The sequence below is a fragment of the Thalassophryne amazonica genome, chromosome 7 (genome assembly GCF_902500255.1).
Source record: "Thalassophryne amazonica chromosome 7, fThaAma1.1, whole genome shotgun sequence".
In the NCBI taxonomy this organism is placed as follows: Eukaryota; Metazoa; Chordata; class Actinopteri; order Batrachoidiformes; family Batrachoididae; genus Thalassophryne; species Thalassophryne amazonica.
In genome coordinates, this window is record NC_047109.1 from 43,677,427 (window position 1) to 43,748,384 (window position 70,958).

General features: G+C 41.3%; 2 protein-coding genes across 5 annotated transcripts; both read left to right on the forward strand.

Annotated features, from left to right (window-relative positions):
- The first annotated feature begins 10,692 nt into the window (after positions 1-10,692).
- Positions 10,693-15,428, forward strand: LOC117513835 (cornifelin homolog). Its single transcript, XM_034174067.1, has 4 exons — positions 10,693-10,846; positions 11,939-12,106; positions 14,665-14,801; positions 15,011-15,428. Exons 2-4 carry the CDS (start codon positions 11,995-11,997, stop codon positions 15,113-15,115), a joined length of 354 nt encoding a protein of 117 aa, XP_034029958.1. The 5' UTR covers positions 10,693-10,846; positions 11,939-11,994; the 3' UTR covers positions 15,116-15,428.
- Positions 15,429-28,633: 13,205 nt separating this feature from the next.
- oscp1b (organic solute carrier partner 1b) lies at positions 28,634-60,408 on the forward strand. Of its 4 annotated transcripts, none has more exons than XM_034174068.1 (11): positions 28,634-28,896; positions 34,370-34,399; positions 37,297-37,451; positions 43,913-44,080; positions 49,177-49,257; positions 49,361-49,464; positions 49,970-50,098; positions 55,680-55,749; positions 55,856-55,998; positions 56,166-56,229; positions 59,712-60,408. In XM_034174068.1, exons 1-11 carry the CDS (start codon positions 28,785-28,787, stop codon positions 59,829-59,831), a joined length of 1,176 nt encoding a protein of 391 aa, XP_034029959.1. In that variant the 5' UTR covers positions 28,634-28,784; the 3' UTR covers positions 59,832-60,408. The 4 variants fall into 4 exon arrangements, with proteins under 4 accessions (XP_034029959.1, XP_034029960.1, XP_034029961.1 ...); XM_034174069.1 differs by having other exon boundaries at positions 28,635-28,896; positions 55,859-55,998; positions 59,712-60,407; XM_034174070.1 differs by lacking the exon at positions 34,370-34,399 and having other exon boundaries at positions 28,638-28,896; positions 59,712-60,395.
- Positions 60,409-70,958: the final 10,550 nt, after the last annotated feature.

Genomic DNA, 70,958 nt, shown 5'->3' on the forward strand with positions numbered 1-70,958 from the left:
CAGTGAGTTCGTCAGTTTTGTGGAACAAACAGGTGTGAATCAGGTGTCCCCTATTTAAGGATAAAGTCAGTACCTGTTGAACATGCTTTTCTCTTTGAAAGCCTGAGGGAAATGGGACGTTCAAGACATTGTTCAGAAGAACAGCGTAGTTTGATTAAAAAGTTGTTGGAGAGGGGGAAAACTTATACGCAGGTGCAAAAAATTATAGGCTGTTCATCTACAATGATCTTCAGTGCTTTAAAATAGACAAAAAAACCAGAGGCGCATGGAAGGAAACGGAAAACAACCATCAAAATGGATAGAAGAATAACCAGAATGGCAAAGGCACACCCATTGATCAGCTCCAGGATGATCAAAGACAGTCTAGAGTTACCTGTAAGTGCTGTGACAGTTAGAAGACGCCTCTGTGAAGCTAATTTATTTGCAAGAATTCCCCGCAAAGTCCCTCTGTTAAATAAAAGACGTGCAGAAGAGGTTACAGTTTGCCAAAGAACACATCAACTGGCCTAAAGAGAAATGGAGGAATATTTTGTGGACTGATGAGAGTAAAATTGTTCTTTTTGGGTCCAAGGGCCGCAGACAGTTTGTGAGACAACCCCCCAAACTCTGAATTCAAGCCGCAGTTCACAGTGAAGCATGGTGGTGCAAGCATCATGATATGGGCATGTTTCTCCTACTATGGTGTTGGGCCTATATGTCGCATACCAGGTATCATGGATCAGTTTGGATATGTCAAAATACTTGAAGAGGTCATGTTGCCTTATGCTGAAGAGGACATGCCCTTGAAATGGGTGTTTCAACAAGACAATGACCCCAAGCACACTAGTAAACGAGCCAAATCCTGGTTCCAAACCAACAAAATTAATGCCTCGCAGATGTGAAGAAATCATGAAAAACTGTGGTTATACAACTAAATACTAGTTTAGTGATTCACAGGATGGCTAAAAAAGCAGTTTGAACATAATAGTTTTGAGTTTGTAGCGTCAACAGCAGATGTCCCCTGTGACCCTTAATTGGACTAAGAGGTAGAAGATGAATGAAAAAAATTAAAAAAGAAAGTTGTGTTGAGTATGACAACTCTTGTTCATGCATACTTAGTAGTTCATAATTTCCTGCTACATTGAATGTCAATTTTGAGGCTGTTCTGTTATACATTCATGCACTTAAGAATAATCATGTTCTGAGTTAATAAAAAAACTTGTTCTGTAAATAGTTCTCTTTCTTTTGTAATCAAAAACATTGTTTTGAATCTCAATTTTGAGGCTGTTCTGTAAATAATAAATGAATAAATTCAAATAAACAATGAATATAGCAACTTCTGATCAATCCATATCAATTTCAGACTTAATGTACTGATTTAAGCCCCAGCCATTTCGGGTTAAACCACGCCCACTACGAGTCCAGATACGGATACAGATCAATGAGATGGTTATACAGATAGTGGTGTACTCGCTCATCCCTAATGTCAGTCACCCTCTGCACACCGTTATAAGCAACCAGAGGAGCCTCTTTGTCCCCCAGACCATCACACTATACAACCTTTCACTCGGGGACGAGGAAGACAAGTCGGGAATGAGAAGAACAGTAGTCGCCAGTAAACCAATATTGATCAGTATGTCTGGTATTTATATTGTGTATTTATATTGCAAACCTTTTTTGTTTTTTACTTTCATTTTTGATACTTTATGTGCTTCTTACCCTGTGTGCTGCTACTGGAACCTCAATTTCCCTGAGTGAGTCTTCCCAAGGGATCAATAAAGTTCTGTCTAATCTAATCTAATGAAGTGCACATTTGCGATCTCCCCGGAGTGGCTCAATGATATTGAGGGCCGGAGACTGAGATGGCCACTCCAGAACCTTCACTTTATTCTACTTGTAGCCAATGAGTCGACTTGGCTTCGTGTTTTGGGTTGTTGTCATGTTGGAACATATGTCCCATGCGCAGCTTCTGGACATTTTCCTCTAATATTTTCTGATAACATGCTGCATTCATCCTGGCATCAATTTTGACCAGGTTTCCTGTGCCCTTGTAGCTCACACATCCCCAAAACATCAGCGATCCACCAGCGTTTGTCATATTGTAAGCAGGATACTATGTGGCATTCACATTGTAATGGTTTTCTTTTGGCGACTCAACCATGCAGCCCATTTTTGTTCAAGTGCCTCCAATCTAATCCAGTTTATTTATAGAGCACATTTAAAAACAACAAAGTTGACCAAAGTGCTGTACAAAGACATAAAATAAATAAATAATCACATGGTAAATGACAGTGGCAATGACAAAAGTTTTTAAAACAGTAAAATCATCAACCCCCTTGTCAAAAGCCAAAGAAAAATATGTTTTAAGGCAAGATTTAAAGTCTAGAGGTGACTCTGCCTGCCTGATAGAGGCAGGTCATTCCACAATCTGGGACCAACAACAGAAAAAGCTCTGTCACCTCTAAGCTTGAGCTTGGTCTGAGGAACTACAAGCAGAGCTTGATCTCGTGACCTGAGAGAACATGATGGGGAATAAGACACGAGCAGGTCAGACAGATACCGTGGAGCAAGATCACTGAGACATTTAAGGGTGATTCTTAGACTACGGGCACTTATTATGTCCTTTGATCATATTGTATGAAAAACAGAAAAAAGGGGAAATTTCACACTTTTATAGTTACCTTTACAATGAAAGTGTTTTAAGAAATTTGTTCTAGTAGTCTATGATGACTTTTTCACCTTTTTTTCATCATCATTATATGCAAATATTGCCGTTTTGTGCTTGTCCCACACCCAGACTTTTGATCTTCAATGATAAAAATGAATGGTAAAAAAACCTTTTTTCTAATGTTTTAAAATATCTCTGAATAAAATATCAGTAAAATAATCAAAACATAATTGGGGTATTCAATGTCATACAACTGTTATGATTTTTTTAAACAAAATGTAGTTGTCCCACACTATTGCCGTAATTTCCACCACAACACTGTAATGTCCCTTTAAACAGTTTGTATGAAAGATTGTTTGGGTAGTTTCTATGGAGATAAACAGTGACATCAGAGCACATGTATATAGCGCCAAATCACAACAAACAGTTGCCCCAAGGCGCTTTATATTGTAAGGCAATGGTGTGGTGGAAATTACATTTACAAGGCCAATTGGGCCCGTAGTTAAAGAATCACCCTTAAATACAAACAATAAAATTTTAAATTCAATATGATAGTGAACTGGCAGCCAGTGAAGGGAAGAAAGAACGGGTGAAATATGGTCATACTTCCGGGATCCAATTAAAAGATGGGACTCGTATCACTCTGAACCAGCTGCAGCTGTGCAAGTGAGGCCTGGCTAATACCGGCGTACAGTGCCTTACAATAGTCCAGCCGAGACATGATAAAGGCATGGATTAAAATCTCCAAGTGATGCCTTGAAAGTCAGGACTTTATCTTAGCTAGCTGCCTCAAGTGAAAGAAACTTGCCTTCACAACAGCACTGATTTGTTTATCAAGCTTAAAATCTTCATCCATTCTCACACCAAGGTTACAAACAGTAGATTTAATACATTGTGTCAATGGTCCAAGGTTTATTGAACCACAACTACCTGCTTTACTTGGCCCGACCAGAAGAACTTCAGTTTTCTTTTCATTAAAGACCAGAAAGTTTACAGACATCCAGTCTTTAATGTTGTCAATGCACTCCAGAAGTTGATTCGCACCAAAAGCATTCTCACGCTTTAGGGGCTCTTGTCTTGTCCGTTAAGTAGGATCTGAACCATTCTAGAGCATAGCACTGCTGATTAGCATTCGCAGTCCCTTGTATGTCTTTTTATATCCCTTTCCTGTTTTATACAGTTCAGTTGTCATTTCATTGACAATTCTTTTGCTCCCCTATGATTTAGAAACCAGAAATGCTTGTGCAGCACTGGATGAAAGATTCAAGGGTCTGTCAGGAGCCCAGAAACTCACTGATCGTTTATACCAGTGGTTCCCAAAGTGGGCCGTGCGGCGTCATTGCAGGGGGGCGCAACAAGGCTAAATATAAACAATATACTTTGTGTTGGACAGCTAGCAAACCATGGCAAATGTCAGCGGCCCTCCAGGGAAATGTAAGGGCAATAATGACACCGCAACAGACAATACTAAAGCAAAGTCAAGAAAATATGACGATTCATATCTCGCCCTCGGCTTCACATGTACAACGGTGGGTAATGAAGAGAGACCACAGTGTGTGCTGTGCCTCAAAGTGCTAGCTTCGGACAGCATGAAGCTAAACAAGCTAAAGCGTCACTTAGAGAGCTTACATCCTGCACACACACAGAAGCCTGTGGAGTTCTTCAGGAAAAAACTTATCAGCTGTCATGCACAACAGAATACGTTTACAAATGCAGCTGTTTCTACATCAAATGCGCAACTTGCCTCTTATAAAGTAGCCTACAGAGTTGCAAAATGTAAAAAACCACACACCATAGCTGAGGAATTAATACTGCCTGCAGCTATTGATATGGTTTCCACGATGATTGATGAAACAATTGCCAATAAACTAAAGTATACCTCTATCAAACAATACCATTGCAAGGTGCATCTATGACATGTCAAAAGATATGGAGGAGCAGCTCAATGACAAGTTAGGAGACAACCGTTTTGCTCTGCAGGTGGACGAAGCCACGGACAGCAACAAGGACTGTTTATTAATAACATATGTCAGATTCATCGATAGTGAGGATTTGAGGGAAGATTTGCTTTTCTGTAAACCTGTGAAAAACAGGGCCACTGAGGATGAGTTGTTTAACATCATTGACACTTACTTGAAAGATGCTGATTTAAAATGGGAGGACTGTGTGGGAATCTGCACAGACGGCGCTCAAGCAATGGCTGGGAGACAGGGAGGGCTGCAGGCGCTCATCAAGCACCTCTCCCCAGACGTGCAGTGGACACACTGCATGATACACCGAGAGGCGCTCGCTTCCAAACAGCTGAGTCCTGAGCTGAATGATGTTATGACCGACGTTATTGCCACGGTAAACTTCATCAAAACACGACCTGCCAAAGCCCGGATTTTCTCTGCCTTGTGTGAGGAGATGGGCTCCGACCACACAGCTGTACTGTTCCACACACACAGCCAAGATATCAAAGGAGTGGCTTCAGGACAACTCTGTGAATGTCCTTGAGTGACCCAGCCAGAGCCCAGACCTGAATCTGACAACATCTCTGGAGAGATCTGAAAATGGCTATGCGCCAACGCTCCCCATCCATCCTGATGGAGCTTGAAAGGTGCTGCAAACAGGAATGGAAAAACTTCCCAAAGATAGGTGGGACAAGCTTGTGGCATCATATTCAAGAAGACTTGAGGTTATAATTGATGCCTAAGGTGCATCAACAAAGTACTGAGTAAAGGATGTGAATACTTACGTACATGTGATGTGATTCCTTTTTATTTTTATTAAACTTGAAAAAAGCAGAATTTTGAGGGGAAAGAAATGAATTCTCCCCATTTTTGAATAATAAAATGTGGAAAAAGTGAAGTGCTGTGAATACTCTCCAGATGTACTGTGTCTAGTTAAATCATACACACTTGATGGAATTGTGTGCCTCACCAGTGGGATCATCAGTTGACCACCACCTGTCACCAGGAATGTTGGCCCATCATGATCAATATTACCTTGGTGTGGGGGGCCAGCAGTGCATGGAAAACCACATCCCACTGGTGAGTTACAGAATGGCTATGCCTCAGCCTGTTTGATCTGGATGCACTTGTTCCAGATCCATGAAGATCCTGTTTCTGACTTAGTTTCCTTCCACTTACGCCCTAGCACTCTCAGCCATTTCTGGAAGGATGTTGCAACAAAAGACCGGCAGCTGACCTCAAACGGGTCACACGAAGCCTTCCCCCCTCTGTCCTTACATGTTTCTCTCAACTCTGCATACTTGGACAGCTTCCTCTCATGGGTTGCATCTACAGTGGGACAAAAAAGTATTTCGTCAGTCCTAGATTGTGCAAGTTATCCTACTTAGAAAGATGAGAGAGGTCTGTAATTTTCAACATAGGTACACTTCAACTGTGAGAGACAAAATGAGAAAAAAAAATCCAAGAAATCACATTGTAGGATTTTTAAAGAATTTATTTGTAAATTATGGTGGAAAATAAGTATTTGGTCACCCATAAACAAGCAAGATTTCTGGCTCTCACAGACCTGTAACTTGTTCTTTAAGAAGCTCTTCTGTCCTCCACCTGTTACCTGTATTAATGGCATCTGTTGGAACTCGTTATCTGTATAAAAGACACCTATCCACAGCCTCAAACAGTCAGACTCCAAACTCAACCATGGCCAAGACCAAAGAGCTGTGGAAGAAAACCAGGAAGAAAATTGTAGATGTGCACCAGGCTGGGAAGAGTGGATCTACAATAGTGAAGCAGATTGGTGTGACTAAATTAACTGTGGGAGCAATTGTAATAAAATGGAAGACATACAAGACCATTGATAATCTCCCTCGATCTGGGGCTCCACACAAGATGTCATCCCGTGGGGTCAAAATGATCATGAGAATGGTGAACAAAAATCCCAGACCTACACGGAGGGACCTGATGAATGACCTGCAGAGAGCTGGGACCAAAGTAACAAAGGCTACACACAACGCACAGAGGGACTCAAATCCTGCTGTGCCAGGCGTGTCCAGGCCCGTCTGAAGTTTGCCAGAGAGCATATGGATGATCCAGAAGAGGATTGGGAGAATATCGTGGTCAGATGAAACCAAAATAGAACTTTCTGGTAAAAACTCAACTCGTCGTGTTTGGAGGAAGAAGAATGCTGAGTTGCATTCCAAGAACATATCTACTGTGAAGCATGAGGGTGGGAACATCATGCTTTGGGGCTGTTTTTCTGCAAAGGGGACAGGATGAGTGATCCGTGTTAAGGGAAGAATGAACGAGGCCATGTATCATGAGATTTTAAGCCAAGACCTCCTTCCATCAGTGAAAGCATTGAAGATGCAACGTGGCTGGGTCTTCCAGCACGACAATGATTCCAAACACGCTGCTCTGGCAACGAAGGAGTGGCTCCATAAAAAGCATTTCAAGGTCCTGGAGTGGCCGAGCCAGTCTCCAGACGTCACCCCCATAGACAATTTGTTGAGGGAGTTGAAAGTCCATAATACCCAGCGAGAGCCCCAAAACATCACTGCTCTAGAGGCGTTCAGCATGGAAGAATGGGCCAAAATACCAGCTACAGTGTGTGCAAACCTGCTGAAGACTTACAGGAAATGTTTGATCTCTGTCATTGCCAACAAAGATTATGTTACAAAATACTGAGTTGAACTTTTGTTATTGACCAAATACTTATTTTGTTGTGAAAGTGTAGGAACACGGACCCACAACAGGGGGCGTAAAAGAACGGGCAATGGATAAGCCAAACAGTAACAATTTAATGTTGTAAATTGTGCACAACGGAATACAGACAATGTCACTGATGATGAGTGACAGCTGTCACTCCCAGTGGCTCTGACACCCTCTCTGCTTGAAGCCCGCACTCCAAGCAGGGCGCCATCTGGTGGTGGTGGGCCAGCAGTACCTCCTCTTCACCGGCCCACACAACATATTTTCCACCATAATTTACAAATACATTATTTAAATATCCTACAATGTGATTTCCTGGATTTTTTTTTCTCATTTTGTCTCTTACAGTTGAACTGTACCCATGTTGAAAATTACAGACCTCTCTCATCTTTCTAGTAAGTAGGAGAACTTGTACAATCAGGGACTGACTAAATACTTTTTTACCCTACTGTATGTTGTCCTCCCAAGGAACAGTTAATTCTCCAGTCACCACTTCATTGGCCCGTTCCAACCATACTGTAATGTCTGGATGGAGCAGAGTCAATCCAATCTCTGATGGGAAGCTCCCTTCACCCTCGAGGTCCACTCTGACTTGCCTGTCATTTGCAGAGGAGAGGATACATGGTTTTAAGCTGGTGTTTTGTTGCCACAGTGCAGAGCCTTCCCTGACAAAGGTTACGAAGTGCTCACCCTGGAAAGGGACATCCTCTGCATTCATGCATGCAACCCTCCTCTTCACAGCCTCTATTGCCACTTTCAACACCATGTTTTGCCTCCATGTGACCTTCCACTGGAGAGTGCAGATGAACATGTGCTGATATGCTGCAGGGTCCTCTTCTGCCCACAAGCTTTACAACAGCCTGGCTGGTCGTCATACCACCGGCTCAACTTTGCTGGTGTTTGTAGTAAGTCATATGTAGAACGCCACAGGAATGAAATGCGGAAAGGCTCCATTTGCCACAGGACACTAAAGGATTCCGTTGTTCAACACTTTCCCAGGTTGTCCACCTTCCCTGTTCACCTTGTCCCTCTGCTTCTGCAACCCTCTTCTTTTCTTCTGCCTCTCTTACCTCCTGTGTTACCATCTCCCACCTTTCTTTCTCTGTGGAGGATGACCACCACTTATGGGGTATTAACCCTAATCCTTGCTGGCCTGTCTGGATTGTGCCAACCAATTCCTTGTGTTTGAGTCTTGCCTCAGCTTCTTCCACAGTAGCACTAGCTGTCCACTTCCTACCAGATATCACCTCTGGCTGAATGCCTCTGACCACAGTGTCCTTAGAGCCATTAGGGTTCTTACTTTGGCTACCTTGAATTCCTCCACTAGTGATCTTACAGGAAGAGTCAACTTTGTCCGGCTGCTCTGGATGGCAATGTTTGTGAGGCTAATTAGAACTCTTTGCCATGTCTTTTCATAACTGTTGATCTTGCGCTCCATTGCTTGTACGTGGCTAATAGCCACTTCTTACGTCAGTGGCCACATTATTTGAGGCATGAGCCCATACTGATGGCACCAGAGCTTTAACTTGCCAGGCACACCACAGTTGTCAATGGATTCAAGACCCTCATTGATCAGTTTAGCTCTTGGTTCTGCCCCTCAATTTATAAAGTGTCATATATGCAAATGTAATATGTGTTGTGTGAGTATTTTGGGCCCACAAAAACTGACACAGGTTTCAACTGACATTTATTGGACACTTGCTATCCAATTTCAGACAGACCTCACAGATAAAGTCAAAAATAGGTATTCCCACGGCAAGCATTGATCACTGCCTGATGTCTCTGGGTCATATTCCTCATAAAGATGTCTGATGTTGTCTTGTGGAATGGCATTGCATTCTGCAGTGACAATAGTATAGAGTTCCTGAAGGTCACGCCGTGGTGAGGGGGGGTCACAGACATAGACCCAACTCTTCAACTGACCCCAGAGGTGCTTTATCGGGTTCAGGTTGTGTGACTTGGCCAGCCAGTCTAAATGAGGAAGACCAACCTGCTAGAGATGCATAGTGACAGCATGAGCACCATGTGGAGGTGCGTTGTCATCCACGAATGTGAAGTTCGTAGCACGTTGACACCACTGTGAGATGATGATGGGCTAAATAATGTTATGCCTGACCCATCACAATATTTGCAGGCACTAAGTTTTGGTATCCCTACAGATGCCACCCCATGTTAACCCCTGACAGTCATCATACACCTCTGGAATTGGGTGGCTGTGCTATTGCTGTTATGCAGGACGTAGGTCCTCAAATGTCTTATCAGCTCTGTTTGTAATATGTGGAGCAGCACATCTTGGCCTTTCACCAACCAATCCACTGTCTCGATCCCGTGTAATGGCCCTATACTAATGACACTCTGAGACAGATTGAGACAACGTTCTGTCCGAATACGGGCAACAGCTAGTTGGTGCTTCTGCTCACTGAACGTATGTCAGTTCACCATCACTAGTTAAACTGGTGTTACTGATCACAAACCTGCTATTCAGTGCCTTTTATAGGTCCTCAAAATATATTGTCAATTACAGCTTCCACTGTATTTGCAGGAGTTTTTAATCTGGTTCTCCATTTGATAGGTCCTGCCACAACTGCAGTGAAGTGATTCAACAAAGTCACTCAACATGGTTTTATAACCCACGCAGGCATAACCATATAACTCTGGAACCAAAAATACACTTTTGGGCAAAATATGGGCACCTATATTAGAATAATCCCTCACTAATTTTGAATGGTGTATTTCTATGAGAGGGTACAAAAGCTGGTTAGAGGGACACAAAGAGGTTGGAGGAGCTATAAAGGAAAAGGGGGGAACAGTTATAAGAGAATATTTTATAAAGGGTGGTGCAAACATTTGGACTGATAAAATTTTCAGCATTTCACTGTGACATTTTATAGACTACAAATTTATCTTGTGCACTGGAATCAGTCCTTGTGCTTTTCTGTGTGTCTGTAACTTAAAAAACAATTGGACAGATTTTCACCAAAGTTGGTGAGAACATTACTTGGGCAGATATCTCGAAATGATTAACTTTAGGAGAGGATCGGACAAAGGTGAAGGTCAACAAGAACATGCCTTTCATTGTTACGTTTGATAATGAAGGAACTTTTGTATTATTCGCTGAATGGGCACTAAACATGTTAATGATAAAATGTTGTTCACTTTTTGCCCTTTCAATGTAAAATGATGCAAACACAATCAACTAAGCATGATTTCTTCATTCTATATTGAGACAGTCTTCAGTTTTGAATAAAACTGAAGTAACTTTGATTTGAGACTAACAGAACGTCTAGTTGCTGTAAACTTCTCTCTCATTTTTGGATGACAGAGAACTTTGACCGAATGATCCCCTGTCATACATCATACCTTTTTCTATCAGCTGAATGATCTATTCTTGCATCACCCCCAAAGAGATCTTCATCGTCCTCGGAAACAGCAATTAGTTGGCAAACCAACATTTCACATCTTCACTCTCGTCACAGTTTCCTGTTGTGGTAAGAAGCTTGTGAGTTTGATCAGGAGGTGTGCAGACTGACACACGCTTCTGGTGAGTGACATCTAATTTTTGCTCTCACACAACATCAACTTTAAGTGGTTTTGCTCTGTAACAAAATTAGTTCATATGTTGCAATGTAAAATTAATACTCTTATCCTTCTGACACTGATACAGTAGTTTTGATACAGTATAGTATGTTTTTATTTAGTAGATTTTACACATGGCTCTAAATAGTCGGTATTTTACTTTGTGACATTTACATGTTTGCCACAATAATCTTAGGCATGATGATATGTGCTAAACATCATAGACTAGACAACATAAATGATGGAATTCTTGACTGAACTATCCTGTGCTTTTTTAGAACACTCGTGATTTATTTATTATTCATTTATCACTATGCTGTTTGTTGCTTTTATGAAATAATACATTGGACTGCACACTTAGAAAGTAATCAGGTTATTTAACTGGAAAGGTGGAAAATGTTGGATATTTACTTCTTTAAATTAAAAATTTGAAGATTTCAACTTATATTTTTTAATTAACATACTGTTGAAGAAATGCATCAAAAATTCTATTCATACAGAAACACTAGGGTGATTCAGAGTTTTGCATAATACGGCACATCGTCTGTAATTAACATGTCCTATAAGGAGGTATCTTAAAAATAAGGTATTCTATGACAACATTAAATAATTTATTCTGTATTTATAGTCTTTTGAGTTTGAAACAAGACTGACAAAACAGTGCTTTAAAAAGCAGCATTTCAATCACACGGAGTTCCTTAAAATGTGTTTCTGTTGAGGATCAGGGAAGTGATTGTTGTGTAAGACACAAAAAGTTTCTGTTTCGGTGTGCGCATGCGTGCATGTTTTAGCAGTTATTAATTTTTTTTATTTTTTAGATCATGAATCCAGATTAAGCACTGGGGCATTAGCAATGTGAATAAAAAAGTCTGGAGGAGCAATAAAAAAAAGAGAAAAGTTTGGCATTAACTTCTGAATTAAAACATGATAAACACATTTGGAAATGTGGATCTTTACCTTGCTGACCCGCACTCTGGTGCAGAGATTACAGGTGCAGGTTTTACTGACCATTTGGAAATGACTCACGTTCTCTTTTGCTCTTTTTCTGTGATATCAGCTGAACAACTTGTTAACTCAACATCTAAACTGTAACTCTCACATCCACTTGCCCAAATGTCAAACCCCGTGATCACCAGCCAGCCAGGGGTCGGCTCCTATGGGACAAACGTCCAGACAGGACAGTGGAGCACAGACCTGTGCTCCTGCTGCAGTGACGGCTTGATCTGTGAGTACAGTTAGAAATGAATTTAGTCGTTCTCTATCCCTCTGACACAGCGGGTTTGAAAGGCAGGTTGTTTTTTTGTTTGTTTGTTTTGTCTTCAATCTTATTTATCGTAGTGATGAACTGTTCAAATATAAATGGTCAGGTTTTCAAATCTGCAGTGTTTCTTCAACTATGTGTATTGAAGGCTTCTGTCGGGGAAAATAACCAAACCAAACCTGAAACAGTGCTCGGTCATCAAAGCCATTTAATGTCAATAAATCGCTTCAGCTGCACCCTTGTTTTCACTCAGGGTCACCACAGCTAATCTGAGGTGGATCTGCATGTTGAATTGGCACAAGTTTTACGGCAGATGCCCTTCCTGAATCCTGACGCAACTCCACATTACATGGCAGGGGTGGTGCTTGAACTGGGAACCGTCCGCACTGAAACCAAGCACACTAACCACTTGGTCACCACCCTACAATCAAAGCCATTTAATGTCATGTTTAGAAATTAGCCAGAAAGAAAAGGTTTCCTGTATCCAAATTCTGCTAAAAAAGAAAAAAATGGTGGGCTCTTGTGCGCAACTGAGATGCCTTAAATGACTCTGCTGACACCAGCAGTCATGTGACAAAAATTCAGCAAATCATTGACTGAACTGCAGCATGAAACAGAGATGGGAGGAAGGAAAAAATGGTTACTGTATTGTTCTTTTTTCTTTTCTTTTTTTTTTTATTTTCCCTCAATTTCTTTTTTCAATTCAATTATTGTTTTTTTGCTTTTGTGATTAATGTCATTGTAAATTATACTGCATGCAGACGTTTTTGGGTCCTCAGTGGCAGCACTACAGCTGAGCTGCTGCTCACAGGTGTGATAAAATATGGGAAAGGTCTTCCACAAACAAACACTGATTGTTAAATCAAATCAGATATACTTTGTCTCTGAAGGAATTTTTTTTATTTATTTTTTCCCTTGGACAAAAAGTCCTACAGCAGCCTCAGAACTATGCCCAGTGACACAGACAACACAAATACAAACATAAAATAAGTAAAAGAGTTGCTTCTGCCTGAAAACAACTTAAAAAGGTATATAAAATTAATTTGAAAAAAACTCATATTGTAGCTCGTGATTCAGGTGAGGTGATGGTCTAGTGAAGGGGTGGCCAAGTTCGGTCCTCGAGAGCCACCTTCCTGACACTCTTAGTTGTCTCCCTGCTCCAACACATCTGAATCCAATGAAAGACTCATTAGCAGACTTTTAATGAGCCTTTCATTGGATTCAGGTGTCTGACTAGTGGTTAAGGTGTTGGGCTTGAGTCCAGAAGATCATGGGTTCAAATCCCCGCCTGACTGGAAAATCACTAAGGGCCCTTAGACAAGGCCTTTAATCCCCTGGTTGCTCCCGGTGTGTAGTGAGCGCCTTGTATGGCAGCACCCTGACATCGGGGTGAATGTGAAGCATAATTGTAAAGTGCTTTGAGGGTCTGATGCACATAAAAAAGCGCTATATAAATGCAGTCCATTTACCATTCAAAAGCACTATAACAATAAGGCATCAGACTGCAAATGATACATAAGTAAGTAGTAAGTACATAAGTAGGAGATCCTATCGTCTTTTGTCTTGCTGAGTAGGTAGTGTGATGGACATAAATGGCAGTTAAAGTCGATAAGTTTTGCATTCACTTGATTTGTCACTTCTTCCTTGAGTCATACTCAGATTACTGAACGTGTGATGGTCACTGAAGATCCTGTGTGCCAGCATAACTGCAGAACTATTGCAGATGAACAGAAGGATAGTCTTGTCTGCCCATCACTTTCTGTACTCATTTGCATGCAGTTTCTGAGCTCTGCTGCATGCAGAATCACAAGATAAAATAAAAATTTAAATGATGACAAGTCATAAAGCTTCCCAGATTAATTTAGAATCAGAATCAGAAGAATCAAATTTATTGCCAAGTTCTCACATACAAGGAATTTGATCTGGTGTCATTGGAGCATAAACAACAATAAAAGAAAGGGGAAAAATACTTCTGTAAGAAGTAACTGGTACATAAGCAACAATTAAAGAAAAAAAAAAAACACTTCTGTATGAAGTAAAGGAAACAAAGACAAATGCGCAAAACTATGTTTACTGACAAATATTGTGGAATGGGGCTGTGCAGGCATGCAGATGTACAGTACCTTTCAGTCTGTAGTTTGTAGGAGTGGGTGGGGGGCCAGGTAAGTGGGGTAAGTATGAATGCAGAATGTAGAATGCAGAAAAAGGAGATATATATATATATATATATATATATATATATATATATATATATATATATTGCCTTTTTTAACAGGGGGGGGGGGGGTATGCCTTCAGCAGACGCACACAACACAAGCACCCCTTCACCGGAACCTCGATCCACCCCTGGTTCTACCTTCTTCTCGTCCTGATTGTGGTGCCCCTGTAGTGGTGCAGGACTTGCAGGTGGAATAAAAAATCAACCCACAGTGACTAAATGTGTAAAAGGAGTTCAGAAATTACTTGGGCTTCATATCTCTTTTCTCCGTGATTATAAAGACAACTCATATACTTTCTTCCAGGTGTTTCTGGCTTGTTTTGTCCGCTTATACTGGCGTGCTACACAGCAAATAAGTACGGAGAAAACTGCTGCTTGCCTTTGGTCCCAGGAGGCTTGGCAGCCATGAGGACTCACATGAGGCTGACTTATGGCATTCAGGTGTGTAACTCATAAACAAGCAATAATTACCTGCCACAGGATGTCTGACTTGCTTTCCATACTGTAAATGGCTCTTGTGAAAGGGATTTAGTTCAAAGAGGAAATGTTGGGTGTTCTCTGCTGCTGACAAATCTGAAGGGAGCTTCCTCATAAAGTGTTGACATTTTTAACATTGTGGCTTTTTTTGATTTTGCAATCCCTGCCCACAGGGGACAATATGCAACGACGCATTGATGACCTGCTTCTGTGGAAATTTGGAAACGTGCAGGATGGCACGAGAGATCCGCATCAGGAACGGAGAAACCTCATTGTGATCTCAACCACAAATCTTGACTCACTTTATAGGAGAGTTTGTCTGATGACTTTGTCACAATTGAAGTAATCAGGTCATTTTTCTGTTTTGATCCAGGTTCACCCCAGACAAAAAAGTGGATGAGTCTTTATAATGAAGTACATGCGATTTAGTGGATTAGAACTAATCATATCTGTAGCCTCATGCAGTAATGGTGTGGCCATGTAATGTAATTTGTCCTGCATTTGTGTAAATAAACTGCTGTCCAATCAGCTTGATGTCATAATGTCTGCATGTCTGTTATACTTTTGCCTCCATTCGTTTAACAATCGTGCTCAGTCTCAGACTAATTTTATTGTATTTGTTGGGAATATTAGTCAAGATTTAGGTTAAATAAGCTGCAGTGAAATGCATTAATTATCTATTTTATTAAGAGAGAGAAAAATCTCAAAGCCCACTGCGCTAACCTCAAGGTTATCACCTCCTCGGAAAATGCTGGAACACCTTTTAGTCCAGCGGCCAAGGGCTGAAAAAATACCCATACCCCTCCCGGTGGTAGAACAAAATGAGACCTGTTTTATTTGAAGGGTATGGATGTCTACTTTTAGAAAATCATGGTTGTACTAAATTAAAACGTGTACAATGCAGCAGATTAACCCCCTGTTTGCCAAAACATTAACATGTCTTTGTACTGCAATATCTGATATATTCACCTAACAAAAAAGACACAATATGTAATCAGGGCATCAATTAACCCCATTTTTTAGGTGTAAGGCATACCACTACATACATTCTTAGGGTTTAATTAAGTTATTACCCTACTATGGGGATATTAACCCTTTAGAATCCAAACTTTTTATGAATTTTCCCCCATATATTTTGTTGATAGCACAGATTATTCATGAGTGAATGGGAATAAAATAAGTTGAAGTTTATAACATTTGACAATTTTATGTCTTTTATTAGAAAATACCAGGTAGAATCATTTAAAATGGGTACAATGCTTGAAATTAACCCTTTGTTAGCAGTAAACCATCAGTTCACAGTTGTGACCAGTTTTGATCGGCATTGCAAAATACACATTTGCAGTTATTTTACTGCACATTTGCAGTAAAATATTATTTGCTGCCTCATTAATTAATGCACAATTAGTCTGCCATAGAAGCACAATGTGTTGTAGGCTGCCTGCTCTGTCTGCTGCTGCTGCTGCTTTTTCTCCTCTCTGCACAGGTGGCGCGCCTCAAGCTGATCGACACACCTGTCCCACATGCAATCAGCTCCTATATTTCAACCCCTTCTCTTCAGTCCAACATCGCCAGAAACTCAGCTAATCCACACGGTAAGCTTTGGCCTCACTACTTTTCCAGAAGTAGAATATTCTTCTAACTTTTCGGTGTTCCCACACACCTGTGCTGGAGCTCTCAGCAATTACCAGCTAAGTGTTTGACATTTTGCCTTCACTGAGCTCTGCGAAGAATATAGTACAAACTGACTGTGAACCTTTTCTAAGAACAAACTTTAAGATGATGTTGTGAAAGTGTAGTGACACGGACCCACAACAGGGGGCGCAAATGAATGGACAATAGAAGGAGTCAAATTTGAACACTTTACTGTTGTGAATGCCACAACCATACACAGCAGATTATAGAATGATACAAAGTCAATGGATAAAGGTGTCGTGTGGGCAGGCTCGACGATAGGAGACGTCCGTCTAAAGAAGAACCGGAACCACACGATTTCCTCCGCCACCGAACCCGTAGGATACTGGAGCCGCCAGGTCCCAAGTCCCCCAGGTGGCCACCGTCTCCGCGTGTCGGATCTGGTACTGCTGGCGAAGAGCAAAGACAGTCAAGTGTGGGTGTGTGTACACCCAGTAACAACAACGGTGGGAATTCCACCTCCACCTCAAATCACACACTCGTGCAGCTCCTGTTTCAGCACTTATCTGGAAAGAGTGAGAGGCGAAGACATCGGCACTCTCACAAACCACCAATCAGCGGACAAGGCTCCACAGGAAAGCGGCTGCAAAAAGAGTTCAGACTAAGATACAGTTTAGTTTATGGCTGAGAATATTACCTCCTTAGAAGAACGATATCTCGGCGACGTGGTGGAGGTGTCATCCTGCTTTTATCTGGGGTGAAGTGCAGATGATCGGTGACAGCTGTCATAGTTGATGAGTGACAGCTGTCACCTCGGCTGTTCCTGTGAGGCGGCAGCGCCCTCTTGTGCCTGAAGCCCGCACTTCAGGCAGGGCGCCCTCTGGTGGTGGGCCAGCAGTACCTCCTCTTCTGGCAGCCCACACAACAGACAAACCGGAACAGAATCTGTCAGTCTTATTATTGCATATTGGAATCAGCTGTGATAGTTTGTCACTGTTTGACTGTGAGACTCACTTCTAGAAGTTATCGACTCAGCACTCACCATCTGTCTCTCCCTCCAGCCTCATCGACAGCTTGCAGGCGGCCACCTGGCTCCGGACCCACCTTCCAGGGCAGAAGAACTCAGGGCTGCAGTACTCCTGTTTCCACCGCTGTGTGGGCCGGTCTCCACACGGATAGACAGTTCATACATTCTGTACATCCATCCATCCGTATTAACTCCATCTTTTCTGCTCCCTGCTTCTGGGTTCGTATCCATTCGTACCCGAACCGTAACACAATGACCTTCTCAGAAACAATCTGTTGTCTTAATTAAGTTCATTGAAATTAAAATTTGTACCATCTCATTGTTTCTACTCTTACTTACCTTTGTTAGACCAATTAATACTATCTTATTATAACTTAATTATAACTTATTTTGGTCAAATTTGGTCATATTTTGTTCATTTAGTCCTGATTGAGATCAAATCCATTTCTTGAAACAAAGGATCAATTGTGGAGCCATCTACAGGCAAATTGAAGACATAGAATCTATGGGAAGCTGCACCTGAAAATGATGAAAATGGTTATCAACAGCCAACTGCTCTTGAAGTTGCTGAGTTCAGAAATACAGTGAATTAACTGGGTAAAACCACTGAAAGATACCTAAAACACTCCGTTGTTTGTATTAGTAGTGGTTAATTTCAGAAAGATTATCAAAACTGTACAGCCAGATGCATTCCGGCAAGTTTCGAAATAATTCTTGATCAACATGTCATTAGCTGGAAAGGGGTTAACACTGTCTATACTGCCATTAAAAGAACTTCAGAACATTCTGTGTGATGATTTTTTATATAAAAGTTGTGTACTTTCATCCCCAAAGGAAATCTCAGCCACAATCAGTCAAATTGCTTACTAACTGTGGACTGATGGTTTACCACAAACAAAGGGTTAATTTAAAGCATTGTAACCATTTTAAATGATTCTAATAAAAGACATCTAAAATTGTCAAATGATATACACAGCAACTTATTTTATTAACTTAATTTATCCACTCATGAATAATTAGAGCATCAACAAAACGTGGGAAAATTCATAAAAAAATTTGAGTTCTAAGGGGTTAATATCCCCACAGTAGGATAAAAACCACATTAAACCCTAAGAATGTGTGTAGTGGTATGCCTTACACCTGAAAGATGGGGTTAATTGATGCTCTGATTACATATTATGCCTCTTTGCCAGGTGAATATATCAAATATTGCAGTACAAAGACATGTTAATGTTTTGGCAAACAGGGGGTTAATCTGATGCATTGTACACATTTTAATTTAGTACAACCATGATTTTCTAAAAGTAGACATCCATACCCTTTATATAAAACAGGTCTCATTTTGTTCTACCACCGGGAGGGGTATCACCTTTTTCTAGCAGTCTTTTTTGGGCATGGCCGCTACTCTTTTGGGCCCTGAAAAGATACAGATTCTTGTCATTGTAACAAATACAACAAAACGTAAGATGCAAGCCTTTTCAGTGCAAATATAAACCTGAGTACACTGCATGCAAATCTATAAGATCTAGGGAAGAAAAGAAAAGAAAAATAAAATTTAACAGAAAGAAAAATGTACGAGGTCTATTAGAAAAGTATCCAACCTAGGGAGTCACATGACGCGCTTGGCAAATATGGCTGCTTGAACGATCGGTGTCCCCTCCGCACCTTATTTTATATTTCAGCTCAACAAGGAGCGATCATAACTACGCAGTAATACTCTCATTTTGTTGCTAACATGCCAAACAATACGAGAAGTGCAACTAAACCGACTATGACTACGGGAATCGGGAGCGGTAAAGGCTCCGAGTTTGCCGGTGCGAGTCAAGCTAATGCTAAGGCTAATCAAAGGCCTCCCCTTTCTCCACCAAGCTCTGTGGTGGAGGAGGTACACGCGCTGGAGTCTCCCGGCGTCCCTGGTGAGGTAGCACGGGAGCTCGCTAAACTCGCTGCACTCATACTGGAGAAGTCGGACAGTCATGATAAGAAACTTGAGGAGATTTGTGTTATAACAAGTGCTACAGAGAGTAAGCTCGCTGACATTGGTAACCGTATTAGCAACGTGGAGAGTCGCCTGAGATTTCTGGAGGACGCACAGGAGAGGCTGGAGACTAATCCCCCGGCTACCAGCAGGGAGGTCGAGGTGCTCAGGGAGAAGCTGGATGAGGTCGAAAATCGCGAACGCAGATGTAATTTATGTTTCGTTGGCTTCCCGGAATCCTGTGAGAACAACGACGCGGTCTCTTTCCTGGAGGGGATTATTCCGTCGCTATTTGATATTAGCTTTGTCAAGGGTTTGGAAGTGGAAAGAGCATACAGACTTGGAGCTATGCCCAGAAGGCAGAATGGTGAGCAGCCCACTCGCTCCAGAGCGATAATAGCCAGATTTCTGAGATTTCAGGATCGGGAGCGCATCGTTGAAGCTGCACGAAAGAAGGGGAGTGTAACTTGGGGAGGCCAATGCATTATGGTCTTCCCGGATTATTCCAAGATGCTGAACGAAAAACGGGTTAAGTTCAAGGACTGCAAGAAGCTCCTGCACGACAAGAACATTCGTTTTGCATTGATCTACCCAGCTATGCTCGTTGTGAAGACAGCGCAGGGACCCAGGCGTTTCGAAGACCATAAGAAGGCCATGTCGTTTATCCATTCACTCGACTGAGGTATTCCCAGCTCGCGGTGACACACGGACTCTGTGAAGACACACTACTGTGTAGACTCTGACTTTTTGATGGGCACTTCTGCCATTAAGGTTTGTTATTGTGACGGGATGAGGGCTTCTAGAGGTGAGAGAAAATGTTTTTTTGGGAGGGTCGTTTGTCAATTGTTATTCTGATAAATACAACGCTCTTTGTTGTAGCCAAAGTTACTATAGGTTGGGATGTATAATATTATTTTGTTAGATAATAACCTGTTACCAACTCACACATATGTGGGGGGAGGGGCTGGGATGCCTTGGGCAGCGTTAGTTAAGTGTATGTTCGCGGACTTTGATAAGGGAAGTTCTGGAGGGAAAGGGGGGGTTGTTTTTTGTTGTGGTGGGTTTTTCTCTTTTAAGTTTTGTTTTATTCTTGTCTTTATTTTTTATTTGATACCAATACAGTTTTATTCACAGCACCATTTATTGCTTGTCCATCTGATCAATGACACCTAATAATTTAAGTTTGATGAGCTGGAACGTTAGGGGTCTCAATAATGTCATAAAGAAAAGGAAAATTTTATCTTTTATTAAATCTAAAAAGTGTGATATTGTCTTTATCCAGGAGACACATCTATCTCGACAAGAATCTCAGAGGCTCCGTTTTGGCTGGGTGGGTTTTGTTGGCTCAAGTAACGGAACCAGCAAAAGTAGAGGTGTAGCAACGTTAATTAATAGGAATTTACAATTTAAATGCCTGAAACAGAGTGTAGATGAGGCGGGTAGGATGTTGATTATGTTGTGTGAAATTCAAGGCACAAATATTATTTTAGCTAATATTTATGCTCCCAACACTGATGACCTGTCTTTTTTTGGCCAGCTGGAAAAAAAGATTTCAGATCTGGGGGACTATCCTGTTTTGTTGGCAGGGGATTATAACGAGGTGATGGATGGAACATTAGACCGAAGCAAAAGTCTTACTCGCACAAGAAGAAGAAATCAATCACTCAAAGCAATGTCTGATGCCTGCGCCCTAGTAGATGTGTGGCGGTTACAAAATCCAGTGGGCAGGGACTATACTTTTTATTCCTCCCCTCATGTTTCCTTTTCACGAATAGATTTCTTTTTAATATCCCAATCTTTAATGCCAACTGTTGTTAATAGCAGCATTGGTAATATAATATTATCAGATCATAATCCAGTTTATCTCTCCTTGATCGCGTTTAATGCTATTACTAGAACCCCCAGGTGGAGATTAAATTCTAGTTTGTTAATGGAGGACGCTTTTATAAATTTTCTTAAATCACAAATTAATTTGTACAAGGAGACAAATATTCCTTCTGCCCCTTCAGCAGGAGTGGCTTGGGAAGTACTGAAGGCCTTTTTGAGGGGCAATATTATTCAACAGGCTTCTTTCAGAAAGAAAGAAAATATGAAACAGCTTGCCAATTTGGAGAAAAAAATCGAGATTACTGAGCAAATTTTAAAAAATGACTCCTCGTCAATCAACCTGGTCAAACTAACTAAACTAAAATATGAATATAATACAATAATGTCACAGAAGGCTGAATTTAGTCTTTTTCGGGCAAGACAGAAATACTTTGAGGAGGGAGACAAGGCAGGAAGGTTACTGGCGAGATATATCAAACAAAGAGAGGCCATGAGTGCTATCTCTGCTATTAAGGACACAAACGGACTACTCCATACAGAACCCCAAAAAATTAATGCTACTTTTACAGACTTTTATACTCAGCTCTATAGTTCGGAGTCACAGGCCTCAGAGGAAGATATTAGCAAGTTTTTGCAGAGCTTAAACCTTCCCCAAGTAACCCAGGACCAAATTGAGGGTCTAGATGCACCAATTACGGTAGCAGAAATAATTGCAGTAATTAAACGCCTTCCTTCCAGTAAAGCGCCGGGCTGAGATGGGTTTACGGCCGAATTTTATAAATCTTTCCCGGAAGAATTGGCCCCAATGCTCCTAGAGGTTTACAATGAATCATTCCAAAAACAAATGCTCCCACCATCGCTATCTGAAGCTATTATAACTCTCATTCTAAAGAAAGACAAAGACCCCTCAGATTGCTGTAATTATCAACCTATTAGTTTGACCTCTTACGACAGCAAAATATTATCTAAAATCTTGGCCAATCGATTAGATCATGTCATGACTCACCTGATCCATTCTGATCAGGTGGGTTTTATACACTCCCGATGCTCAGTTGATAATGTTAGAAGGTTGCTGGACATTATGTGGGCAGTTCAAGATCGTCAGGACCCTATTGCAGCCATTTCATTGGATGCTGAAAAAGCATTCGATAGAGTCGAATGGCAGTACTTGTTTTTAACGCTCAAATATTTTGATTTTAGTAGCAAGTTTATTAATTGGATACGGCTTATATATATACGTCCAAAAGCATCGGTCCTCACAAATGGCATACTTGGTCCATCGTTCAATAGCCCTTTTTTCAATAGCTCTTGAACCGCTGGCGGTAGCTATTCGAGGAGAAGCTAAAATTCCGGGTATTTCTATTGGCCGAAGCTGTCATAAGCTAATGCTATATGCAGACGATATTCTTTTATTTGTATCTGATCCTCAAAATTCCCTTCCTGCGCTGTTCTCTCTAATCAATACATTTTCAGATATCTCAGGGTATAAGGTCAACTGGACAAAGTCAGAGGCCCTTCCACTCACTGTTTACTGCCCCAAAACATTTTTTTCCCCTGGTACGTTTTCCTGGCCCAAAAAAAGTTAAAAATATCTAGGTATTACATTTCCCCCACAATTATCTAACCTTATAAAAATTAATTTTGATCCGCTACTTGATAGTATGAAGGTGGACATAGAACGCTGGAACCAATTGTATCTTTCAATGTGGGGTAAAGTGAACATTATTAAAATGGTTTGTACTCCCAAATTTAACTATCTGTTACAGGCTTTACTGGTATATATTCAATCATCATATTTTAAAAAGTTTGACAGGTTGTGTAAAGAATTTATATGGAATTATAAAAAACCCAGGCTTAACTTGAAAAAACTACAGAGACCGGTGGATAGTGGAGGACTGGGAATCCCGAACTTACTGTATTATTATTATGCTTTCTCTCTCAGGCATTTATCTCAATGGTTTATGCCTCCAGAGAAAGCACCTCCTTGGCTTGTTCTTGAAAAGGAGGTCTCTGCTCCATTCACTCCATTTTACTGCTTGTCTACTAATCTTGCCCCTCAAAACAGGCTGCACCCTGTCATGTCACACCTTCAAAGAGTGTGGAAAAGTATATCTCAGATTTTTAAATTTAACGTACACCTCAATCAAACCTCAGGTCTGTGGTACAATCCAAAACTTTGTATTAACAAAACTCCTTTTTTTTGGAAATCTTGGTTTTTGAAAGGTGTGTCAATGTTGGGAGATCTATATGACAATGGCATATTGAAGTCATTTGAAACCCTGGCTGGGGAATTCAATTTGCCTAGACAGGATTTCTGGAAATATTTGCAGATGCGACACCTATTAGTAAAAACTTTTGGGTCTGCTGGGTCAGCCTTTTCAATTTGTAGCTTCTTAGAAGACCTCAGGAAAATAATTAGGCAAGGTCATGCAGCTTCCAATTTTTACAAGATGTTGCTAATGGAATCGGATACCTCTTTGACATCCACTAAGCAGGCATGGGAGAAGGACTTAAATTGTACTTTCTTACAAGCTGAATGGGAGGGGATACTTAGAAATGGGAAGAAAATATCAAGAGAGCTGAGGACTTGTTTAGTCCAATTCAAAATATTACATAGGATGTACTGGACCCCTCTTAGGTTATACAAAGTGGGCTTAGCAGATAATCATAAATGTTGGAAGTGCCAGGGGGATAACGGTACACTGCTACATATGCTGTGGGAGTGCCCACAAGTTCAGATCTTTTGGACAGCAGTTCATAGGGCAGTGGAGAAGATCCTGGGCAAGGACATTCCCTTTAGTAATAGATTTTACGTTCTAGGGGACCCCTCAATTATAAGTGCTTTGCCTTTATTTCCCTCACAGTGGGCCCAAACAGCGATTATGCTAGGGAGAAAATTATTAGTAAAGGAGTGGAAGTCTCCTTTAGCCCCATCCTTTTCTTACTGGCAGACTTCTCTCGGCCAACTAGCTTCTCTAGAGAGGTTATCTTTCAGACTACTGAACAGACCAGATGATTATGATCACAAATGGGGCCCTTATTTGGCCTATATTCAATTAACGACATTTTCCAGCTCAAATACTTTAGGCATTTGAATAGGTATACACAACTAACATTGTACGCTCAGATTGGCTTGGCATAGTTGAAACTGTATGTTTAGATTTGTTTGGTACCCCCTTCCCCCTCCCCCCCCCCCTTTTTTTTTGTTTACTACTATATTTATACAGATATGCATATTGGTATATTGTATCCATAGACCATTTTAGTTTTGTATTGTTTTTATCTAAATTTTTTTTGTGTGTTAAATGTTCTTGTAATTCACTGGAAGTTACTTGTCAAGGGCCGAATATGATATTATGTGGTGTGTTGTTTGTTTACTACTGATATTTGAAAATAATAAAGGTTAAGTCATAAAAAAAAGAAAAGTATCAAACCTTATTATTTTTTTCAAAAACCGTATGGATTTGAATCACGTGTGATTGCGTCAGACAAGCTTGAACCCTCGTGCGCATGCGTGAGTTTTTCCACGCCTGTCGGTTGCGTCATTCGCCTGTGAGCAGGTTTTGAGTGAGGAGTGGTCCAGCCCCCTCGTCGGATTTTCATTGTCAGAAAATGGCGGAATCATTTGAGCTTTTTTTCCATCAGAATTTTTTCAGAAACTGTTAGAGACTGGCAGCTGGAAACCATTAGAAAAATTTATCTGGCATTCGGTGAAAATGTTACTGGCTTGGTAGAGAATAAGGAGTGTTACTGTCGCTTTAAGGACGGCCCCCAGCGGCTGTGGGGCATGCCGTGCTCCGAAGCCGCCATCGACAGGCTGAACGACCATTTCATTTCTAAACCAGCTCTTGTGATAACCAGAGAAATGGCACACGATGGTCACGGATCCAGACAGCCATCCATTTAGAAAAGAAATGGTCGTTCAGCCTGTCGATGGCGGCTTCGGAGCTTGGCATGCCCCACAGCCGCTGGGGGCCGTCCTTAAAGCGACAGTAACACTCCTTATTCTCTACCAAGCCCGTAACATTTTCACCGAAAGCCAGATACATTTTTCTAATGGTTTCCAGCTGCCAGTCTCTAACAGTTTCTGGAAAAATTCTGATGGAAAAAAAAGCCCAAATCATTCCGCCATTTCCTGACAATGAAAATCCGCCGAGGGGGCTGGACCACTCCTCACTCAAAGCCTGCTCACAGGCGAATGATGCAACCGACAGGCGTGGAAAAACTCACGCATGCGCACGAGGGTTCAAGCTTGTCTGTCGCAATCACGTGATTCAAATCCATATGGTTTTTGAAAAAAATAATAAGGTCGGATACTTTTCTAATAGACCTCGTATGTTCAAAGCACAAGTTAAAAAATAAGTACGTAGTAGCAAATGTTAAAAAAATTAGAAGAGTAAGTACAAAAACTGGATATTGCTCATAAGACAGTGGATATTGCACATTTACAAATATTGCACTTATTTCAAGTGTTGCATGGCTATTTTATTTAATTTTATTTCTTATAGCGGTTGGGTACACATTTTCATCAAATCAAAATCTAAAATTTATAGGCTTCTTCATGCATAAGTTGTCCATAATGGCAGAGGACATAATTGATTTTTGGCTGCCGTTTTCACTAAAAGTTAACTTCTCAAATGATTAAACCTTGCTACACATTTGCGCAGCTTTTGTCGACATCTAGCGGCAGAATGTGAGCATTGCAGGGCTCATTTTATTTATTTATTTACTAGCTGGGGTACCCGGCGCTGCCCGGATTAACCTGTTTTAGACATAAGCCAAATGCCAATCATTTTAATCAAAACAATTGTCCAACATTTGTTTTTGTAATGCTGATGTCTTATAAATATTATAGTTAAAGGGCTAAAGTTTGTCCAGCATAACCATAACAGGTGGACTCCCCAAACTAAGTGGAAATACTTGGTTAAAAGACAAACACATTTGAAGTCCTTCATGCATACTTTGTTTTGCAATCAAATTTATAACAAAATTACACACAAAAGGCAGGTAACAGTAAATGTAAATATCAATGAATCAAAATTGAGGTAGTGGTGTATTTCACTGTTTTTTACATTGCAATTTTACAAACATAAAATGAATGTATTCAGACAGGAAGGCAAACTGAACAGTCAGGTGCTTAACAGTTGAAAACATAAAGTAGCTGAAGGAAGGGATTAAATAAACAGATAGCCAACACATATACAGGGCTGGAAATTTGAATGTGCCTGGTCATACCCACAGCCTCAGCCTAAGCATGTTGTTGTTTTGCTGAGTGTGCTGAAAAAAGGGATTAAATAAACACAGATGGCCAACACATATACAGGGCTGGAAATTTGAATCTGCCTGGTCATACCCACAGCCTCAGCCTAAGCATGTTGTTGTTTTGCTGAGTGTGCTGAAAAAAGGGATTAAATAAACACAGATGGCCAACACATATACAGGGCTGGAAATTTGAATCTGCCTGGTCATACCCACAGCCTCAGCCTAAGCATGTTGTTGTTTTGCTGAGTGTGCTGAAAAAAGGGATTAAATAAACACAGATGGCCAACACATATACAGGGCTGGAAATTTGAATCTGCCTGGTCATACCCACAGCCTCAGCCTAAGCATGTTGTTGTTTTGCTGAGTGTGCTGAAAAAAGGGATTAAATAAACACAGATGGCCAACACATATACAGGGCTGGAAATTTGAATCTGCCTGGTCATACCCACAGCTGGCTATTTTGGGGGTAATTTTCAGTTAAACTTTAAAAAAAAAAATGGTACCAGTTTGTTCCCCATGTCATGAGGATTCAGAATATATATATAGTTTTTAGGGCTACATATTATAGTTTGGGAGTTTATCCCGGACATACAGAAAGACAGAAGTGGCAGCACATGACAGCGACTGAACACACCCAGAAAAACACTCGTAAAATACGTGTTAAAATGTCATTCTGACCTGGATATCAAGCCAGTAAAATTGACATTAAATCATGTCAGGAAAGTATTAAACTTACTCAGACACCCACACTTTACGAAATATTAGTGTTGAAAGTTACACGGATCTACGCTGTTATGCTGCGCTGCTGAACCGAGCTGCTGCTGTTTTCAGCATAGTGCAGCTCTTTAAACCATTACGAAACTTTTATATATATATATATATATATACACACACACACACAATTATCTTTTATTGACCGAGTTTCGGGCAGGAAACTTACACCTGTTTATCAACCAAAAGTCACGATCAAAGTGACAAGAATAACCAAATCCAAACTTATGGAAGGAAATATTGTCTCCGTTGTTCCTCCGTTTGTGGCTTTGCCAACATGCGCAGCTTTCCGGAATATTCCACCTGTTTCTTGACCAGATTAATAAAACTTCAGTGAGTGAGCTCAGTAAGCTGCCCTCGTCCCCAGCAGAGGAGACTCCAACCAGTGACGTCAACCGCTAATGACGTCAAGTGCCCTCCACTGACTTCAGCCAATGGCAATTTACATGTCAAGTTAGCGACAGATTTCATTCAAATAAAATAATATTATCTACACTGCACTCAAACACTTAATTTTTACCAAAGAATGCACAAACAAATTTTCAAAAAGCGTTTTTGTTCCCCTTTAAGGATTTGATGGAATCAGAGGCATCAAACAGAAACACGTGACATCATCCACCTTTAGGAAAGCAAACCATGACACTTAATAAAAATTAAGGAATTAAATTAGCTTTATTTATGTGTACGCTTATGGACGTGTGTGTTTGTGTGCGTACGTGCATCAGTTGGTCTGCAGATTGTGGTCCATATGTGGCCCGCGGGCCATGAGTTTGATCAGTGTTATTTTCTTTTTTCTTTCAGAAACTTTATTGAAAATAAGTATCAAGTATATTGATCAGCATGATCTTTTTTTCACTTTCAGAAACTTCATTGAAGATAAGTATACAAACATAGAACAGAGGAAAGAAAGTCCAAGGGTATCAAACAAAAATATTTAAGGAGGTACAGTGACAGTTTTTATCGTCGTTTGGTTGCTTGATTTAGAAATTAGTTTGACATATTGTTCAGTTGCTTTAAGAACATGTACAAAATGAGGTTTAACTGCCTGTAGGAGCAAAAGGTTAATAGCAAAATACTTATTACATTTTCTAAAATCAATAAATAACGCATCATGTACTCCCATAATAAAGTAAAATCTCTACACACATGGTGAATGATAAATTTAAAGAAATCTTGCCAAAACTTTACGGGTGTGTGAGACGTGCCAGTTGTGCACATGCGCAGTCAGACACGAGCGTCAGCACAGTGTACGCCTGTCCCCACCCCTTCCGCTGGCATTGATGGTGCAGAGCTGTGATTGGTTGTTTCCTTTGTGGCCTGGCAACCAGAAGAGGCTTCGCCAAATATACACACACCTCCCCTTTTGTCACCTAGCATCTGAGTTAGTTAGAAGGCTAGCTGTCTGAAAATTTATGTATGTAGGGAATTAAAGCACTCAGATTCGACCATGTCTTCTCGAACTTTGCCGCTTCTCTTCATCAATCTGGGTGGAGAGATGTTGTACATCCTGGACCAGCGGCTCCGAGCTCAGAACATCCCGGCAGACAAAGCCAAGAAAGGTATTGCAGTTAGCTTAACAACAGATCTACTTACCCTCATTGTAACAGCTAAAAACAAACATACTAGTTTTTCCTTTGTTCAGACAGTGACTATGGCGTAAAAGACGAGTCGAGCGTTAATGTCAATATTGAATTGGTTGTATTTTGTAGTTCAGTTGCATTATTTCACTAGGTCCTGACTAATTAACAGATGTTAATGCTCTCACATGTGCAGTCCTGGTCAGAATGATCAAATACATAATTAAGGTATTCTTAAAAATCAATGCAAGAGTACGAATTTGGTAGAATAAGAGTATTTAATAAACTATACAAAGTTAATGGATCACCAGATATGTAGTGGGATAAAAAAAATGCACATAAAATGCATGCTACACAGTATGGGTTTCCGCGGAGTTTACTCGAGCGCCCTCTAGTGGCGGTTTTTGGCCGATGAAAACATCGCCGAACGCAATACAAATAAAGTAACACAAACAAGTAATTTAAATCTCATCGTTCCAGGCAATGAGGGCCGTCACCTGGCTGATAGAAGCAATTTAGAGAGCAAACAAAATCAGCTGATTTCAACAGACAATGCAGCCCACGCGTGTTTTCATCGAGCAGCCAGTTGCGGAAGTATGAATTCTCGCCTTCGGATGCGCCACTTTGCCGGAAGTGGTGTGTCGCAGCGGCAAGCCTTAGGGACTCATTTAATGGATTTAAATATAAAACAAAATGACACTCATTTGTGCTTAATTGTGAGTGTGCACATATCGAAATGAAATGAAATGCCTTTATTGCCATTGTACAATGTACATGTATGTACAATGACAAATTGACAATAAAGGCATTTCATTTCTTATGTAACAAAATTTGTCCTCTGTATTTAACCAAACCTAATTACAGTTAGACAAAATCCACCCAGTAGGAGCAGTGGGCAGCCAGTCTGGTGCCTGAGGACCAACTCCTGATGTAGAGAGGCTGCCTTGGTCAGGGACAGAGAAAGGAGCTGACCCTAAATAAGCATGTTTTTGATTGTGGGAGAAAACCAGTGTTACGAACTATGATGACCCATGTACCAGATTTGTAGATTCGCTATCTGCACATGGGTGAGAAATGGGACACTTGTTCTGTACTGAGTTTACACCTTCTGTGTTTGGAAAGGGCTGAGAACTGGTTTCAATTTATGGAGAAAAATAACCTGCAGGTAAACCTGATTTTAGTCCGCTCACAGAAAGGGTAAAAGTACTGAACAAGCATCCCATTTTTCATGGAGAGAACATGCAAACTCCACTCAGAAAGTTGGGAAGCAATCCCACTACTTTTTTGCTGTGAGGCATCAGTGCTAACCACTGAATGAAGGTGCTGAAATATTTATGCTTTTGTACTGCATAATACAGGGGCTGACTGGGCCCAGTTCAAAGTGGGTATCTGTCCGTAGCATACTTCCATCCATCCATCCATCCATCCATTTTCTTCCGCTTTATCCGGAGTCGGGTCGCGGGGGCAGCAGCTCAAGCAAAGCTGCCCAGACCTCCCGATCCACACACACCTCCCCCAATTCCTCCGGGGGAACCCCAAGGCGTTCCCAAGCCAGCCAAGAGATGTAGTCCCTCCAGCGTGTCCTGGGTCTTCCCTGGGGCCTCCTCCCAATGGGACGTGCCCGGAACACCTCTCCAGCGAGGCGTCCAGGGGGCATCCTTGAAAAGATGCCCGAGCCACCTCAACTGACTCCTTTCGACGTGGAGGAGCAGCGGCTCGACTCCGGGCTTCTCCCGAGTGACCGAGCTCCTCACCCTATCTCTAAGGGAGCGCCCAGCCACCCTGCGGAGGAAACTCATCTCGGCCGCTTGTACTCGCGATCTCATTCTTTCGGTCATGAGCCAAATCTCATGACCATAGGTGAGGATCGGAATGTAGATCGATCGGTAAATTGAGAGCTTTGCCCCCCTACTCAGCTCTCTCTTCACCACAACGGTCCGATACAGCGTCTATCGTCTCACGCTCCATCCGTCCCTCACTCGTGAACAAGACCCCGAGATACTTAAACTCCTCCACTTGAGGCAAGGACACTCCACCGACCTGAAGAGGGCAAAGCACCTTTTTCCGGTCGAGAACCATGGCCTCGGATTTGGAGGTGCTGATTTTCATCCCGGACGCTTCACACTCAGCTGCAAACCGCCCCAGTGCATGCTGAAGGTCCTGATTTGACGAAGCCAACAGAACCACATCGTCCGCAAACAGCAGAGACGAAATTTTGTGGTTCCCAAGCCAGACCCCCTCTACACCCTGGCTGCGCCTAGAAATTCTATCCATAAAAGTAATGAACAGAACCGGTGACAAAGGGCAGCCCTGGCAGAGGCCAACATGCACTGGAAACAGATTTGACTTACTACCGGCAATGTGAACCAAGCTCCTGCTGCGGTCGTACAGGGACCGGATAGCCCTTCGCAAAGGACCCCGTACTCCCGGAGCACTCCCCACAGGGTGCCCCGAGGGACACTTTCGAATGCCTTCTCCAGATCCACAAAACACGTGGACTGGTTGGGCGAACTCCCATGAACCCTCGAGCACCCGATGGAGCGTGTAGAACTGGTCCAGTGTGCCGCGACCAGGACGAAAACCACACTGCTCCTCCTGAATCTGAGGTTCGACCATCGGTAGCATACTATAGCATAGTAGCATACTTGTAATACAGAATTTGTCCGTACGTAGCGTATTGGTAATACTAAATTTGTCCATACGTAGTGTATTAGTAGTACAAAATTTGTCCGTACGTAGCGTATTGGTAATACAGAATTTGTCCATACGTAGTGTATTAGTAGTACAAAATTTGTCCGTACGTAGCGTATTGGTAATACAGAATTTGTCCATACGTAGTGTATTAGTAGTACAAAATTTGTCCGTACATAGCATATTGGTAATACAGAATTTGTCCATACATAAGGTATTAGTAGTACAAAATTTGTCTGTATGTAGCGTATTGGTAATACAAAATTTGTCCGTACGTAGAAGTATTGGAAATACAAACTTTGTCAGTACATAGCCGTATTGGTAACACAAAAGTTTCCATACGTAGCACATGCACTCATTCATAATTATGTGCAAAGAAAATGCACATTTGATTTTACATTATGATGGATCCTGTACTCAACACAAGCTTTGACTCTTTAACGCCAAATTGACCATCAGTATTTTCAGTTCTTGTTTATGATGGAGAAGAAGAGAGCTGTCTGTAAACATCAGAAATGCTATTATCTAATAAACAGAATTCCAAAGACTACAAGGCATTCAACGGCAATCAAGAAATTCCTTCTTCAACAGTTCATGAAGTTATCAGGAAGGTTCACAGTCATAAAATTGTTAGTGCTTCTGGGACAAATCACCATGAAGAAACTTAGTAGGCTAAGTCTGAAAAGCTGAAATGGAATGATGGTTTCAGCTCATACCAAATGCTGCACAATGCACACAAAACCACACAAGGCTCTATAGGCGAAGGACAGAACAGCACTAAAAGATGAGACTGCAAAAAAATTAATAGATAGTTTTCTTGGATGTTCTATGGACAGATGAAACCAAAGTAGAGCTCTTTGGGAAGACAGTGCATCCGTGACATGGCCAATAAAACAAAGACGAAGAAAAACGTCATCCAACTTATGAAACATAGTTGAGGTTCTGTCATGCTTTGACTTGTTTGCTGGACTGGTCCTGGAGGCAGTTGAGTCACATGAAAATAGATAATTACTATGACATTTTAGAGCCACATGTGTTACCCACTGTCAGAAAACTAGACTTGAGGCGAATGTCCTCGGCTTTTCAGCTGGACAGTGACCCAAAGTAAACATTAACAGCAGGAAACAGTGGTTAAAAAGGAAAGGATGGACTGTTTGAAAGTGGTCAACAGTGACCACTGACCTAAATCCCATTGAAGGGCTTCTATTTGTACATTCAATCAGGGGTCGAATTAGTACGTGCATGTGCTAGTTGTGCACGTATTATTCGAGCGGTGCACGTAATTTTATACTGAACTAGCACTGGTGCAAGTAACTTTATCCAAGTTTTATCAACTATAAACACCAGTAGAATGAACCAATAAAGGAATAAATAAGGAAAAAACAATTTCCAGTGTGTTGTCTTCGTCTTCCCTGCGTTTTATGACTCTCACACACGGAGCGAGTTGCTGTGCTATATTTGTTATGGAAAGCTGACAAACATCGCCAGCGGCGCCGTCCCTGGGTTCACAACATCCTCATGAGATGTTCCCAATTCAGGGAGTTTCATTATTTGCTGCAGGAGCTGCAGCAAATAACTGGAGCTGCAGGAGCTGCAGTTTGAGGACCTCCTGTCCTGTTCGCGCGCGCACATGTAAACAAAGAAAAGAAAAAAACTGGCTGCCACTACGGTTCCTCGCTCTCTCCCCCCTCAAACTCTGTCATTATTGAGTTATAAACCAGTCACCATTTGTTTTATTATACATCTGTGTAGTTAATAAATAAAATAATCTTCACAGACGATTCGTTCGTGCGCACACGTGAAAAAAACAAACAAACTGTCTGCCGCTGCTGCCGCTCTCCCATCAAACTCTCCCCAGAGAGGAAGAGTCTGACACATCAGAGGAGGAGTTTTAAGGTTGATTATAAGACCGACCTTTGGTTGTGCAAGTAACTTTTTTGGTGCAAGTCATTTTTTTGTTACTAGCACCAGTGCAAGTAGGTTAAAAAATAGATTTCGACCCCTGTTCAGTGCATAACAATAACTACCAAGAAACAGGTTCAAGAAGCTTCTAGATGGCTAAAAGAAATATTTATAGTCTGTCATTGTTGTCAAAGGTTCTGTGACTAAAGAAAAGTGAAGGGTAACATCGTGATATTTAAGGTACATTTTGTGTTTGTATTATTTCCCTATGCAAGTTTTGTATTTTTTTTTTTTCAGTAACCTTGAGCATTTTATGAAATATTCTGATTGTTCTGGCAGCATGGTGGATTAATGGTTAGCACTGTTGCCTCACAGCGAGAAGGTCATGGGTTCGATTCCCACCTGTGGCCTTTCTGTGTGGAGTTTGCATGTTCTCCCCGTGTTTGCGTGGGTTCTCTCTGGGTGCTCCGGCTTCATCCCACAACCAAAGACATGCAGGTTAGGTGGATTGGAAACTTCAGATTTTCTGTAGGTGTGCGTGCGGGTGTGAATGTGTTTGTTTGTCTGTATGTGGCCCTGCGACAGACTGACGTCCTGTCCAGGGTGTACCCCGGTTCTCGCTGTATGACTGCTGGGATAGGCTCCAGTCCCTGCGGCCCTTAATTTGACTAAGCAGTTGAAGATTACTGTATTCTGATTATACAGCATTAATACTTTAGCATTTATTTATGGATATATTCTGAGTTATGTACTTGAAAATCAGGAATGCCAGTAATTTTGATCAGGTCTGTATTTGTCCATTCTTTCAAAACATCTCTTCATATGTCTTGTCTCTTCTTCATTCATGAAGACTGCGCCGTAGCTGGCTGGATAGACGAGGACAGAAGGAGAGGTATAAGTGCTCCATCGCAAGCTCTTTGCTTTAGCCTACACCAAACAAATTTGCTGGAATAAGAAGGGGACTTACTATTCCAGCAATATTATTATTATTTAGAATTTTTCTTTTTAATTTACATATTTTTTTGTTCAGTAGACCATTTTTTATGTCACTTTCTCTACCTGTCTTTCTTCTTAATGAGGTATACAGCAATTAGTGCCATTTCTACTTTCAACAGACATGCAATTAAAATTAAACCCCTTCCATTTTGTGGTGTATAATCACAGAATTTATCCCAACAAACAAACATTTATCCCACTTGGTGGATCATTTGCAGAGTCCATATCAGTTCTTGTCATGAATTGTTGTGGAAAGAATAGATCTTTTGCAAATATTGTGAACAAAGGGATTTGACTCTTTTCTGCCAACAATTCATTTGTCAGACTCTATTTACATGGACTTTGTCTGAGTTCAGGGGTCGCATCCTTGGAAGGCTGCGTTATATGAAGATCTGGTCTTCCAAGGTTGTCAAGACCAAACCAACCATTCTGAAAGGAGATAGTCCAGCCCACAGAGCATTTTGCGATTGCATCATTAGCTTATGTTGGCCTTACCCTCCGTCTCACTGTGCAGTCATTTTTTTTCAGTGTTTATTCATACTTATAAACATGACTTATTTTATAACTGTATATATGGAGCCCAAAATTGCCCCCCCCCGGTATACGGAGTGATATAGTGACCAGCCCATCCGTTCGTCCATCTTTTTTCACTTGTCAGCACGATAACTCAAGAACAAGTTGACCAGTTTCGTTCATATTTAGCATAGGGGTGTACTTGGGTGATCCCCGACACCAGTTGATTATGGTGACCTTGGGGTCAATTTCAAGGTCACAGTGAGATATTCAAGATATTGTCATTGCCACCCTTGTTAGTGCCATATCTCAAGAACCAGTTGACCAATTTCATTCATATTTAGATTGTGTTCATTCTTATTCAGCATAAGTGTAGATACAAGGACTCTTTGAAAAAGTCCCTTGGTGACAGTCACATCAACCACTGCTTTTAGTCATCTCCTGATGACTCGTTTAAAATTTAACAACCAATTTGTCTTGGGGTGGGGGGTGGTGTGTTAGGTTTGGGATTGCAGAATGCATATTGAGATTGTTTGGGCAGTGAAGGATACACCTCTTGTGTCCTTCATTTTCAGGAGAAGGAAGCCTGCATGTCGGCTGCATACCAAGAAGCATTTGAAATGGGCCCGCATAGTCACAGCACTATGACACATGCGGTCAACAAATGCAGCCTTTGAAGGCTGCGGCCCCTGAATTGCGACACAGCTATTGCGTTTTAACCAACGTGTCAAATCAACGAAACCATCTGACTTCCCATTTATTCACTGAAACAGAGTGAAAATAAACATGGAAGAGAATAAAGGAACTGATCCAAGAACAGAAGGTCATAATCTGTGATAAGTAAATGGACTGCTGTATACATAATGAAATGGAACTGAGCCGACACCTATAATGACTTAAAGAAGTAGTTATGAACTGGTTGACTTGTGAGCAGCATCAGATCAGATACAAATAGCACGATGGCCACACATTATTAACCTCACCACCCAACAGTGACAATTGAGTTTTCCTTATCAGAGCTTTGTGATATTGTAAGGAGGGAATCTTACACAGGAGAGTAATGGGAAAGCATTTGAGGGAGACCCTATCTTCAGGGGATAATTAACTCTTCTCTGACTCAACGGGCACACATCATCAGAATCTGTACATATTGTGGAGATATTCTGCCATTGGGATAGTACACAGGAATTTTGACATAACATTCCCCCTCCTTTGTAGGTTCGGTTTGATATTTTAAAGAAATTATCAAATACAAATTGTTTTACACATCACTAATAGTATTCTGAGTCCTAGCTTGTAAAGTGCCATTTTTTTAATCTAAGTTTGTGTTTTATGAAGATGCATTATATTCATCTACTGTAAATTATTCCATCCATACCAGTAAAAATTCAGTGCATTATTATTGAAATATGGTAACTTCTGTTTTCTACTTCAGTTTACAAGTATTTAAGGTGGTCAATTTAAATTCAAGTTCATTGCATTTCAGTTGGAGTTTTATTAGCGAGCACTGTAAAAATATGTTCTTCATTAAAAAAAGAAACAGACAGTGTAGTTCAAATTACCCTTCAGGATGCTGCATTGGTCAAGTGGAAGTGTGTGTACCTCGGTATGATATTAAATCCATAACTAAAATTGAGTGCGCGTATGAACATTGCAAGGCTAAATGTTCACTCAGCATTGCTTACTTCACAGCAGGAATGATTACTTCATATAAATATCATTTCCTGTTTTAAATCAATAATTTCCAAAATCTTCAAGTCACTTCTATGATTTTGTGATTTTAACTTTGTATCGAATTGACCATTCATAACTTGAGCTAGGTTTAGCTTCAAGAAAATGTTGTTTTGGTCACTGAACGTTGGCTTGCTTTTTGCAAATAGTGTTACAATAAATCTTGCCTTGGTTTTATGTGAGTCAGTCTATTTTTCAAATAACAGGACGTTTGCTCTTGGGTTTTACTTCTGTAAATCGCTGCTGTGCTGAGGCCACTTTTGCCAGCCATGATGACAGAAGCAATGTGTTGAAATTAAAATCTGTGGGGGGGATGGGGTCTTCAAATGTCAAAATTTCCTACCTGGTTAGAGCCCTAACCCTGCTCCATAGGCAAAGAGATGGTTCATCTCTCTCTATGCTGCTGCTTCTTCTAAGCCTTTATTATGAGTGTCTGGGCTAAATTTCATATAGAATGCTTACCTCCTTGCTTTTACAGCAGTATAACTAATGCAAACAGACACACTAACACTGACGAACCTTTTCGCATTGTGCTTTTTGCCTGACTAGTTATGAATGACATCATCACCACCATGTTCAACAAAAATTTCCTGGAAGAGCTTTTCAAACCACAGGAGCTTTACTCCAAGAAGGCCCTACGTACTGTGTTCGACAGGTTGGCCCACGCCTCCATAATGAGACTCAATCAAGCCAGCATGGACAAGGTAGAGTGTTGTATTGACTTTAAGGTCAACTGTAGCCTTCAGGTCTGTGCTGTATTATGACCTGTATTGAGTGATGGACATTTTGATTTTCAGTTAACAAACTTTCAAATGTTTTCACGGCATTCATTTAGTGAAGCCAATTTGTGTTTTGGCCAAGAATAGTAGCCTACGTATATGTTTAAAACTTTTAAGGAAGATACTGTTGTAAGTATTAGGAGTCAAGTCTTTTTTTTTTTTTTTACCTACCTTAATCGGTGCTTTATATTTTATTGATATTGACATGAACATCCACTTTGACAATCCTAGCTTTGCAGACTTCATGGAAGCAGAAGCAACAGAAGTTGACAGTTGCAGGAGAACAGATACCCACAGCAAAAGATGAGCCTGTGAAAAGTTTGAGGCGGTGGTATGCAGGAACTCTGTCAGACAGGAGTCGAGGTGTGGCGATCATGAAGCAGGCTGAGGATGGTCTAAAAGCGATTGACCATATAAAGCTGCCAGGAAAGTATAAGATATGGTGTCTACAGTTTGCCCTCTACCCTCAACTGGCATGGCCACTGACAATGTACGAAGTCGCCTTGTTGAGAGTTGAGATGATTGAGAGAAAGTACAACACCTACATTAGGAAGTGGGTTGGGCTACCTCCCACAATCAACACATCCCTGTACAGGCAGAAAGGTGTGCTACAGTTACCCCTCACATCCATGGTGGAGATCTACAAGACAGGAAAGGTCAGGACAGTGATGATGCTAAGGGAGTCGAGGGACCAAGAAATCAGCAGCAAGCCACCAGATGTCAGAACAGTGAGAAAGTGGAAGACAGAGGATGCAACTGACGAGATCATCTCTTTGTTGGAGCAAGGAGATACTGTTGGCCCAGTGCAGAATGACAAGTTCAGGCTACACAATGGTGAATTCAGACCTTTTAGGAAAATGTCTCAACGGGACAGGAGAACAGCTGCAGCAGGGCAGGTGCAAAAGATGGAGGCTGAGAGGCAAGAGGTTCATCTCATCCAGTGTGTCCAGGAAGGACAGGTGACTAGGTCGGAAGACCATGTAGTTGAAAGAAAGATTGGATGGAGCGAGCTCTGGAAGTGGAACACATCAAGACTAAGCTTTCTTCTTTGGTCCACCTATGATGTTCTGCCTTCGCCAGTGAACCTAGTCAGATGGAAGGTCCAGGAAGATGACAAGTGTAGGTGCGGCAAATTAGGAGCCATGAAGCATATCCTTTCAAACTGCAACCTAGCTCTGAACAGATACACCTGGAGACACAATCAGGTGCTCAAAGTGTTCGCTAAGGTGGCGAAGGAGCAGGTGGAAGAGGGAAAATGCGTTTCTAAGCCACAGAAACATGGACTGGGCAAAATCGAGTTTGTACCACAAGGAAGCAAGGTTCCTGACAGAAAGAAGGTGAACCAAGCCATGGAAGGCCATAGTGGTGGTCAATGGGAGGTAGCTGCAGAGCTAGAGGGCTGCAAGAGATTCTTCCCCATCCCAACAACGAAAAAGCCAGACCTGGTGATATGGAGAGAGGAAGAGAAAGAGGTGCACCTAGTGGAACTCACTGTGCCACACAAAGATAATATCAGCGCAGCACAGGAGCGGAAAGAGAATCGTTATGAGGACTGTGTCAAAGAATGCAAGGAGGCGGGATGGAAGGTAATGCATTTCCCAGTCTAAGTCAGCTGCAGAGGTTTTATCGCGACTAGTATCAGGAAGTGGATTGGAGTAGCTGAGCTTGGGCCAAAGAAAGGTAAATGGACTGCATTTATGTAGCACTTTTCTATCTGCATCAGACGCTCAAAGCGCTTTATAAGTAATGCCTCACATTCACCCCGATGTGAAGGTGCTGCCATATAAGGTACTCACTACACACCGGGAGCATCTAGGGGATTAAGGACCTTGCCCAAGGGCCCTTAGTGATTTTCTGGTCAGGCTGGGATTTGAACTGAGGATCCTCTGGTCTCAAGGCCAACGCTTAACCACTAGACTATCACCTGCCCTCATGCCATTGTCATGCCATTACGTCTACAGGAGACTGTTGAGAAAGCAAGTTATTGGATCTGATTGAAGAGAGGTAACAGCAGCTGGAGCGAGTCCTGATGGTTGACAGCAAAGGCATACAGTCGAACTGGCAAGGAGACCTCACATCGGTGAGGGGGCTCGGTGCATCATTAAGACAGGTAGAGCCCGAAACAGCGATGCAATTTCTCCTGATGATCCCCACGCCAGGTTCCAGTCTGCGGAGCTTTTGAGTGCAGCGCAGGAAGCTGTTTTCGACTAACTAACCCTTTCTATGTGGAGTTTGCATGTTCTACCCGTGTTTGCATGGGTTTCCTCCCGGTGCTCCGGTTTCCTCCCACATCCAAAGACATGCGGGTTAGGTGGATTGGGATCATTAAATTGTCCGTAGGTGTGCGAGTGGGTGTGAATGTGTTTGTTTGTCTGTTTGTAGCCCTGCGACAGACTGGCCTCCTGTCCTGGGTGTACCCCGCCTCGCGCTCTATGATTGCTGGAATAGGCTCCAGCCCCCCACGACCCTTGATTGGACTAAGCGGTTGAAGATGTGTGTGTGTGTGTGTGTTGCATGTTATTTAGCTTCCTAGTTAGTAACACAAAGTGGCCATCAAAATGCAGGAAATAGTGTTTCAAAGGGTTATAAATTTAAAAATTTTTCTCAAGGAGATACCCCCGGGCCCTCCTACAATACTTGCGCCTGCAGCGCTTGTCGCGCAGCTATGCCCCGCTAAGTTCCCTCTATGCTGTGGAAAAAATCCTGGTGAGAACCCTGACGCCTCTATACCTCTTTGACTGTTAACTTCATTCAGTTCTACGCATGCCTCATGGAGCTCTCTGTTCCTCCTCCACTGTTCACATTTCGCTTCAAACTCAGAAACCTGTCTCCCATCTGCTGCAAAAACTGCCCTTACTGACACTTGGAAATGATTTCCCACCTTCAAATCTGTACTCAACCCACCATTATTTCCTCCAACCTCACAGCTGACATCTTTACCCCTTTCTTCACTGAGAAGCTGGCAGCTATCAGTAATCAATTCTATGAGCCACTCAATCTTAATCAGTCTCCCTCAGATAAGGGTGCAACCAAAAACTCAACATGTAGCGGTTTTACTACATGGCCTTCTCTATCGCCATTGGTCAGTGGTCCAACAAATAACCCAATCTGTAGCACTCCTTCAGCATATTCTTCTGTCTCCTCTGGTTTTTGGCGCATTGTTTCCGGAATTCATCCCTCTCTCTGAGAGTAAGTTATCTAAACTCCTGACATGTAGCTATTCTAACACATGGTCACTCAATCCTATTTCTGCAACTCTTCTTCAAGCCATCTCTCCTACCATGATGCCAGCAATGTGATGAATGCTTCTCTGGCTTCTGGCACATTTAGTACCATTTTTAAAATGGCCCATGTAACACCTCTACTTAAAAGACCTCTTCTCAGTCCCAGAACTACTGGCCAGTCTCAAGGATAGCTTTCAAACAGGTCACAGATTTCCTCTCATTTTCCCCTCCTCTTCTTGTTTACACTGCTTGTTCACATCAGATTTATTGCAAATCTGATTCAAATCAGATCTCACAGATCTGATCTGTGTGTCCACATTGACATAGTCTTGTCCATATTGATTGTCATGGTAATAAGCCACCCCTGCTACTCCATTCTTCACACTATAGTATGTTAAATGGATTTATATCAGTATGTACCTTCTAATTTCCTCCGCACTGAGGAATCCCCCCAGATATCTAACAGGCACTTTATTTCCCATCTGTCCACAGTTTATTGGTCACCTCCGTGCTTCATTGATTTAGACAGTTTTCTTTGACTTTTTTCCACTTATTCCAACATCGCAGGTAAGTCGCCTCAAATAAATTTCCATCTCTTTGGAACTACATCGTTGTTTGTGTCGTGCTGCGAGTGATGCAGAGGACACTTTGAATTCCTTCTTGAGTGTCTGAGATATGTAGATTGAAATGGATTTGCAAAAATGCATTTGGAATCGCATTTCAAATCAACTCGGTATGTGGTTTCAGCTTGCTTTGGAAAAAATGTTTAAAAATCTGATTTTGATTGGTAATGTGAACCTTCTTGATCCAAATTATTCAGACTTTCACTGAAATGGCTCTGCTGTGAGTGGCTGAAGTTTTAAATCCTGCAAGAGTGGGAGATTTGGTAGTTATCCTGCTTGGCTTATTAGTTAGTGCAGCGGGTAACTGAATGGTGATACAAGCACCAAATTTGGAACAAATGCACCTTACACATTACCTTTTTGAAAAGACAGGGTGTGTACTTGAATTTTCAATAGACAGCCAGGTAGGGGTCAATTGAAGAATTACACAGGGGTCAAAATTAAAGGATACTCCAATCATATTGAAAACTACATTATTTGTCTGATCACAGAGATTCCAAAAGGTATAGTTTGGACTATCTGTGACTGAATGTTGTGGCGTTATGTGGTAAAAACAGCAAGAATGGTGACAAAGGTCAGTTTCAGCTTGTTTGTCAGCAGCATCCCTTTCTACTTTCAAGTAATGCTTGATAACCCTGCTTTTCTGAGATTACCTACTCTCCGAACATCTCTAACAACATTAAAATGCCTAACTTGCATTTATTATGTACTTTTGTCTCAAACTTTTATTGCCTTCTCAAATTTCTTTCTCTGTTATGTACATTTTGCACGATTGCTATGTGGTTTGTATTCATATGTAAAGCACATGATCATTTGGCTGAAGTGTCCTTCATACTGTAAAGATAGTACAACCCCTGGCAAAAATTATGGAATCACCGGCCTCAGAGGATGTTCATTCAGTTGTTTAATTTTGTAGAAAAAAAGCAGATCACAGACATGACACAAAACTAAAGTCATTTCAAATGGCAACTTTCTGGCTTTAAGAAACACTATAAGAAATCAAGAAAAAAAGATTGTGGCAGTCAGTAACGGTTACTTTTTTAGACCAAGCAGAGGAAAAAAATATGGAATCACTCAATTCTGAGGAAAAAATTATGGAATCACCCTGTAAATTTTCATCCCCCAAATTAACACCTGCATCAAATCAGATCTGCTCATTGACATTGACCCTATGCCATGACATTGACCCTATGTGTCTTTTTGCAAGGAATGTTTTTGCAGTTTTTGCTCTATGGCAAGATGCATTATCATCTTGAAAAATGATTTCATCATCCCCAAACATCCTTTCAATTGTCCAAAATATCAACATAAACTTGTGCATTTATTGATGATGTAATGACAGCCATCTCCCCAGTGCCTTTACCTGACATGCAGCCCCATATCATCAATGACTGTGGAAATTTACATGTTCTCTTCAGGCAGTCATCTTTATAAATCTCATTGGAAAGGCACCAAACAAAAGTTCCAGCATCATCACCTTGCCCAATGCAGATTCGAGATTCATCACTGAATATGACTTTCATCCAGTCATCCACAGTCCACAATTGCTTTTCCTTAGCCCATTGTAACCTTGTTTTTTTCTGTTTAGGTGTTAATGATGCCTTTCGTTTAGCTTTTCTGTATGTAAATCCCATTTCCTTTAGGCGGTTTCTTACAGTTCGGTCACAGACGTTGACTCCAGTTTCCTCCCATTCGTTCCTCATTTGTTTTGTTGTAGATTTTTCGATTTTTGAGACATATTGCTTTAAGTTTTCTGTCTTGACGCTTTGATGTCTTCCTTGGTCTACCAGTATGTTTGCCTTTAACAACCTTCCCATGTTGTTTGTATTTGGTCCAGAGTTTAGACACAGCTGACTGTGAACAACCAACATCTTTTGCAACATTGCGTGATGATTTACTCTCTTTTAAGAGTTTGATAATCCTCTTCTTTGTTTCAATTGACATCTCTCGTGTTGGAGCCATGATTCATGTCAGTCCACTTGGTGCAACAGCTCTCCAAGGTGTGTTCACTCCTTTTTAGATGCAGACTAACGAGCAGATCTGATATGATGCAGGTGTTAGTTTTGGGGATGAAAATTTACAGGGTGATTCCATAATTTTTTCCTCAGAATTGAGTGATTCCATATTTTTTTCCTCTGCTTGGTCTAAAAAAGTAACCGTTACTGACTGCCACAATCTTTTTTCTTGATTTCTTATGGTGTTTCTTAAAGCCAGAAAGTTGCCATTTGAAATGACTTTAGTTTTGTGTCATGTCTGTGATCTGCTTTTTTTCTACAAAATTAAACAACTGAATGAACATCCTCAGAGGCCGGTGATTCCATAATTTTTGCCAGGGGTTGTATTTATTGTTGTGCTGAATTCTACCCTTGAACTGTAGTTTAATTATGATTTCTCACATTGTTGCTTTGGATGAAAAACATCAGCAAATTAATATCATGTAATTTATGCTGTGCAGCATTTTCTTCTTTTCATAATGAATCAGCAGCACGAGTTAAACCCATGTATGATCCAATGAAATTGTATGTCTTTCCTCTGGCAGCTCTATGACTTGATGACCATGGCTTTCAAGTACCAGGTACTTCTGTGCCCCCGGCCAAAAGACATCCTCTTAGTCTCCTTCAACCACATGGATGCAGTCAAGGACTTTGTGAAGGACACTCCCAATATTCTCTGCCAGGTTGATGAGACATACAGACAGCTCATAGAGGTAGGATGCTTCTGGCTTCCTTGTCCTCACAGTTGCGATGATCAGGACTTTGTTATAACATGAAACTTTAAAAAAAAGCATTTTTGTTACACTTTTTCTGAACTAACAGGAACAGGCATAATAAACCTGCAAATATGAAATCAGACATATGTGTAAAAAATACATTGATAGCCTGAAAGTTGTGTTAAAAATAATCAGAAAACCCATCAGCTCTCTGATTATTTGACATTGACGACCAAGAGTGTGTGGGTGTTGGGGTTGGATGGTGGCTCAAGTACTAATCACATGAAAATGCTCACTAAAAATTTAGTCCAGTCAAGTTATTCAGTGTAAGGCTCCCAGCCCCCACTAATTGCGAAAAAAAATGTTTCATGTTTCAGTTTCTAGAATTTCTAACAACACTACATGAATTTGGATAGCATTTCAATCCTTCTTTTATTGACAGATACAAGATTTCCAGTTGTTTGACTGGTTCCTTTGATGGTCATGCAACCCTAATTCCAATGAAGTTGGGACATTGTGTAAAATGTAAATAAAAACAGAATATAATGATTTGCAAATCCTCTTCAGCCTATATTCAATTGAATACACCACAAAGATGAGCTATTTAATTTTCAAACTGATAAACTTTGTTGTTTTTGTACAAATATTTGCTCATTTTGAATTGGATGCCTGCAACACATTTCAAAATATTTGAGACAGGGCAATAAAAGACTGGGAAAGTTGATGAATGCTCAAAGAACACCTAATTGGAAACAGGTGAGTGTCATGATTAGGTATAAAAGGAGCATCCCCAAAAGACTCAGCCATTCACAAGCAAAGATGGGGTGAGGATCACCACTTTGTAAGCAACTGCATGAAAAAATAGTCCAACAGTTTAAGAACAATGTTCTCAACATTCAATTGCAAGGAATTTAGGGATTCCATCATCTACAGTCCATAATATAATCAGAAGATTGAGAGAATCTGGAAAACTTTCTACACGTAAGCGGCAAGGGCGAAAACCAACTTTGAATGCCTGTGACCTTCGATCTCTCAGGTGGCACTGCATTAAAAACCAACATCATTGTGTAAAGGGTCTTGTAAAGGGCTCAGGAACACTTCAGAAAACATTGTCAGTTAACACAGTAGGTCGTTAAATCTACAAGTAAGTAAGTCCCTTCGGCTGCTCCCTTGTTTTTGCACTCGGGGTCGCCACAGCAAATCCAAGGTGGATCTGCATGTTGAATTAGCACAGGTTTTACGCTGGATGCCCTTCCTGATGCAACTCCACATTACATGGAGAAACTTGGCAGGGGTGGGATTTGAACCCAGAGCCTTCTGAACTAAAACCAAGCGCATTAACCACTTGGCCACCAGTGCAGGCTAAAACTCTACCATGCAAAGCAAAAGCCATACATCAACAACATCCAGAAACGCCACCGCCTTCTCTGGGCCCAAGCTCATTTGAAATGGACAGACGCAAAGTGGAAAAGTGTGCTGTGGTCTGATGAGTCCACATTTCAAATTGTTTTTGGAAATTATGTTCATCGTGTCCTCCAGACAAAAGAGGAAAAAGACCATCCAGATTGTTACCAGTGCAAAGTTCAAAAGCCAGCATCTGTGATGGTATGGGGGTGTGTTAGTGCCCATGGCAAGGGCAACTTACACATCTGTGACGGCACCATCAATGCTGAAAGGTACATCCAGGTTTTGGAGCAACACATGCTGCTATCCAAGCAACGTCTTTTTCAGGGACATCCCTGCTTATTTCAGCAAGACAATGCCAAGCCACATTCTGCACGTGTTACAGCAGCGTGGCTTCATAGTAAAAGAGTGCGGATACGAGACTGGCCTGCCTGCAGTCCAGACCTGTCACCCATTGAAAATGTGCGGTGCATTATGAAGCGCAAAATACGACAACGGAGACCCAGGACTGTTGAACAACTGAAGTCATACATCAAGCAAGAATGGGAAAGAATTCCACCTACAAAGTTTCAACAATTAGTGTCCTCAGTTCCAAAACGCTTATTGAGTGTTGTTTGAAGGAAAGGTGATGTAACCAGTTTTTTTTAAATGTATTGCAGGCATCCATTTCAAAATGAGCAAACATTTGCACAAAAACAATAAATTTGATCAATTTGAACATTAAATGTGTTGTCTTTATGGAGTATTCAATAGAATATAGGTTGAAGAGGATTTGCAAATCATTGTATTCTGTTTTTATTTACATTTTACACAATGTCCCAGGTTCAATGGAATTGGGGTTGTACCTAATTAACATAGATTAATGTAGTTTGGGCCCTTCCACCTCGTGTATTGTTCTCTATTTTTAGTATGTTATTCCTATGGTATATCAGAGGAGAATCACACATAAAATGTGTTTTTTGCAATTAGTGGTGGGTCAAGACTCAGTATGACTGGATTAATTTATTCTGTATCTATCGGTGCCTCAAAAACTAATAAACTAATAACCAAGGCCTACCTCTCTAGCAAATTCCAAATTTCATTCAAATAAATCCATGTCTTTCTGAGATATCCGACTGCTGACAATGAAATAAGTCATACTATGACTGAAAACATTACCTTTTTGACAGATGACAATGTAGTGGCAGTGGTGGCTGGTGGTATCGATTTTTAAGAGGGCACACCTTGACTTCTTTATGAAGGGTGATTTGTTACAGGGCTACATTACTTTTCACTACCTGTACCTGGCAACTGAGTCTATATTTGTAGCCACAGTAACACCTCTCTCTCTCTCTCTCTCTCTCTCTCTCTCTCTCTCTCTCTCTCTCTCTCTCTCTCTCTCTCTCTCTCTCTCTCTCTCTGCCCTGTCATCAGGTGACAATAGCTAATTCACGACAATCACAGCGTATAATCGGTATAAACTCTACAGGCTGCCCTTCACAATGTGTTATTGTTACTCTGTTAGTCTATATAGGAGCATGTTTAAGGCATTTCAACCATGCTCCAACCATTGGAAATGCTTTCAAACTCACCGTTTGAAGAAGCTGTTGAAGTTCGCAGTTGCTGCATGCTGCGAACCACCGGCTTCCTTTTTTTTGAATTCAGCCTGGAGACTACCTTTGATTCAGAGCTTCGAGTACTCCAGAATGCTTCAGCTGCAATATTTGCTTCAAATTATGTGATATCCCACCTTCATATCAAATGTTATCAGTCCTGTCAGAAAAATAATAATATAGTAATAACTAGGGCTGAAATGATTAGTCGAGTAACTCGAATAATTCTATTACAAAAAAATGTTTGAGGCAAATTCTGTGCCTTCGAAGCTTGTTTAACGTTGTAGTACATATGCCAGGCCGATGTGTGGTGCTGCAACGTCCCACCCCAAAAAACAGAAGACTAGAGCATAAAAGCTAATCAAATTAGCAACAATAGCTACACCTTTTCAACACGACACACAGAGTAAAAAATAGGCTTTTAAGAGAAAGACGGTCCACATTGATCATCTGAAATGGACCTACTGCGCATTTAAAGCAAAGCAGCGTGTTTGTCTATTTTTAAAAAACACACGGTCCGGTCTATGTGGGGAGTGACTATTCGTCTGGCGGCCGGCTGTTGTCTGTCTGCCCGGTGTGAGGGGAGCCCCTCACTCAGCTACAGCTCTGTTCCCGGCCACACTGACCGACAGTTTCTGAAAGAAGATCCTCTCAGCAAAAGTCCACTCTTTCAACTGTGTTTTGCTCAGACTCTCACTTTTTTGGGCAACACAGTGCTTCATAAACACTGTAACTTAAAGTAAAATAAAAAAGAAAACTGACTGCGAGGCTTGCATGTTCAACCTCCAGCTGAAATGCATCTGCTGAATGGTAGAGAAAGTGGTCACACTTAAATGTAAAGTTAGCGCAATATATATTCAGCATATATGATATCAATTAAAAGAAAACGCCACATTCTCCCATCATAATGAAATATAATAAAGCACAAGAACTTTTCTAACAAATCTGGTCAACAGTCGGCTTCTTGTTTTGAATCCAGCCAATGAAACGTGAAAATGCCAGGGAAAGTGCAAATAGCATGACAATTAAGTTACTTTAAGAATTGATGATCTAGTTATTCTTTGTAAATTCCCATTGGAATTCATAATTTTCATAACTAAAAGTCCAACAATAACAAAACAGCCAAAAACCTTATTGTGTGTCTCAAGTAATAATTATCTTTAAAGTACAACATTAATACCATGAACAAACAATTCTTATAGCTTATAATGTTGATTTAGTGAGGTAAGTGGAAAAAGCCAAGCATTTCTCTCCATTAAACATCTGTATTTAAATTGTCAGAAAGTGTGTTCTCTGGGAGAGATTTAGCTTTTTACAATGTTAATTGCATATTTGAGCCACAAAAAAAAAAACATGTCATTGTAACATGTACATGGTTCTCCTGTGGCTTTTCTGTGATGGAACAAACAAAAAGGTGGAATAAACCAAGAGCAAAAGTATGACATCACATTTGTAAACACAGGTACTTGGTTATTACCTGCAACAATATTGTGATGACATTGTGATCATGTGTGTGTTAAATATACACAGCTATCAAATCATTTTTGTTGCACGTGAGGAAAACATTACACTGTAAAATCTTTAGGATTTTTCCAAAACATGTACGCTCCACACAGAATGACCGCAGGCAGGGTTCAACCTACAGAGGTGGTGAGGGTCTGGGGGGTGATGGTCTAGTGGTTAAAGCGTTGGACTTGAGACCAGAGGATCCTCGGTTCAAACCCCAGCCTGACCGGAAAATCACTAAGGGCCCTTTGGCAAGGTCTTTAATCCCTTAGTTGCTCCCAGGGTGTGTAGCGAGCGCCTTGTATGGCAGCACCCTGACATCGGGGTGAATGTGAGGCATTACTTGTAAAACGCTTTGAGCGTCTGATGCGGATGGAAAAGCGCTATATAAATGTAGTCCATTTGCCATTGAACAGAAAATTAACCCTAATGAATTTTCTCTTTATTTGTTTCAGTGGATCACCGCAATTAATAGCTGATAACATTTAGTAATGAGTTCCCGTTTTATTATTCACTCTCAAATTGAAATTTTTAATTCCGTTTGCAGACTGTCTCAGTATAATGTCAGATGCTTTTGACTTTACTTTTCAGATGTACACTCCTTTGTCTAGTGGTGAATTTCAACTAATAAGACAAACTCTTCTCATCTTCTTTCAAGACATGCACATAAGAGTAAGTCCATTAATTTTGTCCAATTGGGGATAAAATTGCTTTTGAAAATACATATTGATGTGTTTTTATTTTTGTAGTAACTTTCCTTTGCATTTTTCCACAGGTATCTATTTTCCTTAAAGACAAAGTTCAGAACTCCAATGGCCGTTTTGTACTTCCCACCAGTGGTCCTGTTCCATCTGGAACTCAAATCCCTGGCTTAATTAGGTATCACAGTATTTGGCTTTTATCAATTAGACAGTTGCAAAAGTCATTCTTAAAAAATACTAAAAGTTGTTGCCAATTACTTTTGTTTCTTTTGCTGATTTTTAGTATTTATTAATTATTTATTTTTAATTCTTTCACAGAGTCTGTTTACTGATATTTTTTCCCAGAAATTGTTGTTAGGCTATCTGGAGTGAGTCGAATTACATAAGTTTTATTAAACAAGCTTATTCATGTGTTGCACTGTTCACTAGGCCAAAATACAAAAACATTTGGAGTTTATGATCACCATAAAATAAAGCAAAATATTTAATAAAGGTTGGAAACAAGCTCACACATTAAGCATGAATTTGCACAATGTTAAAATATTATGAATTAAGTAGTCTTGCAGGAATAACCTTTCAATTCTTTGTAATTGGCAACAAAAATTCAAAATAGATTCATGTATCATGGTAACATTTTGAAAGCTTACTTTAATGTTCTGTGGGTTTGCATCTGATAATTTCAGGATGTTTAGCTGTACTGGTGAGGAAGTAAGGAAGCTACAGTTCACCAGTGGCGGAAACTATACCAGTGCTCTCCACGAAGGATCGTTTGAGATTTTTGGAGACAGAATCACCAAACTAGGCACAGACATGTAAGCGGCTAATGACACAAACTGAATTGGCAAGTGTGCCATGTGTACAACTTGTGTACGAGATCTGTAACTACTTGCGTGCATGTTGGTATCTGATCCAATATCAGTATCGGCTTCCGATACCAATGTAATTCACGGATCGGAAATTTACAATACAGCCTGTGAAGTTATACGACCCAGGAGAGGAGCAGTGTCTTTAAAACGTCTTCTGAACTGCAGCATGTCTCTCAGTTGGCACAGCTCTGAAATGACAGCTCAAAGAGGAGCAGGCACAACTGAACAGAGCCTCTCTGTCCACCTGAATAAAACCTCCATCAAAATCCTTCCGTATTAATCCAGAGTTCCTCGTGTGCATGTAGCTGCTGATACGTTGAGAAAATTTATGGTTCATTTTACAGTTGAAAGGCTTCATGTTTCCAAAAAGCTCCAAGTTTGGTCTAAGGAGGAAAAGCAAAATGGTGTTAGTGAGAGGAGGGGGAGGAGAGAGCGGGGAGGAGAGAGAGAACCAAATCCAAGATTTGGAACCAAGGACTGATAACGCCGCTGCACAAAAAGCACTGACAAATTTAACCCTAATAACTACCATTGAGTCAGTGTCAACAGCAACGTCAGGAAAATATTCTGCATGATAATCAACCAGACTCCTACACTTCCTGACTGAAAACAATGCTCTGAGCAAATCCCAAATCTGTTTTTTACCAAATTACTGTACAACAGACCATATTTTCACCCTCAGCACCCTGATTGAACACCAAATAAACAAAAACAAAGGCAAACTACAACCCCTGGCAATAATTATGGAATCACCGGCCTCGGAGTATGTTCATTCAGTTGTTTAATTTTGTAGAAAAAAAGAAGATCACAGACATGACACAAAACTAAAGTCATTTCAAATGGCAACTTTCTGGCTTTAAGAAACACTATAAAAAATCAGGAAAAATAATTGTGGCAGTCAGTAACGGTTACTTTTTTAGACCAAGCAGAGGGAAAAAAATATGGACTCACTCAATTCTGAGGAATAAATAATGGAATCACCCTGTAAATTTTCATACCCAAAACTAACACCTGCATCAAATCAGATCTGCTCGTTAATCTGCATCTTAAAAGGAGTGATTACACCTTGGAGAGTAAGTAAGTAAGTAAGTAAACTTTATTTATATAGCGCCTTTCACAGACAGGGGTCACAAAGCGCTTTACAAGGTAAAACAATAAAAATATACAGTAAAACACTCAGTACTAAAAGATTATTGGCCATGAAAAGCCTGTTTAAAAAGTAGAGTCTTTAGTTGCTTTTTGAACATCTCAACAGAGTCCAGGGATCGCAGGGACAGAGGGAGTTCATTCCAGATACGAGGCGCTACGGCTTTAAAAGATCGGTCTCCTCGAGTTTTAAAGGAGGTTCGAGGAACCATCAACAGGTTCTTCACCTAAAGATCTGAGGCTGCGGGCTGAGGTGTAAGGCTGAATCAAGTCAGCAATGTAATCAGGAGCCTGACCATGTAGTGCTCTGAAAGTCAAAACCAAGATTTTAAAATTAATTCTGGAGGCAACAGGGAGCCAGTGGAGGGATTCCAAGATAGGCGTGATGTGGGCTCTCCTGTTGGTGCGGGTCAGAAGCCTCGCAGCAGAGTTCTGGACATACTGCAACTGATTTATCTCCTTCTTACCCAGGCAAGTGAACAGGCTGTTGCAATAGTCCAACCGCATGGAGACAAAGGCATGGATAATTTCCTCTAATTCTTTCTGTGACACCAACTGTTTAAGTTTGGCGATATTTCGCAGTTGAAAGAGGCAATTCTTCACAAGCTTGCTTGCGTGCTGAGCAAGAGACATTCCTTCATCAAAAATAACGCCAAGGTTTCTAAGGCTTGTTTTTGCCGTTAAGCCCAAGTCACTAAGGAGGCTCCTGATAACAGGAACAGCACTGTCAGGGGCAACAATAAGTGTCTCAGTTTTTTCAGAGTTCAGTTGCAGACGGTTTCCATTAAGCTGTTGCACCAAGTGGACTGACATGAATCATGGCTCCAACACAAGAGATGTCAATTGAAACAAAGGAGAGGATTATCAAACTCTTAAAATAGGGTAAATCATCACGCAATGTTGCAAAAGATGTTGGTTGTTCACAGTCAGCTTGTTATGGATAGACGCGGATTGAGGAGCGGTCCAGTATCTGACTGAACCCAGCATGAAATAATCAGAAGCAGTTCCAAAAAGAAAACATTTATTTTTCTCCCTTTGTGCTATACATGAAATACTAAATAATTTAAGTTCTGGTGAGGTGAAAAGGCGGCGCGCTCTCTCAGCGTCTCAACAGTCGGAGTCCGAACGTTCAGGACTCAGGAGTTCCGCCAACACCCCCCCCAGGTGACTTTCCCAGACTGTACTCTGCGAAGGAGGAACAGAGATGAGATTATTCAACACTTATTACTACGAAATATTGTTTAGAGGCAAACTTATCAGCTACACGTTTAGGTCTGGTTTCAAACTTAGTTCAAAGAGGCTGCTGCTCACAGCTAGTGGAGGATCATTAATCCGCACGCCACTGCCGTGAGGAGCACGCCAAACAATTTCACCAATAATTACTTATAGCTGCGTATAAACGCCAATTTACATTCACGGATAAACTTTTCAGAATATTCACCTCTGTCGTGTGCTGACAACGTTTGCCTCTCACCCTCGTCCTCCTTCACAGGCGCGATGTCAGACTCTGAAACGACCCTCAGCGTCCCCACACGGTTGTCACAAGGTCGTATTCTCCGGCAATCTTATCCAACTCACTGCTGGTTTAAATGTAGTTCTTCATCACTACATTGGTACCAGCTGGAAGTCCTCAGATCTGCACGTGAACATCACAGGTGTCGTGGATTGTCCTGATAGAGAGCCGCACGAGAATGCAACAGGTGCAGCCAATCATCGTACCAGAGGAGAGAGACTCTTCTGCAGCACATTTTCCTCAGAGAACAGCCCCAAATTACCTGGGAAGGAAAATAAACACAAAACAACCCAACCTTGTCCAGCCAAACCCCCCCAACACACAACACAGCTGTGTCTAAACTCTGGACCAAATACAAACAACATGGGAAGGTTGTTAAAGGCAAACATACTGGTAGACCAAGGAAGACATCAAAGCGTCAAGACAGAAAATTTAAAGCAATATGTCTCAAAAATCGAAAATGCACAACAAAACAAATGAGGAACGAATGGGAGGAAACTGGAGTCAACGTCTGTGAATGAACTGTAAGAAACCGCCTAAAGGAAATGGGATTTACATACAGAAAAGCTAAACAAAAGCCATTATTAACACCTAAACAGAAAAAAACAAGGTTACAATGGGCTAAGGAAAAGCAGTCGTGGACTGTGGATGACTGGATGAAAGTCATATTCAGTGATGAATCTTGAATCTGCACTGGGCAAGGTGATGATGCTGGAACTTTTGTTTGGTGCCGTTCCAATGAGATTTATAAAGATGACTGCCTGAAGAGAACATGTAAATTTCCACAGTCATTGATGATATGGGGCTGCATGTCAGGTAAAGGCACTGGGGAGATGCTGTCATTACATCATCAATAAATGCACAAGTTTACGTTGATATTTTGGACACTTTTCTTATCCCATCAATTGAAAGGATGTTTGGGGATGATGAAATCATTTTTCAAGATGATAATGCATCTTGCCATAGAGCAAAAACTGTGAAAACATTCCTTGCAAAAAGACACATAGGGTCAATGTCATGGCCTGCAAATAGTCCGGATCTTAATCCAATTGAAAATCTTTGGTGGAAGTTGAAGAAAATGGTCCATGACAAGGCTCCAACCTGCAAAGCTGATCTGGCAACAGCAATCAGAGAAAGTTGGAGCCAGATTGATGAAGAGTACTGTTTGTCACTCATTAAGTCCACGCCTCAGAGACTGCAAGCTGTTAGAAAAGCCAGAGGTGGTGCAACAAAATACTAGTGATGTGTTGGAGCGTTCTTTTGTTTTTCATGATTCCATAATTTTTTCCTCAGAATTGAGTGATTCCATATTTTTTCCCTCTGCTTGGTCTAAAAAATAACCGTTACTGACTGTCACAATTTTTTTTTCCTAATTTCTTATAGTGTTTCTTAAAGCCAGAAAGTTGCCATTTGAAATGACTTTAGTTTTGTGTCATGTCTGTGATCTGCTTTTTTTTCTACAAAATTAAACAACTGAATGAACATCCTCTGAGGCCGGTGATTCCATCATTTTTGCCAGGGGTTGTATTCTTCTGTTTAGTAGGTTTCAAAAAAGCATTCTATGTCCACCGGAGCTGTTGCCCTAAATTGAATGTTCATTTCTCTACCATAAGCCATCTCCAAAGGTGTTTCCAAGAATTTGACAGTACATCCGGCCTCACAACTGCAGACCACATATAACCCCACTAGCCCAGGACCTCCACATCCAGCATGTTCACCTCCAAGATTGTCTGAGACCAGCCACCAGGACAGCTGCTGCAACAATCGGTTTGCAGAACCAAAGAATTTCTGCATAAATTGTCCGAAGCCATCTCAGGGAAGCTCATCTGCATGCTTGTTATCCTCATCAGGCTCTCGACCTGACAGCAGTGTGTCGTCATAATTGACTTGAGTGGGCAAATGCTCACATTCAATGGCATTTGGCATGTTGGAGAGGTGTTCTCTTCAGTTGTGAATCCTGGGTGTCACTATTCAGGGCAGATGGCAGACCACGTGTGTGGTGTCGTGTGGGTGAACAATTTGCTGATGTCAGCGTTGTGGATCGAGTGGCCTATGGGGTTATGGTATGGGTAGGCGTATGCTATGGACAACGAGCACAGGTGCATTTTGAGATACTGTGATGAGATCCTGAGGCCCATTGCTGTGCCATTCATCCACAACCATCACCTCATGTGGCAGCATGATAAAGCATGGCCCCATGTTGCAAGGATCTGTACACAATTGTTGGAAGCTGAAAACATCCCAGTTCTTGCGTGGCTAGCACACTCAGCGGACATGTCACCCATTGAGCATGTTTGGGATGCGCTGGATCGGCGTATACAGCGGCATGTTCCAGTTCCTGCCAATGTCCAGCAACTTTGCATAGCCATTGAAAAGGAGTGGACCAACATTCCACAAGCCACAATCAACAGTTTGATCAACTCTATGCGAAGGAGGTCTGTTGCACTGTGTGAAGCAAATGCTGGTCACACCAGAGACTGACTGGTTTTCTGGACCCCCCCCCCCCCCCCCCCAAATAAAGCAAAACTGCGCATTTCAGAATGGGCTTTTATTGTGGCCAGCCTAAGGCACACCTGTGCAATAATCATGCTGTCTAATCAGGCTCTTGATATGCCACACCTGTGAGGTGGGATGGGTTATCTTTGCAAAAGAGAAGTGCTCACTAACACAGATTTAGATAGATTTATGCACACTATATGAGAGAAATAGGTCTTTTGTGTATATACAAAATGTTTTAGATAGGCTCATAAAAAATGGAAGCAAAAACAAAGTGTTCGTGTATATATATATATATATATATATATATATATATATATATATATATATATATATATATATATATATATATATCACTGTATTGTGTTTCAGGTACAGTGTAAGTCACCCTGTGGAGACTCACATGTCAGGGACTTCGACAAGTTCTGCTCAGCACACTAAAGTAAGTAAATGCGTTCACTAAGACCATCACTTTCATTTGACATACAAAGTAAACATCCCAACAGTCAATAGCAGCAGTTTCAGTTCACTGCCTTTGTGTGTGTCAGCAGGTCAGTGCTGCTCCCAATCCTCTAGCTAAAGAGGAATTGAATCTGTTAGCTAAGTTAATGGGAGGGTTAGAAGTTCAGATGCGTGGGAACGCAGACTGTGGTTTTCGAGTCAACCTGTTTGCTACGGATGAGGAAGAAGAGTGAGTTTCTGTTGTATTTTCATAATACTGTACTTTTCCTGACATTGTACCTTTTCAGTCAAAGTTGACACCCAAACACATAAAATATGTTTTCCCTTTAAAAAGTGAGGACAATAGAAAACATTAAACTATTAAACATAAGTGTTCATGGTTTTCTTTTGTCACAGGGAGGCATTGATTTCAAGACCACATGAGCTTTCCTATGAAGTAATAAACATCCAGGCAACTAAGGTAAAGCTCATTGTTTGTCCATTGAAATTATATTCTGACTTTAATGCTGCATTCAGTTTCAGTGTATTCAATTTATATAGTGCCTCAAGGTGCTTCACCTTGAAAGGGAAAATAAGTGCGTCTTAAAGCTAGAGTTGGTAGTCCTGGAGAGCCAGCAAGAGAGCTAAGAAGATCTGAAAGTATCCCCTCCCCCCCCCCCCCCCCCCTTCTCCGTCAGTGCTCCGTCCAAAGCCATGTCCCCACAAACTTAAATGCACACATACAGAGAAGCTAACGTTAGCTTTTGGGCTACTACGAGCTACAAAAGTAGCCAAGTTGGCAGTCTTATATGAAAATAACAAATCCCCCCGAAGCGAAAGTAATTACCTGTCCAACAGAAAAAGAGGCCGTTCAGATGCCTCCGTTGTTTCCACCGGGAAAATGCTGCACCAATGTTGACTCTCCTTTGACCTCTTGTTTTATCTCGAGCCTTTTTCATTGCAGCCTTTTCTGTCTCTGGCTTTCTTTTCCTTGGCTTTCTGTCGGGGTGAACCGTTAAACGTAAAGGTGGAAGTGGTAGTTTCGGCTGTATTCCCTCTGCCATTGTACAGAAGTGAACTTCTTCGGTGAAATGAGATGAGTGTGCACGCGCGGCAGAGGGAGGGACAGAGGGGGTTGTTGAGCCTGGTGACGCGAGCAGGAAGAACTAGACATGAAGGCATCTGATTGTTTTTTTTGAGAACGCACCACGGGGATTATACTGGTCGGAGTTTTATCGATTCTGCAACTGCTACAGATGTCTGATTTTCCTTTTTCTGAATACATAATGTGTTGGCTGTTGTTAGGATAGATGGACCATTTTACCCAATATAACAAAAAGTGTTTCTGAACAGAGTTACCTACCCTAGCTTTAAGTTTGGACTTGAAAATCTCCACAGAGTCCGACTGATTTATTGACACAGGGAGATACGATAAGAGAAAGCTCTGTGACCTGCAGACGTCTTATTCACCCTCAGGACACAAAGTAGTCCTGCATCCTGCGAACACAAAGCCCAGTCTGGTACGTAGGGTTTAATTAGGTCAGCTAAGTAGGGAGGTGCCAGTCCATGAACAATTTTATAGGCTAGTAGCAGAACCTTAAAATCCGATCTCACAGAGACATTGATGTCCAACCATCATACCGACCGATCATTGTAACAGAATTACTGACATCTGCAGCTACAAACAAGAGTAATTCTGATGATGTCATCTACTCTAACATGGTTATTTCTCTCTGCCGACATTTGAATGCAACACAGCAGACTCTGAGATGAATGACAAAATGCACTTGTCATGAGTTTTGTAGTAAAAAAACAGTTGTTTTAAAATGTATGCAGTGTGGCAAATTGATTTTCCTTAAATATAAGTAGTGTCCACAACCCAGAGTTAGGAGATAGTCGGTGTAACTCTGAATATGCGGGTGTCACTGACCGAACACTCCCCTCTAAAAATCGGTTGAAAAAGGTGCGCTGTCATTAACATTGAGAACTGCACTGAGACGATCTGATCAGGCTGCACTTAAACCGCTGCACACGGACAACAGCATTAACATCGCAACATAAAACTCTTTGTATATTGTGCCTAAAACTCTCCTGGATATATTAACTGGGTTTATAGACGTTATTACTGCGTTTGTTTTATGTAAAAATGCCAGAAGCTCAGGTTGTTTCTCCGTTATTTTCAGTGGAAGTTGCTGCGAGCTGCGATCGCTTCCTGTTCACGTCATAACGTCCTGTTTCAAGGATTCAAGGATTCAAAAGAAGTTTATTGTCATATGCACATAGGAACATGTTCCCTGCACAATGAAATGTGTTTACTGCATTTTTACCCATCCTAATTGCCAGTTAGGAGCAGAGGTCGCCTTTTTTGGCGCCCAGGGACCCAGCTCCAGATGTATATCCCTGCCCTAGGTCACGAGCAGGGCTGAGCAAACCTTGACCGGCCTCATGACACACTTAACAAACAACAACGCACATAAGTCAGTCCGGTACATGAACACATATAAATTATAAAAGCACACACAAGGAAATTGGGAAAAGAAAACCTCCATTGCTGCTGCGTTGAACTCCTGCAGCACCACTGGAGAGCAAAAAAAACCCATAGCACAGAAAAACAGTCATAAGAAAAACAAAAAAAACAGTCACAACAGACGACAGACAACAGCCGAGACTTGGATGTGTTCAGACAGACAGCCCGGAAAGGCCGCCCGGAAAGGCCGCCCTTGAGGCACCATCGACAGGCCTTATCTGTCCATCCTGGGGGGGGATCCCAGTCCTGAATCAGTCTACCAGAGTCTCAAGGTCCCACAGTCAACATCTCAGGACTAGGAAGGGAAAGAGGGAGGGTAAGACAAAGAGGCGGGGGAGACGAGGAGCGAGGCTATCAGGAGTGTTCTTCGGGGGGAGGATTTTATCCCAGCGGCCTTGAAGGACAGCTGGTGTTTGGAAACCAAATAGATATCCAGATTAACAGACGCCTGGCAGATTCCACAGTCTGAAACTTCAGTGGCTCCCACATACATCTGAATAGAGGAGATGTGGTCTTCTTGACGATCAAAGCAGTTTTCCAGTGCAGCCATTCTCCCCTAGATGGATTCCAATGTGCGGTTGACACCCGCCGACTGAGCTGACACTGCCCTTCCAATCGAATCAATCATGTGGGGCAGCCTGGACGGCCCAATTAATGCCACCTCCACCTTCTTAATTTTCCGGTAAACCAGCGCTATGGCCACTCCACACAGCAGAAACCCGGTCACCACAGTTCCAACTAAGTAAACATCTTCAACGTCCTCCACAGACAGCGTGTACAGGCACATGACTTATTATTTGTCATGATTTATTATGATTTATTATTGTAATAAATAATTTTTTATTAACAAACAGACATGTATATTTTACCTGTGCATAATAAAATAAAGTAAAAGAAAAAAAGTTTTATTAAGTGTTCTTACCTTAGAAACAGACGAATGCGGTTTACGGAGGTGAAGGCGGAGAACGGCAGGAGGGAGGTTTGCGCACACTGTAAACACAAACTAAACTTAAACTGTAAATCCTTAAAAGGATCATACAGAGGTAACTTTAATTGTAAACTTGCAGGTCTTTGGACCTGGAAACAGATTCATCACGTGATGCGTTATGTCAGAGCTTAACAACCGGATCGCTCATGGGGAGGGAACATTTTAGAATATTTTCATTAATAATCAGGGTGATATTTTCTCTAGTCATATTAGTTCAGGGACATTGGGCCTCATCTAGCCTGTTTTTTTTTCTGATATTTACAGTATATGAAAGTCCTCTTTGAACCTTTGTTTGTGATGTCACTATCTGATGAAAACAACTCCACTTGTGGTGAATTGGAAACAGGTGTTTTTCTTATGGCGCTGGTGATATATTAGAATGATATAGTAGGTAAACTGTACTGATCGCTCCAGCACTTTGATCAGTGGATACCTTTTTTTTTTTCAGGACCATCAGTCCAACGCTGAACTGGCAAAGATTATGGGAGAGTTCACAGAGACTGGACATGAACCTATTGCTGCCAGCAGTAAAGGAGATGACCTTCTGGCCATGATGGATGGCCTGTGACATCATCACCTTAAGGACTGTTTCCACAGCGCATGAGGCAATGCACTATCAATAGTCCATTTTCCTGTAGACCAGCCTGCTGTCTGCACTGGCACATAGAGGACACTGTGGCAATGAAAAATGCACCCAGAAAATCTCCTCTTTGGGTGATTTTAAAATTGGGGAGGTGAGCGGTTGTTTCCATTGGTTGGCAGAGGACCCATTATAAAGTATATGTTTGCACTGATTATGAAATAATGTGCAGTATGTGGGGAGCCAAGCTGAGTTATTCCACAACCATACTGTGTCAATGTGTGAAGATAAACAGTTGTATGTCAACTATAGGTGGACCAAGGTAAAGATGTTACATTATTTGGCTCAGACTGTGCTGCTGTGTTCAAATTACATTAGTTTAATATAATTAATTTGTATCTGTTAACATCTCACACACAACACACTTGCAGAGATTTTCAGGTTAATAGTCAATCTATGCTGAAGGAAAGTTAATTGTTGGTACAGCTTACCTAAAAGTTCCATAACAGCTACATTTTGTGTTAAAAGCACCAAATTTGGCACAGATGTAGCCAAATGTTTGACAAAGGAATAGTTTGCACCATCTGTCATGCTTAGTTTATTTATATATATATATATATATATATATATATATACACACACACACACACACACCGTATTTTCTGGACTATAAGTCGCACCTTAGTATAAGTCGCACCAACCACTTTATCCATTATAAAGAAAAATAAACCATAAATAAGTCGCACTGGACTATAAGTCGCATGGACATACAGATATGTTAACATGAAAAGTTCAGATGAGAATATTGTGACGGCTACCGTTTTTGGATGCAGATTTCACCAGTCGCAACTTGTAATCTGCAGAGTGTGATTTTCTTTTTGGTGGCATTTTTTCGGGCCTTAAGTTATCAGTAATGTTGAAATTTTTATTTTTCTATGGTAGTCAGAAGTCGCAGAAACAGTCACACAAGCCTTGAGTGCCCTCTCGTGAGCTGCATTTTACCTACGGATATGTTTGTATTTTCCAGACCACATTGTGAGCTGAACCATAACCCGCACCATCGCTGAACGGTTCTTTTCTAACATATTACCTGCTGTGGACCATAGTACACACCAGGTGTCAGCTGCCGATGTTCGTGCAGCACCTACCTGTGCAGCGCATGACCTCCCCGTGGTGTCGACGCCAGTTCCTTCCAAGTGCAGACGCTAATCCTCCACCGTCGCTCACCTAGTGCTCCCACGCAGCTCTCAGCGTCAACTTAAACACTCTGCTCACACTGATATCCAAGGGTTGAAGCTGTTTTGTTAGCCCTCCCGGAATAACAGCAAGCACTGTGTTTGTCTGCTTCACACGCTGCTTCACACGCTGGCTGCTTCACACGCTGGCTGCTTCACACACTGCTTCACAATCATTGTCTGGGTGAGGTGAGGAATACACGTCCAATATTCTGTTCTCTGATTGGTTATCATGACCAGCGTGACCTATAGGGCGGCCGCCATACTACAGTGCCCGTGATGCATTGCATTTCCGTTTCCGGTGGCCATTTTAAAACATAGAGCGACTCTGTCACGTAAAATTGTTTTATTACGGTAAATGAATTGAGAATCTACCGGTATATTTTTCATTTATAAGTTGCTCTGGAGTATAGGTCGCACCCCCGGCCAAAACATGTAAAAAAGTGTGACTTATAATCCGAAAAATACGGTATAAATATGTATGTATGTATAGTAGAGAAGCTTGAATCTTCGAGTGGACTGGGTTGCTTGACGTGAGGATGTTTGCTTCAAATCACAGAAGCTTCCTCAGCTAAAATCCTTGCTCTGGAAATCTGACTTCTGTCTGACTCTTGTAGAGAAGAATAAAACAGAAGCCAACAAAAGCTGGAGTTTTAAACCTAACCAGACCCCTCCTACTGAGAGGCAGACACTATAGGTTAGTGACTAAACAATAGCTCTAATTAGCAACTATTGTGCTCTAGTTAGCACACCTAATGACAGGACAGCTGTCCCTCTAATGATGGGATGGATGCCTTTCTGATGGCTCCCTTGATGACGTGAATGACTCATTACCATGAACAAAAGACTGAAACTCCTTTGACCTGAGTACCCCATTGTAAACAGGGGATAAAGTGTGTCTCAGACCCCCTCCCCGGTTAAGGCTGGGTTTCAAACGTTTCACAAAGAATGCCTCCTTGACCCCTCTCTCAAACCATTTTTTCTCTCTGGCTAATATTTTAACTTCTTTGTCCTCAAACGTGTGGTTAGTGTCTTTAAGGTGGAGATGAACCGCAGACTGAGGTCCACTGGCGCCCTCTCTGCGGTGCTGGTATAGCCTTCTGTGTAAAGGTTGCTTCGTTTCACCTATGTAGTGTTCGTTAGTTTTCCTGACATCTGATAGAATAACTACATTGCTCTGTTTGTAACTAGGGATCATGTCCTTAGGGTGAACTAATTTCTGTCTCAACGTGTTAACCGGTTTAAAGTAAACTGGGATTTTGTGCTGTCTGAAGATCCTCTGTAGTTTTTCCCCTACTCCTGCTAAATAAGGGAGAGACACTCCTTCTTGTCTCCGTCTCCTGTCTATCTGGTCTCTTTGTTCTCTGGGACTTCTGCATGTATGTATGTATGTATGTGTGTGTGTGTGTGTGTGTCATAGAGTCCAATGGATGCCAACCTTGTTTGACCTTTACTTTGGAAACCAAGCATTCAGCAGTCAAAATTATTCAATTTATTAGTCCTATTAGCTCAACTAGTAATTTGCAGCTTGTTTTTTACCAAAAGATGACCTTTGTCATCCTTTGTGTTATTTTTATACCACAAATCCATAACATTCACTCATAGATAGTCTAAGCTGTACCTTTTTGGAATGTTTTATGATTAGACAAATAATGTGGCATATTTTTCAATACGATTGGAGCACTTTTCAATATTCATTTTTAAAAATGGTTGCCATGGCAGCCATGGTGAAAATTCACCGTGGCTCAATATCCAGTTTTATTTTCAAACATCTGTGGCTAGAGCTGTGCCAAATTTGGTGTTTTTCATAAAATGCACTTTTTTGCTGTATCACTGCACTAAATGGCGTTATCTCCAAATATTTGAGGGCCAAAAGTCAGGTTCTGCCTTCCCAGATAAGCCACTTGAATTATCAAAGGATAAAAGAATTTGGTGTGTACTAACGAGCTTCAAGCCATCAGTATCAGTGCAAATATGGGCATTTTATGGGTAAATGATCATCTTTATGAAGACTGATTTATTTCTAAAGTATAAACATGAACCCCAAAGATGGAAACTATGCCACATACAGCATAGAAATGATGTTACTGTCAAATACAGTCGTGTGCAAAGGTTCTAGGTAATACTGAGGTGTTATTATTATTACAAATTTGGTTTTATTCCCTAAGCAGTCCTACTGCAGTCCAAATGGTGGATCAATTTTCCCCCTATTTGATCAAATAAATTAATCACTTATCATGTTCTGTAGCATGTTAAAATTTTATTAATGAAAGGTGCATTATAAATACAATTTTTATTATTATTAGGGCCCGAGTAGGACAACGTCCTACGAGGACCCTATTGTAATTGCGCTGTTTATTATTATTATTATTATTTATTATTATTATTCTCACTTTTAAAATCCAAATTTTGGCCCTTTCCCATGCTCAAAAACTCACCAAACTTTGCAAAGTTGTCTGGCCGGATCCGAAATTTGATATTTTGGGGGTTGCGCACAATGTCGCAGTGAAATGGCGCCCCTGAGAAATTTTCAAAAAACCCTCCGCATAGGGGTTTTTTCGTCGTAGCCTCACGAAATTTGGTACACATATTTACCATGCTAGGACGCACAAAAAAAGTCTCTTACTGTCATGTTGAAATGTCGACAGGAAGTCGAACATTTTGATTTTAAGTTTTTTGCCATTTTTGGCCATTTCCACTACTTACGTCCTAGGGATTTCATTCAATTGTCTTAGGGTTCGTCAAACTTTGGCGAGCTTTTCGGAGCACGCCATTTCACTTCGAACGGCTGTCACACCCACATACTTTATCGTAGATCCTTCAAACTTGCTGGACATGATGAGGGCTCCACCCTGAATGTCTGCATATATTAACTTCCCACTTCCGCCATAGCACCCCCCGGTGGTAACAGGAAATGTCCTGTTTTTATTTTAACAGGTCCTGATGTCACATACTTAACCCACTCAACTTCATTCCACATCTGAAACATGCAGAACAAGTTGCAAGTTGGTGAATGCAGGCGATGAATGCCGTGAAGTTACGGCTAATGGCGCCCGTGTGGCGGCGTGCCGAATATTGACCTTTCACTGTGAAATTTCGTTCTTCCTTTTGACGGCTTTAATTTTGTCATATCATGAAAATTGATGCATACGTCAAGCACAACAACCTCTTACAATTCATAGGTGCGTCACCCATGGGGGGGGGGGGCAGAATGCCTCAATAGCGCCCCCTTTAAACTTTCAAAAACCCCTCCCCATAGGGGTTTTTTTGGAGTAGGGAGATGAAAATTAGTACACATGTGACTTGCATAGACGTACAAAAAAAGTCTCTTGCACCATTGGTCTACTCCAAACAGGAAGTCAGCCATTTTGAATTTTCTTGTCATTTTGGCATGATTTGCTCATGTTGTATTTGAACAAACTCCTCCTAGGGATTTTGGCCAATGCACTTCAAATTTCTTTCACAGCATCCAGAGACGATACTGATCAAAAGTTATTGAAAGCTTTTCTCTATGTCGAAGGGTGTGGCCGCTATGGCGCCGCCATTTTCACCCTTCGCCATGGAACATCAAGTCATAACTCCTTCATGCTTTGGTTGATTGACTTAAAACTGTGTGTGCTCTGAGTGCCCCCTAGTGGATGAACCATCAACATGTCATAACTCCTTCATACATTGTGTGATTTGCATGAAATTTGAACTGTGTGATGACTGGTTGCCCCTGTCTGCGCATGCCCACATCTGGTCACAAGGGGATGCGCTGGCCTGGGCAGGCAGTCTCGCGGAACGAGGGCCCGTATATGACTGCTTGCAGTCCTAGTTATTATTGTTATTACAAACCTTTTTTCTTTATAGACTATATGGGGTACCCAAACCACTGCAATCTACAGTCCTGGTCTCTGTATGACCAAAAAAGGAACTGCGTTTGCATTCTCACAATTGCTTTAGACCTCCTTGTCATCAATCCTGCTCATGATTTTCATGGACAGGATTTCAAGGTGCAGTCAAAGACAGTATAGTGTCCAGGTTGATGACCTCAGAATTGCATTTGTTTTTGCAGATAATGTAGTTACTTTTGGTTTCATCAAGACTGTGACTGATATGCACTATGCAGGTTTGTGGCAGAGTGTGAAGCAGATGGGATGTCAATCAACCCCTCTAAATCTGAGACCATGGTCTACTGTCTGAAAAGAGTGGATTTTCCCCTTTGTGTTAGGGGAGCATTATTGGCCCAAGTGGAGAACTTTAAGTATCTTGGGGTCTTATTCACAAGAGGAGCTAAGATTTAGCGTGTGATTGGCAGGCAGATTGGGGCTGTGTCTGAGGTCCTGCAGACACTGTACTGGACCATTGTGGTGAAGAAAGAGCTGAGTGAGAAGGTGGAGCTCTCAATTTACCAGTTGATTTACACAACTATCCTCACCTATAGTCATGAGCTGTGGGTTGTGATTGAAAGAACAAGGTTGCAGATACAAGCGGTGGAAATGAGAATCCTTCAGGTATCTGGGCCTCCACTTGGAATCATGGTGAGAAGCTTGAATGACCACGAGGGGTTCAGAGTAGAGCCACTACTTCTGCGCATCGAAAGGAGCCAGTTGAGGTAGTTCAGGTATGTGGTGAGGATATCCCTGGTCGTCGCCCTGGGGAGGTCTTCCAGGCATGTCCAATTGGGAGGAGGCTCCAGGGTAGACCCAGGACATACTGGAGGGATTGTATTTCCCAGAGGTGGGAGTAAGTCAACATCAAGTCACTCCCAAGTCATGAATCAGCAAGTCCCAAGTCGAGTTTCAAGTCATAATGACCAACAAGTGTTTGACAGCTGACTTGAGACTTGACTTGGGACTTGCAGATTGATGACTTGAGAATGACTTGACAGTGACTTACTCCCACTTCTGGTATTTCCCATCCGGCTTGGGAATGGTTTAGAAATCACCAGGAAGAGTTAGAGGTCAGTGGCCTAAAATGGAGTGCTGCTGCAACGGTCTTCTCATTTCATGTACAGAATTTTGGCTGTGTTTAATGAATTTTGTTATGCCAAGTTTGTGGAGCCTCTGAAGTCCCAAGGTGGTTATTTATTTATTTTTTATCTTTTGTGCACAACATAATTATTTCATAGGAAAATATGTTCTCAGCACAACATATTTAAGGGCCCCTTCAGACAAAACACAATTGAAGCTGACAAGCCCATGAAGGAGGAATTGCATGCCATTCGTGAAAAATTGGAGTGTGCCCTGTGAGAGCCCATTCGATCCCTCTCGTGGCAGGTGTTGGCCAAATTCCAGGTGACACACACAAAGATCCAACACCGCTCGCTGGACACTTAGAAAATGTGTGGCCATTCGTGCTGTCAGCACGAAAACTGAGCAGACGATCACTTTCGAGCTGGATGTGAAATTTGTCTAAGTGCCCCATGAGTGTGGCGTTGCAAAAAGCAACACGTGGCATGCATTATCGCACGTGTGTTGCTGCTCCCCCCCCCCCCCAAAACGTGTGTTTCGTGCTTCCCCCCAACATGTGGTATGTGTGGGAGGTGGGGGGGGCACACTTGCATAAAATGCTCATATTTACGTACAGACATGGTCACATGGGGGCCGGACAGCCATGTCTGAGCACATACAGCATGGGGAGGGGCCTGTCAGCTGATCGCAGCACATTGACAGCTGGAAATGATGGCCCAGTGCACATGACGTGTCGCATTAAAAACACAGAGACCACCACCAGGACAGGTATATGAATAATTACGACAGTACCTACATATGCAGTTACATAACAAATAACTAAAATGAATGACCACATAACACAGAAACAGAGATTGACACGTTGGTCTGGGCGCTTAATGGAGGGGGGGGGGGGGGGGGGGGGGGCGTGTCTGCCAACAGCAGCTGCTGTTGAGATCTCTGCTTCTGGACATCCCAGCTGGGGAACACATACCGTATTTTGAAGGACATGAACTTACAACTTTCCTCCGTGAGGCGCGTGTCTCTGCCTGCTGTCCTCACTTGGAAATACATAAAACATCTTTCGCGTTTGCTCTGGGCTGCAGCGACTGCACACAGCACACCTTGGCAGGCTGCGGGCTGTCCCGACATGCATGTCCATACATCAGCTAATTTGTATTTTTTGAAAACATACGTTTCCTTGTTGATTTTAAGCATTTCACGCTCCTGTTATAAGACAGTGATTGTAGCACAGTGATAAAGTTTCCGTCTGTTAATCACAGCTTGTAAATTGCAGGTTTGAATCCCATGAGTGGCATTTAATTTTTTTTATTTAACCAGGATTATTTAACTGCAAGGTTCTGTATTGGGTCCCCTTTTATTTATTTTTTTATATCAACCTAGTGATTTTCACTAATTATACACCAGTATCTCATCTGTCAGTGTCCAGTGATTGTATTAATTATTTATATAGCTGGCTGGACATAAGATATGATGAGAGCGCACTGCTTCATTCATGTCATTTCATGACTGTACGTCTATGACCATGAGGACCAGATGGTTCATGCTTCTGTTGTTCGCTTGATAATCGGGAGTCAATAAAATGTGGTGTGTTTTCTGGTGTGTGGATTTTATTTTTTTTCTCCACAGCAGAGGCACAATGTGATGCAACACGTTCCAGCTGCTCGCACTGTGTTCATGCGAGTGTGCACGAAACCGTCGCCGATGTGTCGTGCACACCTGTGCGACCGTGCATCTCTCAGGACATCAGGTGGAACGTTTTCGTGGTTCCCCGTTTCGTGTTTGGTTTGCGGATTTTCTTCCGGTTTCTGCGTCTTTCGTGTTATGTCTGAAGGGGCCCTCAGGGTGTGCAGGATGCTGCATGCATGGAGCATAAGATGCATTGTGTAGACAAGCATTATATCTCATGTTGCTTTTACACAGCATCCAAATTATTTTCATAGAGAAACCATCAATACACCCATTAATACATGCACCAAAAGGTTTTCAAATTCTGCATGTCAGAAATAGGTTGGTCCTTTGTAGTAATAATGTATTATGTTAATGCCATGTGTGCAGAGTGATCAAAATCCAGCTCTGCCATATATGACTTTTATTTTAGTTTATTTTATTTATTTATTTTTATGTTGACTCTCTGTGTAGCTGTGCAAAAAATTTGCAGCAGATGATTCCTGCAGGCAACAATCCTTAGATTTTGTGTCACACCGTGATCAGTTTCATTGTAAGCCAATATGTGGTCAAGGAAAGAAGTCAGGTTGTATACACATGACATACAAGCTATACCATAAAAGACAGAATTCATTATAAGAAATTATTTTGTACATGCAACATTTTCGACAAGATAATTATGTTGCACAAGCAAGACAACCTTTTTCCTTTAATATAATTGTTCACGCAAGGTAACCTGTTCCAAATTATGTTAGGCACACAAGATTGTTCCTACAAGAAAATGGACATTTATAAACAAAGATAAGAATAATATGAAAGAACTTTATTAATCCCAAAGGAAATGATTTGATCCCAAAGGAAATGTTCCCATAATACAGTTATGTTGCACACGCAAGATGACATGTTCCCATAATAGTCATGTTGCACAAACAAGATAACTTTTCCCATGTTATAATCATGTTGCCCACACAAGATAAGTTGTTCCCATAATAAATTTGTTGCGCACACAAGGTAATTTGTTCCCATCATAATTATGTTGTGCACACAAGATTGTTTCTACAAGAAAATTGACTTGTGAACACACAAATAAACAAGCAAAAACATACACTTAGGACTTTGGGGGCCACTAAAATACTGGCATATGGACTGTATCTGGCCCGTGTCACTTATTTGCAAACTCTTTCATATTTGGACTGCAGGGAAACTGGAGGACACACAAGTGCTGTTAATATTGTGGTTTAAAGGGGTGGTGATGGTCTAGTGGTTAAGGCATTGGGTTTGATACCAGAAGATCCTCGGTTCAAATCCCAGCCTGACTGGGAAGTAAGGGCTCTTGGGCAAGGTCTTTAATCCCCTATTGCTCCCAGTGTGTAGTGAGCACCTTGTATGGCAGCACCCTGACATCGGGGTGAATGTGACGCATTATTGTAAAGCGCTTTGAGCGTCTGATGCAGATGGAAAAGCGCAATATAAATGCAGTCCATTTACCCTTTACCATTTAAATGATCTCTCTCAAATGTTTTAGCAACCTATGAGTGGTACCATCACAACAAGAAAGGAGACAATGTTGTCTTAAATATTAGATATTCTCCTCCACCCTATTTGGACTATGAGCCACAATGTAAAATGTTACACAGAGTAATGCAGAGTGAGATATGTAAATATGTACTTTTGCATATTTATTTGCAGGTATTTCCTGCATGCTTTTGTGGGATGAGGTGTGCACATTTTGTGGTTTGTTTCTTGTGCAATGTAGATGGTTTAATAAGTTTAATAAAATAAGCAATTTTTTAAATGAATTGCATCATCACATTTACTCGTGATATAATAGCGCTAACAATGACATATCCTGTCAGAAGAGCTTGTGGCTGAACTTGTGTAACTGTAGGGGGAGCTGTTTAATCTTTATAGAAACCAATACATGTTTTGCTAGTACATTTTGATTATAGTAATTTTTTCTTGTAAGTTAACCAAGATATACTTACAAGATCAACAATTTTGTGTTTTTTTTTCACAAGACATTAAATCTGTATAGCTCTATGTAAAAATCTATGCTCTCATAGCTTTGATCATAAAAAGGATGTCAAAAGAAATGCTTGTGTGATGTGCAGAATTTGACTTTATTCTGAAACCGTCATATGCTTTGATCTAGAACCTGAGTCACTATAGCAACAGGCATCTATTCTGCACCATTATAAAGTCAGCCAGTGGGGCTGTTTGTCTGCGGAGTGCATACCATGCAGCCCAAACAAGCTGAGACATTTGTTTTTCTATGATTTGAGTAGGGGTGAGGAGGCTTCAATGCAGCTCTTCCCAACAATCTTGGCAACGGAGAGATCATAAACATTAGCTGCCCTGAGGATACAACCTACCTGCAAAACAAACAGAAACCAACGTCTGTGTCAGTCATCCTGGCACACCATGCACTGCATTCAGGTTTGTTTACAAAAAAGATTCTTGGTTATTCAAGCGACGTTGCTCATACACTTTGCAGTCAGTTTAGTCATTTTTCACAGATTTTGTATGATAACCAACAGTCATTAGGTATCTCTGTCTAGTTGAGTTTGGAGATACGATTCACTTTCCTCTGTGGGCAGGAGGGCACTGTAAAGCCACAGCATGACAAGTGTTTTTATGTGGCCATGAGAATGTGCACTGCTGAGTCAAGACAAGAGGCCTTTGCCATTTAGATTGCTTTCTTGCACCTGCCCACGGGTTTGAAACTAGTAGCTGTGGGTGGAATTTCAGATTAATAAGTCAGTCTAAATTTGGAACATAAGTAGACTTTCACACGAAAGGTCACTGTCACTTAAAATAATTTTTGATCTGGTTCGAACAAATTACACCAACAGCAAATTAAGTTTATAGCAAGCTGAAAGCCACATGTATCACATAGCTAAATAATACATATATACTTACCACTTAAAAACCAATCTCTTTTAGGTGACACATATCTAATAAAAGAGAATTTCTTAGTAAGTTGTGCTGATGCCTCACAATGATACGGTCCTATTTACACTTTGGACCTGATCCTTTTCTCTATGGAGTTTGTGAAAAAACTCTCCAAATCTAAATTTTTTATATGTTAATACTGGGAGGTAACAGCTCTGCCTGCAAAAAAAAAAAAAAAAAAAAATCATTTCTGATATTTATAAATGTCTTTCTTTACTGAATTTTGGGTTTCAAGTACAAAATGTACCAGGAGCCCTTAAATGCTCACATCGCCTGCTAGATGATGAAAGCTGCTCAAATGTGCA

Excerpts from the sequence above, each read along its gene's own strand:
- LOC117513835 (XM_034174067.1), top strand. The coding sequence starts at position 11,995 with ATGTCAAACCCCGTGATCACCAGCCAGCCAGGGGTCGGCTCCTATGGG. Across the intron at positions 12,107-14,664 it reads CTGCAGTGACGGCTTGATCT|GTGTTTCTGGCTTGTTTTGT; the intron begins GTGAGTACAGTT and ends ACTTTCTTCCAG. Across the intron at positions 14,802-15,010 it reads GGCTGACTTATGGCATTCAG|GGGACAATATGCAACGACGC; the intron begins GTGTGTAACTCA and ends CCCTGCCCACAG.
- oscp1b (XM_034174068.1), top strand. The coding sequence starts at position 28,785 with ATGTCTTCTCGAACTTTGCCGCTTCTCTTCATCAATCTGGGTGGAGAG. Across the intron at positions 37,452-43,912 it reads ATCAAGCCAGCATGGACAAG|CTCTATGACTTGATGACCAT; the intron begins GTAGAGTGTTGT and ends TTCCTCTGGCAG. Across the intron at positions 50,099-55,679 it reads ACCAAACTAGGCACAGACAT|GTACAGTGTAAGTCACCCTG; the intron begins GTAAGCGGCTAA and ends ATTGTGTTTCAG.